This window comes from Malus domestica, chromosome 10 (assembly GCF_042453785.1).
Source record: "Malus domestica chromosome 10, GDT2T_hap1".
NCBI lineage: Eukaryota > Viridiplantae > Streptophyta > Magnoliopsida > Rosales > Rosaceae > Malus > Malus domestica.
Window position 1 is genome coordinate 13,945,144 of NC_091670.1, and position 72,089 is coordinate 14,017,232.

Sequence of the window (72,089 nt, forward strand, 5' to 3'; positions counted from 1 at the left end):
ATGTGATCTTGCAGAAATTTTTTTTATTGTGGCCAAAACATAAGTAGTACCATGTGTATTTTTATAAGTGGTGTGAAATTTATTTTTTAAGTTATTAATTTTTTGAAACATATCCCTCATTTGTATAGTGACACGTTGTGTATCACTTTGTGTTTCGATTACATAGAAAACTTCTTGTGGTTGTGGGGTTTTTTATTAAAAAATAATAATCAGCACGAAAGCTGCCAAAAACAAACAAATATGAAGTCGCACTGCCAATGCCAACGAAATCTAAGAGAATCTCTCAAAACGTGAGATTTTTATCAACCATTTTCAAAACGTAAAACTTGAGATTTTCATTTACTCTATGTCGCCTTATATTTTTAACATAATTTTTATACCAACATCATATAATATTATGTCAAAAACATAAAGTGGCTAAGAATTCATAAAAAACGTCACTTTAAAAGAGTCTCCTTAACGTTTTTTACGTCTGTCTATGCCTTGTCTTATGTGGTCTTGACCTTGATCAGTAAAAATAAATAATCGATCGGGGAGCGTAAGTTATATAATAATCTTTGTACTTTGACTCTTGATCATTAAAAATAAATAATCAAACTTATATAATAATCTTTGTGTTTTGACTCACTTATTTTTCAAATGTTACAAGTTATTTTTCAAGAAGGAAAAAAATTACTAAATAGATCAAAATTTTAAATACAAATAATATAATTGTTGATGTTTGGATGATTACTTCAATGTTGATTAACATGTTTATTTTTTATTGGTGACACATTATTTGGTTTAAAATTTTGTTTTGCCTAACATTACTCAAAATAAGAAAAGGAAGACCTTTCTAGTCAAATTCCGATTGAGGTGTAAACCCAAGGGGCCCTAAACAAATGGAAGACCCACTCACAAGGCTAAGGTGGGTTGTAGCCCAAGGAGGTTTTTTGTAAAGGTGGTGTTATCCATCCACTCATTTTTACTTCTTACACATTCCTCTCAATTTTCGGTTGTCGGATCAAATGAATTGAAGATAAACAATAGAAAAAAATAATAATAAGGGTGTGTTGAAGGTAAAAATGAGTGTGTGAATATGTTTGGACCCGATTTTACAATATCAGCGCGAGCAATCAAGGCCGTTGAATGAGCGGGTTCAAGATTGCTGGATTTCATATTTTGCTAGATATTACTATTGGATTTTTGTAGTAATTATCGTATGAAAGCTAGCAGGTTAATTTGTTTGAAAGCTAGCAGGTTAAGAGACTATTTTCTATGCGTTTCATGCATAAGATAATTAGCAATTGGAAATGGAGATAAAGATGTTGGTGGGTAAGGGCCGACTTTGCTCGGAACCGAACCATGCATGCAGGTTATTTCGGTAATGGTGGTATATGATGATCACCAAAAGATAATGGAGTGGCAGATTCAAAATTGGGATAATTATTAGCACAGAAATATATGCTAATAATTAGCATATTCTTCAGGGACAAGCACGGCATGGCTTAAAGTGTTTTAGCTTTGGCAGTGCATGTACTTGGACTTGAAGAAGGATGTAAACATTGCATGGTTGTTTCAAGATGCTACAGGAAAAGTTTCAGTAGCGCAGTGGCGGAGGCAGGATTTGAACTCACTGGGGTCATAATAAAGAAGTAAATGTGGTAACATTTTGTTATTTAGATATATAATTCATGACTGATTCTTATATTTTGAACTTGTCGTTGTACTATATCATTATCAATAATGACAATATTTATTTTGATGTATACAACCAAGTTATAACCATGTAGTGATCTTAATTGTGTAATATTAGATTTTTCCACTTAAGCAACCACAACCTTTAATTTGACTGCCATAAGCAAATACACCAACTTTTGTGCAAGATTATTGATCAATCTTTTCAATTCATTGAACTCACAATGAAATACTGTTGATTAAAATAATGTTTTAATAAATAATGAAAATCAAAGCAAGCATACATACACCTCTATTAATTAATGAAACCCTATTTGTCAACCAAAGGAGGGTGAAAAGACTACTTAGTCTACTATCACACAAAAAAAAAATGATGGGCAATAATATAATTTCACAGGTCTAAATTTTATTATTTTTTATTGAAGCCTCACCTACAGATGATGTTAAAATACCTCCAATATTTTGTTGGAAATGTGCCCTAAAACTAATCATATGATGATACTTTGTGGACATTTCACATGTTAAACTAATATAGTTTAATTTAAAGGGCAAGGATTATTGTTTGAAGCCATCTCATATAAATGTTATACGCTTCAACGATAAGTCCAAGGAATATGTAATTGGGAGAATGCGATCTAAAGAAGTTAGATTCATGAGACCATTCTCTTCCGTATACATATCCTAAACGTTCCTGATCATAAGATTGCCAATTGGGTATTGATAGTCCGTTAAGATCAGTACTTGTTATGTCTTCTCTTAGGGAGAGTGACTGGTCTCGAGTCATTGGTGTGACTGACACCAAGACAAGCATGTAGGTGCTCAATAGAGAATGAGTCCACTCAACGTGATCAACAAGGAGTTCTCATACTCATGTCACATAAGAACTCATGGTTGGGATAATGCAAAGTAGTCCTTTGACCTGAGGCATCATAGTTGTCTTGTGGTTAGGTCCTTGATCTTTAACTATGTCAAAGTCACTCCGTCAGAGGGTGTCCACGGCATAGTTGGGGTTAAGCCACTTAGCCATAGAGGCAAGTGAATGCGCAACAAGGGATCTTTAACCTTCAAACTATTTAAGGGAGAATACTCTATGATATGATTAAGAATCTCTGGCTAGAGTATGAATAAGATTTAGGAAGTCGTTCCAAATCACATTCAAGGTAATCATATAAGTAAGAGAATCACATTGGATAGTAGACATGAATAAACTATCAAACCAAACAATGTGGTCAAGAGTATTTTATTAGAGAAAGACTGTATTGTATTGTAATCCTAAACTGAATAGGTTCTCCACCTCTTCTGATTAGCTTGGGTAACCATGACATACTGCTAGGTGTCACTCATGGTTTGTGGAGCCCTAAACGTGTATAATCACTAAAGGTAGAATTGAAAGTAAGTTTCAATTCACAATCGATTTGAAAGAGTTTTAATCGCCCACTACCTCACTAAAAGGAACCTAATGGATCGTACACCGTGTAAGGTAGAGATTGAAGAAACAACGGAGATGAGTAAGGAAAATTAAATGGTTTAATTGTTTATGGCAAGAATTAATTAATATGTTAATTAATCAAACGAATAAGTTCGTTTTAAATCTTGAGTTAGTTTTGGGCCTTAAAGCCCAAATTGGGCTTCGAATCGTCAAGCCCATTAGCTTAAGTTGTATGACAACTTAACAAACAAAATTCAAGATGCCCAAAACAGCCCAAAGGCTTGGGAAAACCGGCCATATAGAGAGGGGTAGTGAACTTGGCTTAATTGCAAGTTTGCCACTCCAATGAAGGTAGGTATAAAGGCAACTTTATAGCCATTTCATCCTTAAGGTTTCTTTTAGAGAAAAGATGAGAACACAAGCTCCATTTTTCTCTCTAAGAGGCCGGCCACCCTAGAGGATTTTAGCTAGCAATCTTACTTCCTCTAGGTCACTCATCTCTTCTTCAAGTCCTACCTTGGTGTGGAGACTTAGAGGTTCTGAACTTTGGGAACTTGGAGAATCCTTTCAACCATCCTCATCCAAGAAATCCATGGAGCTAAGAAGCAAGAATGAAGGTCCTCTCCTTGGGTGATTAGCTTTTGCTTATGCAAAGAGAAATCAACAAAGGTATAAAGTTTCTCAACTCACTTTGTTTTGAGTTGAGTCTTGGTTCACCCTTCTACTAGGCTTTGAATTTCATGGGTAATGTTTTGTTTTTGAGTGCATACAAGTATGATTCCGCCTTTAATTGTTAATTGCATGCCATAGATGTTGCTCAAATGAACATGTTTTTCACAAAATTTCCTTCAAGTGGTATCAAGAGCCTAGGTCTAGTAGTTGGTGAATCCTTTTGGGTTTTGTATTTTCATAGTTTATGATTTGAATGTTGTAATTGTTACAAGCTTTATTCTTGCTTCGTTGAATGTAAATTTTGTTCGAAAATTTGCCATCTCAAATGTTGTAGATGTAGTTCATATGAGCATGAATGTTGGAGCTAAAATTTGGTGCCATGTTTTCTGGGAAATTCGGCCAAATCCAAAGGGTGGATTTTTGGGTTCATATTTGTCTTGTTAAAAGTGTTTTAAAGTGACATTAGGAACCCCTAAGTACCCTAGTATGGTAATATGTTTTTTTCCCTTAAGTTTGAGAGTTTTTGGGGTGTCTTTGGGTGAAAAATGTTCATGGAGCTCTTATGGGTTTTCATAGATGTTCTTCATTGTTCTTGTTATGTTCTAACCAAGAACAAAAAGGTTTGGCGTTTTGATTCAAAGTGTTTGATGTTTTTCATAAAGTTTTGTTTATGGTGGTTAGTGTGACTTTATTGTAATAAATGGTATGACATGATTTGTCCTTTGTCAATCAACAACATACCAATCACTTACACATTTTCCTTGTTTCAAGGAACCATGTTTTATGGAAATCACTTTTTCAAACCTACCCATTACCTTTCACTTTTGTTGAAAAATTCAAAAGTTTTATGACACCATCTCTCAGCCAAAATAGGCCACCCTATTAAATAGGGTACTTTTGGGGCTTTTATGCAATTACATAAAGTTTTGATACTTTTGTGTGTTTGTACTTTAACCCGAAAGGCCCAAAATCACTAAAGGACAAATTGTTTTGCTCCTTTAATGAAGTTTTTGTATTTGATGAAATTTTTGGGTTCTAGTTGTAATTACATGAAGTAGTGGACTTTTGTGTTCTTACAAAGTGACCTCAAAAGTTTGTGTTTTGCAAAATAGCCCAATGGTTGAGGTTATTGCTTTTCGGTCCAAATTAGTTGAGAACAAAATAGTTTTGTATCTTTAAATGAGAATTGGATTTTCATTTCATTTAGCTCCATTTAAATCAATTGTATGGAAACAAAAACCAAATGAAAATGTTGCATTCAAGTTTAATTAGTTAAAGCGTTAATTAATTAAAGAAAGGGTGATTATGAACCTAAGCCTACGATAATTGAGCTATGTGAAAGGCCCGTCTCAAATTTGTTTGAACCATGGGAATGTGTAGCTTAGATTTTGGTTGTAATTTGATATGATCAAATGTTGTAAAAGAGCATAAGCTCTTCTTTACTTTAAAGTAATTTGTTTTGATCAAATGTTGTAAAAGAGCATAAGCTCTTCTTTACTTTGAAGTACACCTTTCTTGTTTTATTTGATATGCATGAAATTGGAGTAGTTGTGTCCAACGCCCAATAGGAAAAACACGCCTTAATGTGATTAAACGCGTAACTAAAATCAATCACGATCCCTAGACCGAGATTCAACACTAGGCCCGTGTTGGATCGAATCAAAGGTTCATAGTCATCCTAAGGCCCTAAGGAAACTATATAGTCCATCAATGAATGCAAACCTTATGTTAGTAGTACCATATACTCTTGCTTTAAAAACCGTTTTACAAGCATAGTGAGAGTATCATGTACAACTAAATCAATCACATGGACCAATAGTTGTGATAGGACCAAATTGTTTTAATAAGATTAAAATGCATGCTTATATGTGATGAGACCTAAAACCCTAAACCAAACCATTATTAGGTTGATAAGCGTGAGAGTGCTTTGAACACTCTTTCGTGGCCTTCCACCGTGGTAGGCTCCGATCGTTTGTGACTCGTACACCGATTTCACCCTATCATGGGGGAGTACAAAGTGCGTGCTTACACTCAGAAGGAGTTCTATATGCATACATGATGTTGTGAAGGTAGGCAATGAGAATGATCGACATCATATCATTGTGAAGTTGTTCTTGAACCCCTACTCGAACTTGCATGGTAGGAATGACTTAACTAAGTGCAATGGAGCGAACATCATATCATTGTGAGGGTTCATTCTCTAGAGGCCAAATAAGATGGGTACTTGCAAGAGATGCAAATGAGTAAGCGTACTCTTTCATTATTATTGATGCTAGCCAACATCATATCATTGTGAGGTGGGCTTGGTAATGATGAGTCTCCCATACCCTACTAAGAGTTTCCTCCAAAACTCTCGAATTCCGATGAGGGATATGGAATTTACCAAAAATAGTGGGTGGTGCTATTTGATTTAAAGACCCGGATCAAATGGCTTAAAATCAATCAATTTATATTCGTTATGTATTTATTTACCAATATATTTGCAAACGCTATCCAAAACTTGACAAAGAAAAAGCCGAAAGCTTTAGTTTCCGGACTTGGTACCACAATCCCATAGATTGTCTTAAATGGATTGTATATGTACCTAAGTAGTCTCATCCTCACAATATTCCTATTGATAATGTATCATTGGAAGAACATGTTAGATAAGTCTATCATAAAGAGGACAACACTTTTAATGTCATAATTCTTCAATTACAAATTGTTGTATGAAGAAGTAAGAGTTGCTTTGAACAACTCTTAGTTAACGCAAACATTAGTGCTTGTTTCTTTGTTACATGAATAAGGAACTTGAGAAGTAAGCACAAGGGCATGTACACTTTATGTGCCATGATTCTTCACTTACAAATTGTTGTATGAAGAAATGAGAGTTGCCTTGAACAACTCTTGAAAGTTTGTAATTATGTTTAGAACATAATGGTTGGTTGACAAAAATAGTCCATCAACATGGACTTATGATGATTTTGAATCATTGAGTGTTGAAGTGTTAAAACCACTTCACGAGACAAAAACTAGGCAAGGACTTCACTTTTTGTGTCCCTATCCAAATGGTTCACTAAGTTTATTGTAAACTATACAGTGAACAATAATCACACGCTCTCCAAATTGTTTGATGTGTATAACACAATTGAAATAAGTTTCAAGAGAGATAGTGGGAGTTTAGGGACCATGACTATTGTAGTCAAAGGAGAAGTCAAATGAAGAAGGCGAAATAACTCCAAGGGAACAAACTTTCTTTATGAAATGATGGACATTGGAAGGGGTATTTGCAAGAAATGTCTTGTAAGTGTCAAGAATACACCTTTCGAAGGTGTTGTAAATTGTTCTTGAATAGTTCAAAACAATTGGTTCTTCTACTTGAATGCTTGATTCCGTATTAGTAACTATGTTTTACAATCGTTGTAAAAGTGTGGCTAATAAGAAGTAGAAGATTAATGAGAGAAGAGAAAGTACTTCACATTCGGAACATGAATCAAATGTAGATCTCTGCGAAAGCAGGTAGTACTTGCTTCCTCATATGAACTACCAAAGAAAATGAAAAACAAAGATTGTCTTTACATTCCAATTTGAATAAAGGAACTTAATTCCGTATGAGAAATGGATGAATGTTTTGTTTGACAAAACATTGTTCTTTATTAATGAATGATTAGATTATTGTAATCTAATTGATTATCTTTATAATAGAGATCATATGGTAGTGTTAACTGTTTAGAATATAACGATGCTTAAAACCCAAAAGGTTGCAAGGTAGTGACTAATCCCAAGTGAGTTGTGATACCTCTAAAACATAAATTACGAGCTGGTCATAGATGGATGCTTTGGATCGTTAGATCCGGATCCAATGCCTTCTTGTTAAAATTGTTTAGAGGCAAAATGTTTGAATCTTTATTCTTTTGGAAAGGAAGAAAGAATCACAAAGTTGTTGAGGTTAATTCACTTAGATGTTAGTGGCACTTGTCCACAACATAATACTACTCATGTTGTATGACATTCACCGAAGATCGCTCTCGATTGGACTATCATTTATTTTGAATAAACACAAGTCCGAATACTTTGCAAAAGGTTTCAAAGAATTCAAGAATGTAAGTTGATGAGTAAGACGTCTAAAGTATTTACCTCCTTAGATTTGATCCAAGGAAAGGTAACACTTTGGAACAGTTTCCTTGAAAGATATCAAGGAAAGAAGCATCATAAGATAATGGATTTCTCCATTAGGAGAAGAACGAAGTTGAATAAGATTTAGTTTGTTGGATGTTATCAATTACCCATATATAGGATATATACTTCTAAGACAATATGATTGTCAATTAGAAGATCTTCCAAAATTTTCATGACTCCATAGGATGTAGTTGGAAAGAAAGATAAGTCTTAATCGTGTTAAGATTTGGGGTTGTGTGCTAATTGCTATATTTGTTTGAGAATTATCTTGTGGATATCCTTAAATTAACCTTTGGATATCACTTATATAAACCAACTAACAAATGTTGTTTTGTTGGGTAGTTCATTGTAATCCTACAATATGATTTGCCTAAGCGCAAATGAACGAGAGATAGAACTCAAAGAATGGGTTCTTTGAGAGACAAGATGATAATCAACAAATATAACAACCTAGTTCCTACACCACAAGCTCCAAGTTAGTCGAGAAGGATTTATAAACTGTCTCAGTTGAATGGTTTGAACTTTATGATTATGTCATAGAGTTACACCTCTTAATTCGAAAGAAATAAGAATGAAAATCCTTATGACTACATTGAGTGTATATACGACATATACTCAAGGAAATGGTAAAGTACCATTTGACCCGAAATAATGAAACCTTTATAGCTAAATGGTAGCTTAAGGTGACTACAACCAAAGAGATTGGTTGACTTTGAAGAAACCATCTTTGACGTAGTCTTGGTTTCAATTAATTCGAAGATTGCTAGCTACAACTAAATGGTGATTCAATGTTTGGACATAATATGGGTTTCCGAAACCATTATTAAGATAGTCTTGATAATATATGTCTAAAACTATGAATCACAAGACATGTAAGTTGTAGAGATCCATCCACCATGAATCTTAGCAAGCTAGTGGGAGCTATAAGCATCTTATGAGAGAAAGATCAAATCGTTTGATTTCTCATAAAGATGTAAATGAATCTTTTGTTTACTAGGTTTACAAAAGATTAGTGGGAATTAATCATGTTCCTAAATTTGAATATATATATATAGACACATATATGATATATTAATTTTGGAAATGAAAAGAATACTTCTTCGTTAAAGTTATGACTTTAAACATTCTATAACGATAGAATGTATATGGGAGACATAGTCTATAAACATGGGATGGAAATCTATAATGATAGATTTTAGGATATAATTGGATTATATCAAGCCCTAATGATAGACAAAAGATGCGAGGAAGTTTCTCATATGACGATAAACTTCAATCAGAAGAACAAATCTAGTAAGACTAGGAGGTAGCTCTTCTCAAAGGGAACGTACCCTTTTGACTCTTAAAGAAACATAATGCATAAATAGAATCCTTTATGCATACGCAGAAAGGTGATTTACGTATTTCATATTGTATGAAAAACATTGATATGAGTTGTACCAAGATCGGTACAAGACGATATCAATGCAAGCCCAGGATCAAAATCATGGCAACTGTCAAGTGAGTCCTTAAGTATTTAAGAAATACTAAAGGATATATTCCTCAAAGAATGAGGAAGAATTAGAGTAACGTAATGGAAGGGTAAATGTATTAGATTATGAATCTAATCCATCATTGGACGTTTCTTCATTATGAATGAAGAGATAATCAAATATCCTTTTATTATGACTAAAGAGATATTTGGATGGAAACATTAAAAGTAATGACTTTAGTGTGTTCCATTGTGAATGCAAAATATATTGCCATATAGAAGCTCACAACAATGTTGTTTGGATGGGAAAGTTCATTTATGAACTCTCTATTCGGTTCCAACCAGAAAGTGTCTCCAGTATACCGACACTATGACACTAATGGGGCGATAGCTTAAGCCAGGGAATCAAGGTCTCATCAAGATCCGAACTCAAATGAGAGACTAAACCGCATGATTAAGAATCATGTATAATGGTGACGTCGTTATTCTCAACGTTGCTTCTATGGATAACATATAGATATCCATTGTCTAGGCCTACTACTCAGCCATTTTTGAAATGACTACAGAAGAGATTTCATCATTGATGACCAAGCTGATTGGCTCTAGTGCAAGTGGGAGATTGTTGGAAATGTGCCCTAAAACCAATCATATGATGATACTTTACGGACATTTCACATGTTAAACTAATATAGTTTAATTTAAAGGACAAAGATTATTGTTTGAAGCCATCTTATATAAATGTTATATGCTTAAACGATAAGTCCAAGGAATATGTAATTGGGAGAATGCGATCTAAAGAAGTTAGATTCATGAGACCATTCTATTCCGTATACTTATCCTAAACGTTCCTGATCATAGGATTGCCAATTGGGCATTGACAGTCCGTTAAGATCAATACATGTTATGTCTTTTCATAGGGAGAGTGACTGGTCTCGAGTCATTGGTGTGACTAACACCAAGACAAGCATGTAGGTGCTCAATAGAGAATGAGTCCACTGAACGCGATCAACAAAGAGTTCTCATACTCATGTCACATGAGAACTCATGGTTGGGATAATGCAAAGTAGTCCTTTGACCTGAGGCATCATAGTTGTCTTGTGGTTAGGTCCTTGATCTTTGACTATGTCAAAGTCACTCCGTCAGAGAGTGTCCACAACATAGTTGGGGTTAAGCCACTTAGCCATTGAGGCAAGTGAATGCGCAACAAGGGATCTCTAACCTTCAAACTATTTGAGGGAGAATACTCTATGATATGATTAAGAATCTCTGGCCAGAGTATGAATAAGATTTAGGAAGTCATTCCAAATCACATTCAAGGTAATCATATAAGTAAGAGAATCACATTGGATAGTAGACATGAATAAACTATCAAACCAAACAATGTGGTCAAGAGTATCGTATTAGAGAAAGACCGTATTGCATTGTAATCCTAAATTGAATAGGTTATCCACCTCTTCTGATTAGCTTGGGTAACCATGACATAATGCTAGGTGTCACTCATGGTTTGTGGAGCCCTAAACGTGTATAATCACTAAATGGAGAATTGAAAGTAAGTTTCAATTCACAATCAATTTGAAAGAGTTCTAATCGCCCACTGCCTCGCTAAAAGGAACCTAATGGATCGTACACCGTGTAAGGTAGAGATTGAAGAAATAATGGAGATGAGTAAGGACAATTAAATGGTTTAATTTTTTATGGCAAAAATTAATTAATATGTTAATTAATCAAACGAATAAGTTCGTTTTAAACCTTGAGTTAGTTTTGGGCCTTAAAGCCCAAATTGGGCTTCGAATCGTCAAGCCCATTAGCTTAAGTTGTATGACAACTTAACAAACAAAATTCAAGAAGCCCAAAACAGCCCAAAGGCTTGGGAAAATCGGCCATATAGAGAGGGGTAGTGAACTTGGCTGAATTGCAAGTTTGCCACTCCATTGTGAGGTGGTATAAAGGCAACTTTATAGCCATTTCATCCTTAGGGTTTCTTTTAGAGAAAAGATGAGAACACAAGCTCCATTTTTCTCTCTAAGAGGTCGGCCACCCTAGAGGATTTTAGCTAGCAATCTTACTTCCTCTAGGTCACTCGTCTCTTCTTCAAGTCCTACTTTGGTGTGGTGACTTAGAGGTTCTCAACTTTGGGAACTTGGAGAATCCTTTCAACCAGCCCTCTCCTTGGGTGATTAACCTTTGCTTATGCAAAGAGGAATCAACAAAGGTATAAAGTTTCTCAACTCACTTTGTTTTGAGTTGAGTCTTGGTTCACCCTTCTACTAGGCTTTGAATTTCATGGGTTATGTTTTGTTTTTGAGTGCATACAAGCATGATTCTGCCTTTAATTGTTAATTGCATGCCATAGATGTTGCTCAAATGAACATGTTTTTCCAAAAATTTCCTTCATATTTAAAAACAAAAAAAAAAAAAACAAAAAAACAAAAAAACAAAAACCTCCCACTCCCCGTTCTCTCTCTCTCCCTCTCTCCTTATTTTCTAAAAAAAATGTGTTCATACACACAAAGTGTGTAGGCAAATGCTAGTAAACTTAAACTGAACTTAATTATTGCAAGTTCTTATTAGGGTATTGGGATCAATAGTAAAAATAGTGTGGAGTAATATAGAGTTGTAGGGTCCATGTGAACCCATTAACCCCTATTTCCCTCCATTACTGCAGTAGCGTACAAATTGATCTGATACATGGCTATCATGAATGGGAAACAAGGATAAGGATTAGCATCAAATCTAGTGGGCAATTTAAGGATGATTATCATGAATTTTCGAATGAGGTGATTATCTCCAAGAGAATTCAATTGTGGTCAGCAAAGAATACTTCATGGAAAGAACATGCATATCCAGTCCTATAAATACAAGATGATATACAACGAGAAGGGCCCCTCCAATTCAACACACAAACTGCTCTACGCAAACTCTCGCTCTACGAGAAACCTCTTAACAACCTTGAGATTTTTATTTTCTTTTCCTCGCCAACACATCTTCAGTTTGGATAAATAGCATTGTGAAGGCAACTGGCTTCATCTTCAGTTTGAATAAACAACACTGGAGCAATAGAATCAACGAGACCGACTGGTTATTTATCCAAGTCTCGGTCGACAAGGATTTTCCAGTCCTTGTTGGTAGAGGTCATCTCATCATCCTTCTCGGTGAGGTAAAGTGTTACAGGTTACTACGTTTGGCGCATTGAAAGATGAATTTGATATTAAACTTCGCAGAACTAGCAGCCTTGTCTTCAGGCTCTAGAACCCGAATGCCAAGATGTGTTCCTTCCTCGGCCGCAGTCGCAAGAATAAGAAGTCAACAGCTCGCTCAACGCCACATCAACATATTTTACTCCCTTGCCAAGCTCGATCGACGAGTTAGGTGCACGCCCTACACACAACCGAATGACGTAGTTATCTTATTAATTACTCGGCGTGCGTCCACCGTAGGCTTGGTAGTTTTTAGGGTCAACATTTTGGCATGCCCAGTAGGACCCAGTGCTAAAACTACGAAGTTCACATGATATATCAAGATCACAATCAGGATGAGTTTTGGCACCTATACAAGGAAAGTGTCGAGAGGCATGAAAAACTCCTTGACCAGATCATTGAAGCATATGAAGAAAGGCAAAATCTTTCTTTCAAATGATAAAGGTCAAGGTTCATCACAGCTTACAAGATCAATGGTTGGACGAAGATAGAGCTCGATTTTATGAGTGGCTCGATAAGAAAACGCCTTTTTGTCCTAAGTTCAAATCAATTCCATTTGAAGAATGGTTGGATCAAAAGACCGGGGGGCAATTTTTTACTCCGGCCACAATCAAAATTCAGCCTCAGGAAATTGCCAAGACAGTTGAAGAAATACCTAAGCCACATGTTGTCTCGGTTGAAACTGAAAGTGTGGTACGCCTAGAAGAAAGAGTCCAAGTTTTTGAGCCAAAAATCAACTCAAAAAATGATTCGTCAGATGAGTACTCTAATGACGAACATGGCCAAAATATGGTCTTGGACGCCGAAACCATGACAGTCGATATGGTTATTGGCGATAAAGCCATTTTGGAGCAATCCCATTCGGCAAAGCTGAAATTAACGAAGTAATTATGCCTGGGGGGGCATAATAATTGTTCAACGCATTCGGCGACCGATAATGAAAAATATTTCGCCAAGTTGAAAATATTTGGAGATCATTTCTTATTCGACTCAATGCAAAATATGATTGGCTATATGATATACAAAGAACTTTGCTCGGAATAAAGCATCGTTGGCCTCCTCCTCATCATGGATTGGCCACTTTTATTTTCATTTGCTAAAAGAATATATATATATATATATATATATATATATATATATATATATATATATATATAAAATAAATAAATTATTTTCTTAACCATTCGTCCTTGTAGGCCGTTGCATAAGAAAATAAGGGGGGCAATATTGTGTCGTGCTGATTTGCGTTTAGTTGGGTTTTGTCACGACTGAATACATCAGGATGCTTTTCGTCGAATAAATATTTGTGTTTGGCAGTGAGGTTTGTTGGTTGGTATTCGGTTGTAGTGATCTTGTCATTCTCGTCTTCAAAATTACATTTAGCCGAGTCCTATACATTTGGAGACATGATTAGTGGGTCTTTGCGTATGGCTGCACTTATTAAGAGGTTGATATTCTGCATGCATGGTGCCACAGTGGGCTCTCACCAGCATTGGAAAAATATATATTGGTTGCTTTGAATTTTGTCCTAGACTCCAGTTCACGTACAGAGAACATGCAGCGCCGAACTGAGAGGACAACAGAAAGCTAGTCCCTACCGATTCTTATGACGCCCAACATTTTTTTGGCTCGATGCATCAATTTATTTCTGAGCATCAATTTGTTTCTGGGCATGGTTTGGTGGTATCGACATGTTCGGCAGTATTAATGTCGATCTTAGCAACTCACCGTGGAGCTTTGTGGATAAATCATTTTCTTAACCATTTGGCTTTATGGGCCAATACTTAAGAAAATAAGGGTTGAACATATGATAACTTTCTACTGAGTGAATTTTTATTCGACGGTGGATGCTCATTTTTCCTTGACCATATATATCTCGGTATCACTCGGAAGTACTTATTGAAAGGTGGGTATTCCATATGTAGCATCAGTCACCCCATATCGTCTAATAAAAATCAAGAGTGGATATCTGGAGCTGTTGGTTAGGTTGATGATTAGAGTGTAGTTGTCTCCTTACTTCTAGTTACATCTTGTATCTTCTTTCCCATACTTCTAGGGTTGTTATAAGCTTTTTGCCTTACCTTCTTTCTGCTCCCTGTTTTATGGAGCTTCCGTGTAAGAGTGATTCAAGGGTGATCAATGTGTTGATCACACCTTACCTTATATATCTTGTATTCTTATGTTGTTGTTTCTCTACGAAAGATATATACAAACAAACACTTAAAACTCAACATGGTATCAGAGCAGGAATAACCTGTCTCTGTGATACTCGTTGCTTTATTCTTCAAACTTTCTTTCATGGCTGACGAAAACCCCATCCTTAAGTCCGATGCTGATAGCTCACTTGGAGCCAACCATCAAAATCAACCGGAGATTGATGTAAGTCCAAATCAAAGGTTGAGTTCTATGCTTCTAAATGAGTTCAACTACTTACCATGGTCAAGGGCAGTTTCACTTGCCCTAGGAAGAATATCAAAGCTAGGGTTCATAAATGGAAGTATTGAAGCCTCTGATGCTTCCTCTACCACTTATGAATCTTGGCTTAGCAAGGATCAGTTGGTCATATCTTGGCTCCTTAATTCCATGGAGAGAAAGATAGTTGAGATATTCAGCTACTTTGAGTCATCCTTTCAGCTATGAAAGTCCATGCAAGAGATGTATGGAAATCAGAATAATGTTGCCCGTGTGTTTCAGCTTAAAAGAGATATCGCGAGCATTCAACAAGATGGCAAACCTTTTGTTCAGCTTCTTGGAGGTCTAAAAGGTATGTGGAATGAGTTAGAGGTATACCGTCCACATATAACATATTCAAATCTGCTTCTTAAAAGGGCTAAAGGAGACAAAATCTTCCAGCTTCTCTCTAGTTTAAGGTCGCAATATGAAGATCTGCGTAGCCATATTCTCATGAATCCAGAGCTCCCCACCTTTGCAAATGTTTATGCAATAATTCAAAGGGAAGAAGTGAGAAAAAAGGTTATGAACACTGGTACCTCAACAACTGCCTCGAAAGCTAGGGCTTACTTTTCCAGTGAAAAGAAACATTTTTCCAGTGATAAGAAGTACAAAGGAAGAAATCATCATCTCAAATGAAAACATTGTGGCGCCACCAAACACGTGAGGGACAATTGTTGGATTCTCCACCCTGAGCTGAAACCAGACTTCATGAAGAAAGAAAGGTTTATTCAGAAGAAGCCTCAGTTTCCCAGTTACAAAGCTAATCATACCTCATCCATATCAAATAGAGGCTCAGAGGATCTTCTGAATTCTACCTCCAATCCCACCACACTTATAAATGAGTTCGCTACGTACCTTCAACTGAAGAATGAAGTCTCTAGGAGTGATAAAGATGGTACCTTTGGTAATGGCAACTCAACTGCAATGCTGGGAAAGTTTGCAGGTTTTCTGGTTGACTCGAAAAAACTCACTCAAGACAACATGCAAGGTATACTGACAGCTTTCAAAACTGCTCTAAATGTAAATCAATTGCATGATTTATGGGTCATAGATTCCAGTGCCACAGATCACATGACAAACCAAGTTTACAAGCTCCGTGATTTTAAAAAACTTCCTACACCTTCACATGTTTTAGTTGCTAATGGGGAGGGAGCTAAAGTGTTAGGAATGGGAAAAATACATCTAGTGTCTGACAATATAGAGTCTAATGCCTTGTACATTCCTTCATTTCCTTTCCAACTTCTCTCAGTTGGAAAAATCACACATGCATTAAACTGTTCATTTACTTTCTCCCTTTATACTGTCATTTTTCAGGACTGTATCACCAAGAAGAAGATTGGTGAAGGTTTTTTCTTAGATGGTCTCTATTACATATCCAAGGAGACATCATTTCTCAATGGATTTCAAGTCAAGTCTAACCTCAGTCAAGACCAAACCTTGTGGCATCAAAGATTAGCTAATCCTTCCGAGCTTATTTTGTCAAGATTGTTTCCAAATCTGTGTAAAGAAGTGATCCAGTGTGATACATGTCATTTTTGTAAAGCCACTAGGCTACCTTTTGGTTTATCCTCAACTAGGACTAAACAAGTTTTTGAACTTGTACATTCAGATGTATAGGGGCCATTTTTTGAATCTTTTGATGGGTATAAGTACTTTGTAACTTTCATAGATGATTTCTCAAGAGTTACTTGTTATACCTTTTGAAATCTAAGAGTGAAGTTGTTGAAGCATTCATAGACCTTCATAATCTTGTCAAAAATCATTTCAATTCCCAAATCCAAACTTTGAGATCTGATAATGATTTGGAATATATGTCACACATCATGAAACAATATTTAAGCAGTAATGGAATTTTGCATCAAACCAGTTGTGTTGGTACTCCACAACAAAACGGTCTAGCTGAGAGAAAGAATCGTGATCTACTTAAAAAAAATAAGAGCTCTAATGTTGCACATGAATGTACCAAAAAGATTTTGGTCCCAATGGGTCATGACAGCTGCATATATCATAAATAGATTACCAAGTCGAGTCTTGGAGTTCAAATCTCCAATAGAAGTGTTAAAAGGAAGGGATGTTAGTATGTCACATCTTAAAGTCTTTGGATGCACATGCTATGTTCATATTCAACCACAACATAGGATAAACTGGACACTAGGGCTAACAAATGCATGTTTCTTGGTTACTCATCTACTTAAAAAAGTTACAAGTGTTATAGTCCCGAGTTAAAGAGAGTTGTAGTTTCAAGGGATGTACGATTTGATGAAACTAACCCTTTTTCTAACAAGTTGTCTGAAGATCAGTCACAAGGGGAGTCATGTTTTGAGTTTTTTCCCTTACCAAGGGCTAAGGAACTATCTTTCGAGATATAACCTCTTAATTATCCTACTGCAACTAATGAAACTCAAGATAGTAATCACAATCCTGACCAACAGATGCATAATGAAGAATCTCCTCATGAAGAGTAAAAAAACTCAACAGAAGAAACACAACAGTTTCAAGGCAAAAGAAATCCAATACATGCTAGGCAACCTCCTACAAGACTTCAAGATTATGTGACTTATTCAGCAAGGCATCCAATTAGTGGTTTCATGTCCTACCAAAAAGTTTCAAAAACTTATGCTGCCTATTTGAACACCATCATCAGTCACTGCGAGCCTCAAACATTTCAAGAAGCAAACTGTCAAGAAGTGTGGAGAAATGCCATGGAGGAAGAGCTTCGTGCTCTCACTCATCACAACACCTGGAGTGTAGTTAGACTTCCACCAAGAAAAAGAGCAGTTGGTAGTAAGTGGATCTAAAAGATCAAATTCCACTCAGATAGATCGATTGATAGGCACAAAGCTAGGATGGTGGCTAGAGGATTCACTCAAACATATGTTATGGACTACAAGGAAACATTCACTCCAGTTGCCAAGATGAACACTGTGAAGGTGTTATTGTCTATTGCTGTGAATAAAGGATGGCCTTTATACCAAATGGATGTGAAGAATACATTCTTACATGGTGACCTTGAAGAGAAGGTTTACATGAAGCTTCCACCGGGACATCCTCAATACAATGAGCCTGGCATGGTGTGTAAGTTGTACAAATCCATTTATGGATTAAAATAATCCCCAAGAGCCTGGTATGCCAAGCTCAGCTCAGTTCTTGAAGAAGTTGGTTTTTAAAGAAGTCATGTAGACTCATCCATGTTTGTTCGAACATGAGAGGTTGGCAAACTTGTTGTGTTGATCTATGTTGATGACTTAATAATCACTGGGGACAATGCTGATGAAATCACAAACCTCAAGGTCTCTCTTCAATAGAAGTTCTCCATCAAAGATCTTGGAAGGTTAAATATTTTCTGGGGATAGAAATGGCCTCATCAAGTAAAGGGTTATTTCTTAACCAAAGGAAATATATCCTCGATCTTCTCACAGAATCAAACATGAAAGATGCCAAGCCAATTCAAACCCTTCTTGACAGCAAGCTCAAGCTCAGCTTGGAAGGCAAACCTCTACCTAATATCGATTACTATCAACGAGTTGTTGGTAAGTTAATATATTTAACTATCACAAGACTAGATATTACATTTGCAGTGAGCTTAGCTAGTCAATAAACGCATGCACCTACAATATAACACTTCAACCTCGTTAAGAGAGTACTTCGATATCTCAAAGGATCGATTGGAAGAGGAATTCTCATGAAAAGGAATGATAACACTTAAGTTATTGGTTACTGTGATGCTGATTGGGTAGGAAACCAAATAGATCGAAAGTCTACCTTAGGTTATTACACGCTTGTGGGAGGAAATTTGGTAACATGGAAGAGTAAGAAGCAAATTTTCATTGCAAGATCGAGTGCAAAAGCTGAGTATAGATCGATGGCATCCACAACATGTGAATTAATATGGCTTAAGGGTCTGTTAAGTGATTTGGGGTTTCAAACAAAGCAACCTATGTCAATGTACTGTGATAATCAAGTTGCAATGCACATAGTTTCCAATCCAGTATTCCACGAATGAACAAAACATATTGAGGTTGATTGCCACTATGTCCGTGCTCAAGTGCAAACTAAAGTGATTCAAACTTTCTACACAAAAATGTGCTAATCAATTAGCTGACATTTTCACCAAACCATTACCTCCAAATCAATTTAAGCGTCTCATATCCAAGCTCGGTTCCATCAACATTCTAGACCTAGCTTGAGGGGGAGTATTGAAAGGTGGGTATTCCATATGCAGCATCAGTCACCCCATATCGTCTAATAAAAGTCAAGAGTGGGTATCCAAAGTTGTTGGTTAGGTTGATGATTAGGGTGTAGTTGTCACCTTACTTCTAGTTAGATCTTGTATCTTTTTCCCATACTTCTAGGGTGGTTAGAAGCTTTTTGCCTTACCTTCTTTCTACTCCCTGTTTTATGAACTACTGTGCAGGAGTGATTCAAGGGTAATCAGTGTGTTGATTACACATGGCCCTATATATCTTGTATTCTTGTGTTGTTGTTTCTCTATGAAAGATATATACAAGCAAACACTTAAAACTCAACACTATTCAACGGTCAGGGAACGTACTATTATTGGGAGATTAATTTAGCTTTCTCGAACCGATGGCTGTTGAGTGCACCAGAGATATTGTCCTCTGTTCACCGAATCACTTCATTTTTGCTGCATTTTGGTCAATAAATGTCCTCATAGACTCTGTAGTTCAGGCGTAATTTCTTTTTCGGATTCAGTAAGTGAATTTGGCAGGGTTAATTCGTTGCCGAATTTGACCACATAGTAAGCCGAGAAGTGATTATCACATTCATGATTTATGGGCAAGCCGAGTTGCCAAGAATGGTTTTTCTCGACCCAATGTTTCTCAACCTCGGTGGTGTTGTTAACTCGGTGGAGTTATGCTAGCCTGCCATGCCTTTCTCACTGTAAGCGGAGACGTTTTCCTTTAGTTTGGGGAAGAAATCCACCGAGTCAAATTGAATATACTTGCTTTGCATTGGAGCTCTGATTGTTATCACCCATTGGTTTTGGTTAGAAAGGAAAAGAATGAACTAGTAGGCCATCATGTGCCTAACCTTGGCAATTGGTGAGACTGTTGTTTAGTGGTCTCTTAGTTTTTCCCTTGGCCATATATTTCTCTTGGTCACTCAGGTGTTCAGCTGTTCGGTTATTACTGGGTGATTAATTGTCTTCGTTCACTCCCACCACCTATGTTCACTAGCATGCATATATATTGCTAGTGGGTTATCTACTATTCAGAGCACATATATGTATAGGGCTTTGGTATTGGACATAAAGCATGCAAATAAAGAGAACAAGATGTGTAATGTTGAGCTAATGAGTTAATTTGGTAGAAGGAAAATAGTTTGTACTCACTAATTTGGTGATGTAAAACATTGGACCATGTCTCTTCGACCATGGGTTGTTCTTTGGTCAAAAAGAGCTATGACCGTGTTCCCCCGACAAGTTACTAAGAATCAAGGGCATAATGGTAGGTTCATATCGGCCCAATAAGTAGATGGTCGAAGCACTTATAAGGTTTCTGGCAGAGAAGTCTCTATTGAGCCTTGTGTAGAGATAATGGTAGCCGAATGTCGGGAAGAAAGTATGGGGGTTTGGAAGTGCCTTTTCACTATAGTCACAAAGCTAATGATGTCCCAAGTTGGCCGAGAGAAGAGTTGTGAGTTCGGCATCAATTCGATGACCGAGGGTTGGTTGGCGAGATTAATGACATATTTCTTGGTCGAGAAAAAGTAGGTCATGGGAGTAGTTTGAAAATTATTCGGCCCAAGTGAAAAGTTAAGTAGGAGTTGCTTGGGGGTATTTAGTGAGGATGCTTTGGTAGTGATTCAAATTCAATATATGTTTTTGGTGCCGATGTACTCCTGATCGGCTGGATCCTTAACCATTCGGCTTACGAGATGAAGTTCAAGGAAACTGGGGGGCAATGTTTGGACCCAATTTTACAATATCAGCCCGAGCAATCGAGGCCATTGAATGAGCGGGTTCAAGACTGCTGGATTTCATATTTTTCTAAATATTACTATTGGATTTTCATAGTAATTATCTTATGAAATATATTTTTGGAAACAAAGGAGATTAATTCCAATTTGAATTGCTACACTTATACGATAATTGGTTTGAAAGCTAACGTGGCGGGTTAAGAGACTATTTTCTATGTGTTTCATGAATAAGATAATTAGCAATTGGAAATGGAGATAAAGATGTCAAAGGTGGGTAAGGGCCGGCTTTGCTTGAAACCGAACCATGCATGTAGGTTATTTCGGTAATGGTGGTATATGATGATCACCAAAAGATAATTGAGTGGCATATTCAAAATTGGGATAATTATTAGGACAGAAATATATACTAATCATTAGCATATTCTTCAGGGACAAGCACGGCATGGCTTAAAGTGTTTTAGCTTTGACAGTGCATGTACTTGGACGTGAAGAAGGGTGTAAACATTGCATGGTTGTTTCAGGATGCTACGGGAAGAGTTTCAGTAGTGTACAAATTGATCTGACACATGGCTATCATGAGTGGCAGACAAGGATTAGAATTAGCATCAAATCCAGTGGGCAATTTAAGGATGATTATCACGAATTTTCGAATGAGGTGATTATCTCCAAGAGAATTCAATTGTGGTCACTAAAGAATACTTCACGGAAAGCAAATGCATATCCAGTCCTATAAATACAAGACGATATACAACGAGAATGGCCCCTCTAATTCAACACACAAACTGCCCTGCGCAAACTCTCGCTCTACGCGAAACCTCTCAACAACCTTGAGATTTTTATTTTCTTTTCCTCACCAACACATCTTTAGTTTGGATAAACAGCACTATGAAGGCAACTGGCAACATCTTCAGTTTGGATAAACAGCACTGGAGCCGTAGAATCAGCCGACTGAAGAGCACCTTCAGTTTGGATAAACAGCACTGTTTCGAGACCGACTGGTTATTTATCCAAGTCTCAGTCGACAAGGATTTTCGAGTCCTTATTGGTAGAGGTCATCTCATCAGCCTTATTGATGAAGTGAGGTGTTACAGGTTACTACGTTCGGTGCATTGAAAGCGGAATTTGATAGTGAACTTCGCAGAACTAGCAGCCTTGTCTTCAGGCTCTAGAACCTAAAGGTCGAGACGTGTTCCTTCCTCAGCCACAATCACAAGATTAAGAAGTCAACAGCGTGCTCAACGCCACATCAACATATTTTACTCCCTAGCCGAGCTCGGCCAACGAGTTTGGTGCACGCCCCGCACACAACCGAATGACGTAGTTAGCTTATTAATTACTTGACCTGCACGCCACGTAGGCTTGGTAGTTTTTAGGATCAACAGAATAACACCATTCTTTTGTGTGAATAGCATTATTCAATACAAGTCATTATTTAATGTATATATAGCAGAGGATACATATACACCTCTCCCAGACCCTACGTAAAGCGGGAGCCTTGTGCACTGGGTACAACCTTTATATAGCAGAGGATAGATAATAAATAATACATTTTATACTAAAAATTATAAATTAGTTCTATCTCTCGTCCCCTTTATCTTATTCGTTAAAGAAAAATATCATTTATCGTATGTGATTTAGCCTTTATGCTTCTTACTCAAGAAAAGAAAAGTAAATTTTTTTTTTAAATTCACAATTAAATCCCTATCTCCACATTTCCTTACTTTTCTTTACGATTTTCTAATGAATGTCACCTTTGGTATGCTTTTAATCTCTATATTTACATAGTCTTGATTTAATTAGTAGGTTAACTATTTATATGGTCCTTGAATTTATCGGTTAGGGTTATGATTTTGAGAATAATTTATATTTTGTGTTGTTCTTTTATGGTAGTAATTTCAGCTAGCCCATCCAAAAAAAAAAAGGGGTGTGATATCTGATTCCACACACCCCTTTTTCCTTCTCCCACACCTTTTTAGTTTTTGGATGTCTGATAAGATGAATTGAAGAAGATCAACGGACATAAATTAACAAGAGGTGTGTGAAAAGTAAAAACAGGTGTGTGGATAGCACAACCCCAAAAAAAAATAAAAAAATTCTTGGCTCCGCCCTTGCCCTAAACATCAGACAAGACACAGGATGCCTTTGTTGAATCTCAACCTTTTTAATCTGACTTGCAAATGTAAGTCAAGCAGTTAGCCAGAACAATGTGTCTGTCAATGAGTTCAAAATAGTAACATTATTCTCTCTCTCTCTCTCTATACCTGCATCCACATAATTTTATTCATTCGTTTTACGAATCGTCTCTATCCGTTGTTCGTAGTGACTTATGTATTGATTGTGTGATATCTCCTATGGCAGGTGAACTGTAATGATCTTTGGGTAGCGTCGTCGGATGAGCTGAGAATGAAAGAAATTATGGCTGGGAGGCTACAGGAGGACATCGATCTGCTCATAATCGCGACGCTTGTTGCCTTAAGGATGGATCCATGCAAACGACAACCTGTGACATTTTTTCGTCGCAAGGAAAAACATACGGCATTTTGGGGCAAGTTGATTTGTCACAGTACAACATTGAGAGTTAGAGAAGTAAAAGATAGGACAGATGAATTACCTTCCCTACGCTTTTACCGGAATGGAGATACTCCACAGCATCTGCAGCCTGACGGACACCCAAAAACTGTTTCGGGTCTAAAGAAACCTATAAAATTGAAGGCATACGATCAGGAGTACCAAAGGACTCCCTAACTTACATGCATATATGAACATATGTAGTTACATTTACCTTCAGCTTTCCCTTGGAGAATAGATGAACTAGTTTATCCAGATGTTCTTGCCAAAGGTGACTAATGCATTAAGAAGAAACCAGCCTGAAAATATGAGCATTGTTAAATAAACATTTGCTATCTATTGATGAATTCACCGAAAAAAAATATTTGAATGCAGCGTCAATTCTCAAGCAACAGATCCCACGAATGGATCAACTAATGACCCGATTATAGTATCCCAGTAACAAAAACAGTTAAAACTTAAGGGGCGCAGTTTCGTATCCAGCAGCTACATACCACAGTTTGGCATTTCGCTAAAATCTTTTTGCAAATTCCGGGATAGTTTGACGGCTTCCACCCATGCTCTCCTTGATACTGAGACCATAATGAATCATGTCAAAGGAATCCTAAATCCACCAACATCAAACACAATAAAATTCCTGAGCAGACAAGAAAATCCAATTATAATTGATCTTAAACAAAATCCAAATCTTGAACAAACAAGTATAAACCGAACAAGGAGAATATGTTTCTATAGATGAGCCTGTACATCCCAGAAATCTTTTACCAGCTCGACAAATTGTTTAAGACTGCTAATTGGAGCTTACACTGATTTTTACCTTTAATGGCGGTAGACAGGATGTGTGTTGGATTGCATATATCTATAGGTGGGGATATCCACACACCGCTTTTTCCTTCCACACATGCCTTTCAATTTTCTGCTGTCAGATCAAATGAATTGAAGAGGACCAAGGGATATAAATTAACCAGGGGTGTGTGGAAGGTAAAAAAGAGGTTTGTGGATAGCACCACCCTATTGATATACAATTTAGATAATCAATCCTACCAAAGTTTCTATTGTTGTCCGTACTATTACAACATATTTGCACATAACCCAAAAAGAAAATCGAAACAAACGTTTTGGTCTATTCAGTTTTTTATTCAAAGTCCGCATATCAAATGCCACGAAAGACAATATACTCGGATCATAACGTTTATGCTTGCATGAATAAAGAACCTGAGAAATCATTCCGATCACAACGAGTCGTCCGTAGACCACCAGAGCATTCAAGCATAAATCAAACATGTCACCACCAACAGACTCATAGATAATATCAACACCTTTCGGAAACTCAACCTGCAAAATTTTGAAAGTTATCAAGGATTGCATTGCTCCTTTAACTACATCAGATTCAAAAGCATTTAGTCATTCATGGTGGTTGTTCCTTTATCGTGTGTGGATCCATGTGATAAAGTGACATTCCATTTAGTTCAATTTAAACCTAAGTGGGGATGACAAAAATGTGTTTTGACATAAGTGAGTGTTCCGACTGCATTACCAAACCATCTTCAGCAACACATGTAAATTGGAGATGGAAAACCTGATAAAACTGTAGAACCATACAAGCTTATCACTTACGAGTCAAGGTTACATCAACAAAATGGAAGAAATATATTGGCGATTACCCAGTGCCAGATAATAATTGACTGAGTAATTCTATAATCTAATGCCAACTTTAACAAGCCTCCTAACTTTGTGAAACTTGGATGCTTGAGTCAGTAAATTCAAAATTGTACTAATCTTAAGAACATCGCATTTGATCACATGCTTAAAGTAAATATTGATCTGAGGAGTCTTTGAAAATAAAAATCACTAAGAAATCGGGTAAGATACAGTCGATATTATTAGCTGGACCTGGAATCTGGATTAATTCCATATTGCATCACATCAAAGAAGTCATGAGTCCCTTTTCAGCATACAGTTTTGATATCTTCAGCTTTATAGTCAATGACTCGATCAACCCCCAATTCTTTCAAATGCTTTGCCTTTTCTGCACCTCCACAAGTTGCAACCACAGTGTTTCCAGCAAGCTATGCATATAAAAGAATACTAAGAGTAGTGTTTGAGCGAAGAAAGACAAGGTTGGCATCAAACAATGTCAGAATTAAATGGCACGAAAAAACATTTCGGTCAACGTTCACCAAATTTGGTGGGTATTCAAGAGATAGAGGATGAGGCTTTTTGCCCCAGAATTTCGTCCCCTATTGATGTCAACGAGTTTGACATGCTAAAACATTAGCTATGCATCAGCAAAATTTAGACAGTGCATACACTGATCTCACAAATAGCCATACACCCTGTGGAATCAAACAAAAAGCATGCATATAACAGAGAGCTATTTCCACATTTGAAAGAAAACCTGGGCTGCAAATTGCCCAGTCCCTCCAGCGGCAACAGTGACAAGAACTATTTTCCCAGATTTCATTTGTCCCGCCTAGAGGTGCAAATAAAAGAAAGTGTCAGACAAGTAGAAATGTGGCGTCTCATTGAATAATTTAAACTATTAAAAACAATGAAGGCTACCAAGAATATAACACATAATTACTAGAAAAGTATTAGAACTCCATTGGACGTTATCATCGAATAATCACCAAGGATTCGGCCAAAAAAAACTATACAATTCTGATACAAAAACACGTACATGTGCACTAACATTTTTTAACCACACATTGTTCTGTGACCACACGCCTTTTCTAGAGCGATTGATGCAGTCAGTCCTGAAGTAAGCATAGCGACAACTTCTGGATCTGGTCTTTCCACAGGAAGGATGTGTTTTGAAGGTACCTAACCATGTTGAAAGCTCATCATCAATTAACCTAGTTATTGATATAATAAAGAAAGACATGAACAAAAATATAATAGAATCATTTGGTGTCATGAATTAGTGGAAACTTGGAAACATGTCTGACATTTAAAAATGAAAGCACTCCTCAGTTAACATAGAAAAGCATGTTCTCCAGATAGTGTACCATCGCAAATTCGGCATAACTACCAAAACTCATGACTGCAGCAGGAGTTCCGACTTGCAAGTTAGTAACAGATTCCCCTGCTGCTGCATTTATCTCCACAGCCTGCAACAGTGAAACAGATTTATCAACTAGACGTGACAAATAGCAATGACCTTAAAAATTTATAAACCATCATTGCACAAGTGATTGTTATGTCAAAAACTATGTATCTTTGGGCACCTCAAAACCGCAATCAAATGGAAGACGGGCCTCAATATCTTTGGTTTTGCCACTGAAATAACATCATGAGCTGTAGTTTACCTATGAATAATAAGTCCTTGTTAGAGCATATGTTTATTTTCTTTACAAAAGGAGACAGGTTCTTCAACATCATTATACTTGGTAATAATTATAACATAATTAAAAATTCAAGATCAGAAGTATTTAGACTCCTCCTTAGATCATTCCCTAGCCCCATCCCATCTAATTATACTAGAGCATCCCTTCTCTGTATAATTAGCACTTTTTCTCATCAAAGAAGGTGATACACCCCACACCGCAGCCTGTTCAGTCTATTTGTGTAGACTGTAATCCAGTCTTGGGACCATGCCAAAGCAAGTCCAATAGAGCCTGGCCAAGTAATCATATGCCTTAACTTTTACTCACTAGAATACCTGAGGGCCACTTCCCCTAGTAACTCGTCATCCAGTATATGACTAAGTTCAGTCCAATTTTAATCATGTCATCAAAAGAAAATGTGCATGCATCATAAATAAAGAAGAACAGATATGGCCAATACAACGTTTGATAATACAACAGAAACTATGAAAATGAAAACTTAGAATCAATAATTCAAGGGAATTCCGATACTTACATCACTAGCATTGACACCAGCATATATTATTTTCACAAGAACGTTGTGTGGTTCAATGGGTAGTCTCAATGGTGCGCGCACTATGGAGGTAGCTTTACGAAAATTGTGACTCAAGGTGTGAACAACTCTGAAGAAAAAGAATTGTGATTAGCTACCAAAAACTAATAACAGATCACTCACATTCTTTCAAGAGTTAATTTATGCTTGCTTCTGCAACCTAATGCTAATCAAAACATGAGAAAGATTTGAGCAGATGACAGTTGAATCATGATGGGAAAATTCTTGAGACGACAATACCAAAGATACGGTTTATAGCGAGCATTTTACAAACAAGCATGGCGAAGCTTTTAGAAAGTTGCTCTTTCACAGTTCGCAATCAATTGAAATCGGTAAGTCAAGTGCAGAAAACGGATACAATGACCAGAATTATGCAAAGGCTGATGAATGCAAAGCTTCATTTTCTGCCTATACCAATAAAAGTATTTATTTGACAGATTGTTAGTAGGAAATACTGTACCATCTTTACCGAATATCATAATTTTGTTCTAGCCAAATTCAACTTACAGATTTACAATAAGATATGTTTGTACCATACTTGACCAACCCCGAAACTACTGAGCACCGGTCAACGTTATACCGTCAAGGACCCAGAAGAGTTTCCCTCCAACCAAGAGGCCAATCACAGCGCGACACGTGTCGACATCAAAAGCCAATCATAGCGCGACACATGTCAACATCAGAAGCCAATCAAAACACGACATGTGTCAATGTCAGAATGAAACTAGAAACTCTCTTCTATAAATAGAGATCATTCTCTCACAATATTTCCTAATGTCATTTGTACTAAATCATTCACTAGTACTCACTAAAGGAGAGCTTGAACCTATGTACTTGTGTAAACCCTTCACAATTAATGAGAACTCCTCTACTCGGTGGACGTAGCCAATCTGGGTGAACCACATACATATTGTGTTTGCTTCCCTATCCCTATCCATTTACATATTTATCCACACTAATGACCGGAGCAATCTAGCGAAGGTCACAAACTTAACACTTTTTGTTGTACCAAAATCCTCACTGATTTTGTGCATCAACAAGATATATCCAACCATACATTATAGTATGGTAAAGAATCACCTAAGAACTGATATCATTCTCATAAAGAAAGGAGGGAAAATAATGTTTGATGCATTACTACTCACAATTCTCAAAACTTTGTGGAAGTTGAAAACTGAAAGGAGCCTTCACCGCAACTCTTTTCCTCAAACTTGAATGGCGAACCAAGTATTTTTCTTCTTCTGCGGGAGTTGGCCAATATTCCATGCCTCTTCGATTTGTAATCCATAGGCACGAGCCAGCTTTACTCTCATCAGTAATAAGCTCAAAAGCACCTAGAAATACAATGCAACAGCTTGGAACTTGAGAGCTTATATGACAATTATAAAATATGATTGACCTATCAGAGATTGCATGATTTGAGATGAAACCTTTATTTATGTAATAATCATGGAATTTTCTGAAACCCGGAATTTTAACATTGTGGGCCAAACAATGTCCAAGAACCATGTCAGTCAGATGGTACACAGCTACATTTGCTAAAAGCTAGAAAACCTATCCAATTGCCTTGCTGAAGGTTTTGACCATTTGACTTCATAGAGTTGAGTGGCAAAGGATTGACTTCACCAAGTACAGGCAACAAAACAATTCTGAAAACACCCCTCCCGAACTATGAGGCTAAACACCATTCAAAAACTAAAAAATTGAAAAGAAAAAATAACAAAACAAAATAAAAGCCATAATTTGAACCAAGCAAAGTATCCCTAACTTGAAAAATGCATCGGTTATCTACATGGAATCATTTAAACAACCTAATGTAAAGTGAGACATAAAAAGCATCATTGCGGCTAGACAACTGTTTCTGCAGATCAGCAGAAGATTTCTTGATGTCCTTTTTGATATATTAGGGTATTTTACAAGAGGAGTAAATCCATGAATATGAGGTCCAACAATCCAAACTTATCATTAAAATTCACATCCGCAGATGATTGCTAGAATCACAAACTTTGTCAAAGAAAAGAATTCAGTAAAGCAATACCTTTTACCACCGTTTCCATGGAAACATAGCCGTCCATTAGACTAATGAATTTAGAACCTACCTTTGAACCGATCTTAGTTTCAACAAACTGCATCAAAAACGTAGGCAATAGTGTTTTACTAAAATATTCCTATGCATTTGCAGTCTTATATAAGTTACTATCTTACTTCAGGACAAAGCACATTGATGCAAATCCCTCGACGTTTGTATGGAACAAGAGATCTGGTAAACAGAACAACCCCACGTGCACAAGCATAGTTTTATGATGAATAATGCATGAATGAAAATATTACTGACAAAATATATGCATGCTAGGTGTACTTTAGTTAATCGGTATCCGTTGATACTCAAAGAAAAGGAATAAAGTGACCAAAAGAAGAGTTTTAGAGAACAAATCCGGACAAAGCTGGTACAAAGAACAAACCTTTGGAGCCAGAGTAGATTGGATCAGTATATAATGGGTAAAGAGCCGCGGAAGACACCATATTGATAATTACACCAGGCATTTTCAAAGCTTCCATAGTTTTAATCTGTTTGGAACATAGTTGATTCATTAAGATACGCTAATGTAGTCAACAGAGGAAAAATACCGTATGGATCTTAATTTTCTTTCAAGAGATCAATAATGAAGAAATAAGATAAAGAACAGTTTATCATCACTTCAATAAGCCTAAGTTGAAAGTCTTTTAAGCAAAAGTCAGAGGGAACAACCAGATATTTAACTACTGGGAAGAAAATAGGAACCACAGCAAAGGGGGCACAAACTTAGAAGAAAATATAGAAACGTGCAAAACTAAAGATGATTCAAAAGGTGTCTCTATCAGTAAAAAAAAACGCAAAATCTACCATAGTCTTCTTAGACTGATGAAACAGCTTATCCATCCTTTCACAAAATCACTTTCCAGTCTAACAAGTGGAGTTTTTTTTCAAAAAGTAAATAAATAAATTATAATAATACATACCACCAGTGGTATGATGGACAACTGAAATTGTATAACATAGCAGTAGGACCTTCATGAATTAACAAAAGGTATTCCTATGTTACGAAGATAGGAATGACAATATATCCCCTCAACATTATCAATTAAAATTTGTTTGGAAATAATTGCTGATAAGAGTTTTTGGTTTTCGGGGACATTACAAATTACAAGTATGTCAGGAAAAAATAGTCAAAGTTCAAAGCATACCGCAAGGCGAGTGCAATCAATAACCGCCATCAGATTCACATTAATTGTTTTTCTCCAGGTATGAGTACCATTGGTTTGATCCTTATTAAACGGTATGGAAGTAACAATGCCTGCACTGTTTATACAGATATCCAATCCTCCAAATGTCGCTAAATGCTTCTCAAACGCAGCAGTTATATCTCCTGTCCATGATATAAAAAATAAGTTAACTATCTGAAAGGTACCATCTAAATCCAAATTGATATAAAAGCCATAAAGGATGAATGAGAAGAGAACCACTTAAAGTTATAAGTTCGAGAGTGTGAAATGCAGATACATGCGCAGATTGGCAATCACGGAAACATGATTAAAAACAAAATGGGTTTTCTTTAATCATTTTTTTATATCAAAATTCTTTAATCATGGCTCAATAGACTCTCATGAAATGTGTTTGATATTTTTTGGCCTTGCTGCTAATGTTTGTGTCGTGTTACAGAGTAAGCATGCTAAAACTTATAAATAAACACAGTTCAGGGCAGAAAGACGACATCACAAGTCTAAGTTCACAAATCTTTATCATACAATATAAACCTTCAGCAACAATAGAAAAAACAGTTATTCCATTCATTCACAGGATGGTTGTACAAACTGTTCACTAACCAGTGTTTGAAACGTCGCATTTTACAAACACAGCAGACGGGAAACCAAAATTGGAATGGAACTTGGCATTCACCTTCTGAACAAGGGAGGCAACTTCCTTTCCCTTTTCTTCAGAGAAATCAATGAAGGATTTATTTTGAAAAACATGTTCATTTGAATAACATCTATAGCATGCAATTAACAATTAAAGGCGGAATCATGCTTGCATGCACTCAAAAACAAAACATTACCATGAAATTCAAAGCCTAGTAGATTGGTGAACCAATAATCAACTCAAAACAAAGTGAGTTGAAATTAATACCTTTGTAGATTCCTCTTTGCATAAGCAAAGGCTAATCACCCAAAGAGATAGGGGCCTTCATTCCTTGCTTCTTAGATCCATGGATTTGGATGGAAGAATAGGTTTCTCCAAGTTCCCAAAATAGGGAACCTCTAAGTCTCTTCACCAAGGTTTGATTGTAGAAGAAATAAGTGACCTTGGAGTAGTAGGATTGCTAGATGTACCCTCCAAGGTGTTAGCTTCTTTAGAGAGAAAATGGAGAGACAATTCTCACCCATTTTCACCCAAAATAAACCCTTAATCACATTAATGAATATTTGGCTATAAAGTCATTTATATAGTCACTTCTTTAAGTGACCTAAACAACCAAAACCCTAATTCATACACATATGGCCGGCCATTTAGGGATTTATGGGCTTTTGGGCTTTAATGAATCTTTATTCATTAAATTGTCATACAACTTAAGTTAATGGGCTTGACGTTCGAAGCCCATTGGGCCTTAAGGTCCAAAACTATCCCGAAGTCTTTAACGAACTAATTCGTTTGATTAATTAACATATTAATTAATCCTTGCCATAAATAAATGATTAAACCATTTAATCATTCTTACTCATTTCCGTTTAATCTTCAATCTCTACCTTTTATGGTGTGCGATCCATTAGGTTCCTTTTAGCGAGGCAGTGGGCGATTAAAACAATTTTACATCGATTGTGAATTGAAACAATTTTCAATTCTCCCTTTAGTGGTTATACACGTATAGGGCTTCCACAAACCATGGTTGACGCCTAGCAGCATGTCATGGTTACCCAAGCTAATCAGAAGAGGTTAGAGAACCTATTCAGTTCGGGATTACAAATGCAATACGGTCCTTCTCTAATCTAATACTCTTGACCACATTGTTTGGTATGATAGTTTATTTACTCATGTCTACTATCCAATGTGAATCGTTTGCTTATATGATTTCCTTGAATGTGATTTGGAATGCATTCATACTCTGGCCAGAGATTCCAAATCATATCATAGAGTATTCTCCCTCAACTGTTTGAAGGTTAGAGATCCCTTGTTGCGCATTTACTTGTCTCCATAGCTAAGTGGCTTAACCCCAACGATGTCGTGACACCCCTAGGGGGTGAATTAGACATAATCAAAGATTAAGGACTTAACCACAAGACAACTGTGATGCCTCAGGTCAAAGGACTACTTTGCATTATCCCAACCATGAGTTCTCATGTGACATGGAATATAAGAACTCTTCGTTGATCACGTTCAGTGAACTCATTCTCTTATTGAGCACCTACGTACTTGTCTTGATGTCACACACACCAATGACTCGAGACTAGTCACTCTCCCTGAGAGAAGACACAGTACGTACTGATCTTAACGGACTGTCAATGCCCAATTGGTAATCCTATGATCAGGAACATTTAGGATGTGTCTACGAAAGAATGGTCTCATTAATCTAACTTCATTAGATTGCATTCTCCCAATCACATATTCCTTGGACTTTATCGTTTAAGCATATAACATTTATATGAGACGACTCAAACAATAATCTTTGCCCTTTATATGTTAAACTAGATTAGTTTAACATTTGAAATGTCCGTAAAGTATCATCATATGATTGGTTTTAGGGCACATTTCCAACAATCTCCCACTTGCACTAGAGCCAATCAGCATTGGTCATCAGTGATGATACCTCTTCTGTAGTCATTTCATAAATGGCTGAGTAGTAGGCCTAGTCAATGGATATCTATATGTGTTATCCACAGAAGCAACCTTGAGAATAACGACGTCACCATTATACATGATTCTCAATCATGTGGTTCAGTCTCTCATTTGTGTTCGGATCTTGATGAGACCTTGATTCCCAGGCTTGAGCTATCGCCCCATTAGTGTCATACACTTTCTGGTTGGAATCGAATAGAGAGTTCATAAATGAACTTTCCCATCCAAACAACATTGTTGTAAACTTCTATATGGCAATATATCTTGCATTCATAATGGAACACACTAAAGTCATTACTTTAATGTTTCCATCCAAATATCTCTTTAGTCATAATAAAGAGATATTTGTTTATCTCTTCATTCATAATGAAGAAACATCCAATGATGGATTAGATTCATAATCTAATACATTTACGCTTCCATTACGTTACTCTAATTCTTCCTCGATCTTTGAGGAATTTATCCTTTAGTATTTCTTAAATACTTAAGGACTCACTTGACAGTTGCCATGGTTCTGATCCTGGGCTTGTATTGATATCGTCTTGTACCGTTCTAGGTACAACTCATATCAATGTTTTTCATACAATATGAAATACATAAATCACCTTTCTGCTTATGCATAAAGGATTCAATTTACGCATTATTTCTATGGGAGTCAAAGGGTACGTTCCCTTTGAGAAGGGCAACTTGCTAGTCTCACTAGAATCGTCCTTCTTATTGAAGTTTATCATCATATGAGAAACTTCCTAGCATCCATTGTCTATTATTAGGGATTGATATAATCCAATTATATCATGAAATATATCATTATAGATTTCCATCCCATGTATATAGACTATATCTCCCATATACATTCTATCGTCATATAATGTATTAAAGTCATAACTTTGACGAAGAAGTATTCTTTTCATTTCCAAAATTAATATATCATATATACTTAAATTTTAGGAACATGATTAACTCCCACTAATCTTTTGAAAAACTCGTAAACAAAAGATTCATTTACATCTTGATGAGAAATCAAACGATTTGATCCTTTTTTCCTCATAAAATGCAAATAGCTCCCACTAACTTGCTAAGATCCATGATGGATGGATCTCTACAACTTACATGTCTTGTGATTTATAGTTTTGGACATATATTATCAAGACTATCTTAATAATGGTTTCGGAAACCCATATTATGTCAAAACATTGAATCACCATTTTAGTTGTAGCTAGCAATCTTCGAATTAATTGAAACCAAGCCTATCTCAAAGATGGTTTCTTCAAAGTCAACCATTCTCTTTGATTGTAGTTACCTTAAGCTACCAATTAGCTATCAAGGTTTCATTATTTCGAGTCAAATGGTACTTTACCATTTCCTTGAGTATATATCGTATATGCACTCAATGTAGTCATAAGGATTTTCATTCTTATCGACTACCTTGGAGCTTGTGGTATAGGAACTAGGTTGTTATATTTGTTGATTACTATCTTGTCTCTCAAAGAACCCATTCTTTGAGTTTTATCTCTCGTTCATTTGCTTTTAGGCAAATCACATTGTAGAATTACAATGAACTACCCAACAAAACAACATTTGTTAGTTGGTTTATAGAAGCGATATCCAAAAGTTATTTTAAGGATATCCTACAAGATTGTTATCAAACAAATATTGCTTATTAGCACACAACCCCAAATCTTTAACATGCTTAAGATTTGTCTTTCTTTTCCAACTACATCTTATGGAGTCATGAAAATATTGGAAGATCTTCTAATTGACAATCATATTGTTTTAGAAGTATATATCCTATATATGGGTAATAGATAACATTTAACGAACTAAATCTTATTCAAGTTCGTTCTTCTCCTAATGGAGAAATACATTATCTTATGATGCTATTTTCCTTGATATCTTTCAAGGAAACTTTTCTAAAGTGTTACCTTTCCTTGGATCAAATCTAAGGAGGTAAATACTTTAGATGTCTTACTCATCAACTTACATTACTTGAATTCTTTGAAACATTTTACAAAGTATTCGGACTTGTGTTTATTCAAAATAAACTATAGTCCAACCGAGAGTGATCTTCGGTGAATGTTATTCAACATGAGTAATATTATGTTTGTGGACAAGTGCCACTAACATTTAAGTGAATTAACCTCAACAACTTTGTGATTCTTTCTTCTTTCCAAAAGAATAAAGATTCGAACATTTCGCCTCTATACAATTTTAACAAGAAGGTATTGGATCCGGATCTAACGATCCAAAGCATCCTTGTTTCACCAACTCGTAACTTATGTTTTAGAGGTATCACAATTTAGTTGGGATTAGTCACTACCTTGCAACCTTTTGGGTTTTAAGCATCATTATATTCTAAACAGTTAACACTACCATATCATCTCTACTATAGAGACAATCAATTAGATTACTATAATCCAATTTCTTTGGTAGTTCATATGAGGAAGTAAGTACTATCTGCTTTCGCAGAGATCTATATCTTATTCACGTTCCGTATGTGAAGCACCTTTTCTTCTCTCATATATCTTCTACTTCTTATCAGTCACACTTTTACAACGATTTGTAAAACATAGTTACTAATACGGAATCATACATTCAAGTAGAAGAACCAACTGTTTTGAACTATTCAAGAACAATTTACAACACCTTCGAAAGGTGTGTTCTTGACACTTGCAAGACATTTCTTGCAAATACCCCTTCCAATGTCCATCCTTTCATAAAGAAAGTTTGTTCCCTTGGAGTTATTTATCTTCTTTATTTGACTTTCACCTTTGACTACATTAGTCATGGTCCCTAAACTCCCACTATCTCTCTTGAAACCTTTTTCAATTGTGTTATACACATCAAACAATTTGGAGAGTATGTGGTTATTGTTCACTACATAGTTTACCATAAACTTAGTGAACCATTAGGATAGGGAAACAAAGGTAAAGTCCTTGCCTAGTTTCCGTCTCGTTAAGTGGTTTAACACTTCAACACTCAATGATTCAAAATCATCATAAGTCCATGTTAATGGACTATTTTTGTCAACCAACCATTATGTTCTAAACATAATTACAAACTTTCAAGAGTTGTACAAGGCAACTCTCATTTCTTCATACAACATTTGGAAGTGAAGAATCATGGCACATTAAGTGTCCAAGCCTTTGTGCTTTCTTCTCAAGTTCCTTGTTCATGTAACAAAGAAACAAGCACTAAGTGTTTGCATTGATTAAGGGTTGTTCAAAGCAACTCTTATTTCTTCATACAACAATTTGTAATTGAAGAATTATGACATTAAAAGTGTTGTCCTCTTTATGATAGACCTTTTTCTAACATATTCTTCTAATGATACATTATCAATAGGAAGATTGTGAGGATGAGACTACTTAGGTACATTTACAAGCCATTAAAGACAATCTATGGTTTTGTAGTACCAAGTCCGTAAACTAAACGTTCGGCTTTTATTTGTCAAGTGTTGGATAGCGTTTGCAAATATATTGGTAAACAAATACATAACGAATATAAATTGATTGAATTTAAGCCATTTGATTCGGGTCTTTAAATCAAAATAGCACCACCCACTATTTTTGGCAAATTCCATATCCCTCATTGGAATTCGAGAGTTTTGGATGAAACTCTTAGTAGGTTATGGGAAGCTCACTATTACCAAGCCCACCTCAGAAGAACTCCATATTGGCTAGCAACAATAATAATGAGAGAGTACGCTTACTCATTTGCAACTAATGCAAGTACCCATCTCGTTTGGCCTCTAGAGAATGATGCCTCAGAAGAACTCCATATTGGCACCATTGCACTTAGTTAAGTCGTTCCCACCATGCTAGTTCAAGTAGGGGTTCAAGAATGGCCTCAGAAGAACTCCATATTGGCCACACTCGTTGCCTACCTTTCACTTCATCATATGTTTATAGGCTTCTCCTGAATGTAAGCACATACTTTGCAACCCCAGAACTGGACGAATACATTTGTACGAGTCACAAACGATTGAAGCCCACCACGGTGGAAGGCCACGAAAGAGTGTTCTAAGCACTCTCACGCTTATCAACTTAATAATGGTTTGGTTGAGGGTTTTAGGTCTCATCTCATATAAACATACATTTTAATCTCTATTAAAACTATTTTGGTCCTATTACAACTATTGGTCCATATGATTGTTTTAGTTGTACATAATACTCCCACTATGCTTTTAAAACGGTTTTTAAAGCAAGAGCATATGTTACTACTAACATAAGGTTTGCATTCATTTGATGGACTATATAGTTGCCTTAGGGCCTTAGGATGACTATGAACCTTTGTTTAGATTCAACACGAGCCTTGTGTTGAATCTCGGTCTAGGGATGGAGATTGATTTTAGTTACGCGTTTAATCACATTAAGGCGTGTTGTCTTAGGGGCGTTGGACCCAATTACTTCATTTTCATGCATATCAAATAAAGCAAGAAAGAAATACTTCAAAGTAAAGGATGAGCTTATGCTCATTACAACATTTGCATAAAACAAATTACCTTAAAGTAAAGAAGGACTTATGCCCTTTTACAACATTTGATCAAATCAAATTACAACCAAAATCTAATCTACACATTCCCATGGTTCAAACAAATTTGAAACGCCTTTCACATAGCTCAATTATATTAGGCTTAGGTTCATAATCATCCTTTAATTAATTAACGTTTTAACTAATTAATTGAATGCAACATTTTCATTTGGTTTTTGTATCCATAAAATTGATTTAAGTGGAGCTAAACAAAATGAAAATCCAATTCTCATTTAAAGAGACAAAACAATTTTGTTCTCATCCTATTTGGGCCATCATGCAATAACCACAACTTTTTGGGCCATATTGCGAAATCATAAACTTTTGGGGTCACTTTGTAAAAACACAAAAGTCACTACTTCATGTAAATACAACTAGAACCCAAAATTTAAATAAATTCAAAAACTTCATTAAAGGAGCAAAACAATTTGTCCTTTAGCGTTTTTAGGCCTTAACGTCAAAACGTAAACTTTCGGGTCAAAGTACAAATACACAAAAGTATCAAAACTTTATGTAATTGCATAAAAGCCCCAAAAATACCCTATTTTATTAGGGTGGCCGGTTTTTAGGGATAAAAATGAGTGGTGGGTGTTTTGATTTATTAGTTTTGTCAAAAACAATCAAGTAGTGCTTTCACCTTTCATAAAATTAATATATGTTTTGATGATTGATGTTTCCATCATCATTTATACAAATATTTAACACTTTAAATACTTTCATAAAATTAATATATGTTTTGATGATTGATGTTTCCATCATCATTTATTCAAATATTTAACACTTTAAATACTTTCATAAAATTAATATATGTTTTGATGATTGATGTTTCCATCATCATTTATTCAAATATTTAACACTTTAAATACATGATAAATCATTTGAAAAACATATAACATAAACTTTATGAAATATTCAAAACTTTGAATCAAAACACAAAACCTTTTTGTTCTTGGCAAGAACATCAAGAACAATGAAGAACATCCATGAAAACCCATAAGAGCTCCATGAATGTTTTCAAGCCATAAAACTCAAATTTTCATCATTCAAAATGAGGCTAACATCCTAGGGTACTTAGGGGTTCCAAAAGTCACCTTAAAACCATTTTAACAAGACAAACATGAACCCAAAAAATCACCCTTTGGATTTGGCCGAAAATTCCCAAAATCATGGCACCAAATTTTAGCTCCAATATTCATCCTCATATGAACTACATCTACAACATTTGAGATGGCAAATTTTCAAACAAAATTTACATTCAAAGAAGCAAGAATAAAGCTTGTAACAATTACAACTTTTAAATCATAAACTTATGAACTACAAAACCCAAAAGGATTCACCAACTACTAGACCTAGGCTCTGATACCACTTGAAGGATTTATTTTGAAAAACATGTTCATTTGAATAACATCTATAGCATGCAATTAACAATTAAAGGCGGAATCATGCTTGCATGCACTCAAAAACAAAACATTACCATGAAATTCAAAGCCTAGTAGATTGGTGAACCAATAATCAACTCAAAACAAAGTGAGTTGAAATTAATACCTTTGTAGATTCCTCTTTGCATAAGCAAAGGCTAATCACCCAAAGAGATAGGGGCCTTCATTCCTTGCTTCTTAGATCCATGGATTTGGATGGAAGAATAGGTTTCTCCAAGTTCCCAAAATAGGGAACCTCTAAGTCTCTTCACCAAGGTTTGATTGTAGAAGAAATAAGTGACCTTGGAGTAGTAGGATTGCTAGATGTACCCTCCAAGGTGTTAGCTTCTTTAGAGAGAAAATGGAGAGACAATTCTCACCCATTTTCACCCAAAATAAACCCTTAATCACATTAATGAATATTTGGCTATAAAGTCATTTATATAGTCACTTCTTTAAGTGACCTAAACAACCAAAACCCTAATTCATACACATATGGCAGGCCATTTAGGGATTTATGGGCTTTTGGGCTTTAATGAATCTTTATTCATTAAATTGTCATACAACTTAAGTTAATGGGCTTGACGTTCGAAGCCCATTGGGCCTTAAGGTCCAAAACTATCCCGAAGTCTTTAACGAACTAATTCGTTTGATTAATTAACATATTAATTAATCCTTGCCATAAATAAATGATTAAACCATTTAATCATTCTTACTCATTTCCGTTTAATCTTCAATCTCTACCTTTTATGGTGTGCGATCCATTAGGTTCCTTTTAGCGAGGCAGTGGGCGATTAAAACAATTTTACATCGATTGTGAATTGAAACAATTTTCAATTCTCCCTTTAGTGGTTATACACGTATAGGGCTTCCACAAACCATGGTTGACGCCTAGCAGCATGTCATGGTTACCCAAGCTAATCAGAAGAGGTTAGAGAACCTATTCAGTTCGGGATTACAAATGCAATACGGTCCTTCTCTAATCTAATACTCTTGACCACATTGTTTGGTATGATAGTTTATTTACTCATGTCTACTATCCAATGTGAATCGTTTGCTTATATGATTTCCTTGAATGTGATTTGGAACGCATTCATACTCTGGCCAGAGATTCCAAATCATATCATAGAGTATTCTCCCTCAACTGTTTGAAGGTTAGAGATCCCTTGTTGCGCATTTACTTGTCTCCATAGCTAAGTGGCTTAACCCCAACGATGCCGTGACACCCCTAGGGGGTGAATTAGACATAATCAAAGATTAAGGACTTAACCACAAGACAACTGTGATGCCTCAGGTCAAAGGACTACTTTGCATTATCCCAACCATGAGTTCTCATGTGACATGGAATATAAGAACTCTTCGTTGATCACGTTCAGTGAACTCATTCTCTTATTGAGCACCTACGTACTTGTCTTGATGTCACACACACCAATGACTCGAGACTAGTCACTCTCCCTGAGAGAAGACACAGTACGTACTGATCTTAACGGACTGTCAATGCCCAATTGGTAATCCTATGATCAGGAACATTTAGGATGTGTCTACGAAAGAATGGTCTCATTAATCTAACTTCATTAGATTGCATTCTCCCAATCACATATTCCTTGGACTTTATCGTTTAAGCATATAACATTTATATGAGACGGCTCAAACAATAATCTTTGCCCTTTATATGTTAAACTAGATTAGTTTAACATTTGAAATGTCCGTAAAGTATCATCATATGATTGGTTTTAGGGCACATTTCCAACAATCAACAACTGTCACAAATATTGCCTTCGTTGCCAGAGCTAAGCTAAGAGCTTTTCCTACACAGAAAGAGCCCACAAAATCACTAATAAAAACAGCTAGCAGCACGGCACCAAACATATTGCTAAAGAAACTGCAAGTCTACAATGAAAGTCAATTGTGTATGCACTTGGTAAGCGGTTGCGTTAAGAATTCGACTGGAATTGAAGGCCTCATTTGGTGTTTAAGATCGGATTGGAATCGATAACCCTCTAAATTCAAGGTAAGCCAGAACTCAGAAGGAAGAAATGAAAAAACTATGTCCAACTTGAAGGTAGGAGTTGGATTACTCGTCAAGAAAACTTACCCACACCAAAATGGGAGGTATGGAAAACATAACTTCCCTTCACGTCAAATCCCCTCAAAGTGAAAAGTCATTCAACTCTACCTTCACTATAACTTGAATACAACAGATTATCCCTACCATCCTGGACACCAAACGAGGCCGAAATGTCCAATTCCATAGCAACTTAGAAAGTGTTTGACCAAAGAGTTATGGATTTGGAGATTTCAAAATCAAATCTCTACAACCAAACACAACCTTTATAGAGAATTTCAATCTTTGTTCTTGCAAATTTTGACAGTTCCATGCGCGCGCGCGCGCGCACACACACACACATATACACACACGTATATATGAATGAAAAAATGAGATGGTTTTACCGATTCCAGAGGCTCCACCAGTGACGAGAGCTGATAGGCCTGGTTTCAGCTCCATTTCTCTGTTGGAACTGACTTTTGAATTTGATCTGTGGGTTAGTGGTTCAGAGATGGAAGAAGAGGATGCAGACTATGTACGGAGAAATGAGCAAAATATTTCGAGTTCGGTGCTTCCTTTTTACTTCCGTTTCATTGCTTTAGTCGTCTTTTCGTAGTGGCGCGACTTGTTCGGTGACACGGACAAAAGCGAAGGAAGGGAATGCCGGCCTCAGAGGAGAGAAAGAGAATGTCTATTTTTTCATGGTTTTTTTTTTTATTTTTTATTTTTTATTTTTTTTTATTATGTAGATTAAAATGGTCGAGATTTGGCTAGACTTTACAATGAGTTAGTAATAATGTAATTTAAATTCATCTTTTGTGAGAATTGAGAATCTAAGTGAAGATGAATACTACCAGAACGTAGTCTAAGTGGCCATTTGTTCAGTTTTAGTTTAGGGGGTAATACTAGAGTCATCTTCTACCGGAATCAAATTTTACGGACCATCTAATGTATTCGGTTGATGGTTAGAATTTTTTTAATTACTAAATAAGAAATTCAATTATCAAATTTAAAAAAATCCAATGATAATTTTATATTTTGATTGTTAATGACACACCCCGATCCTAGAATCAAGGCGTGATGGCCGTCACGTGGGCGAGAAGTAACCAAAAGTGCGATGCGGAAGCAAAAGATAAAAGAAATACAAAGGAATAAAAACCAACTACTAGCAATAATATCCAACTAACATGCTAGATTGAGTTTAAGTGTGAAACACACATATTCAGAGCATAAGTACTAAGTACAGTCAAGTAGGACCATAACTAAATTACAACACCCGAAGGTGAGTCCTACATTTAAGTAGTCTGTCAGAATGCCGTGGAAATCCTCGTGAGCCTCCAACACTACTAACTAGAACCTGAACGGGTGCAAAACAAGATTGAGCGGGTCAGTAAAACAAAGCTTTTCGAACATATTTCATTTAACAACATTCTAACCCCTTACTGTAAAACCTATATACTTTCCCAGAAAATAGTATATATATATATATAACCATATAACAGCAATTAACTCAAATCACAAGTCTTTAATACTTTTCAAGAAATATGCCATGCTATGCTTCAAACATGATAAGGATGCATCAATATAACAGGTGAAATGAGGAATCAACCGGAGACCCTGCAGCTGTCATGTACGGTTAATTCTATAGCTCAATATCCAACCTAACCGGAGTCACCACTGTGACTTGTACAACACTACTCTGCACATAAATCGGGACTACCTGAAGTAGTCTGTACGATAAGAATGGTGTAAGAATACGCTCTAGTGCTTCTCTCATCAACAGCTGTATAATAATCGAAAGTCACCTACAAGTCGGAACCACCTCTAATGGTCTGTACGACATGTCGGAACCACCTCTAATGGTCTGTTCGACATGCACCTACTTGGATCCAAGGTGAGCGTGTGGTGCGGGGTGAATAATATAAGCACTAACACCAGGGGTGTAGGTTATGAGCTCTCAACACAATTCACATCATCAATAAACCATATGAACAATATAATACTCACCTGATACTCACCTGTGCGTCCACAACACTATTTCACATATATGCATCAAATACTAATTCATATATTTCATATAATATGCATGCACGGCATTTTAAAACATACTTTCATTTATATTCAATTTCTGGAAAAAATCAGTGGTATATAGGTATAAACAGAAAATAACTGCCCACTCACTGGTATGTCGAAGGGTCGTAACCCCCGTGACGCCCTTGAACGCGCTCGTCCTCGGGATAGGTTTCACCTATATGTGAAACAACTATAAAAACGTTATTTAAAGCACATAACCAACAATACGTAATAACTTCTCATACGATGCTCAAATTGGGTATATGAATATACCATAGTGACTTACTCGACGTCACGGACGTCGGGGTATTTTTAGAAAACAAATTCAATGCCGCACGCGCCCCCACGCGCGTCACCCCCTACCTCCAGTCGCCGGACTGGTTTCGCCGACGACGGAAAAGTCGCCGGTTTCTGGGTTATTTTCAAACTCCTTATTCTTCGTTAATTCTTGATCAGATCATATTTATATATATTTTTACTTCGATTTCACTCGTCTTTTCTTAGTTAGTTCCTTATATTTTTGAGCTATTTACGTTATTTTTGTGTTTATAAGATTTGATATGTTTTGTAGAAAGAATAAAGAAAAGAAAAGGAAAAAAATAAAAAAATAAAAGAAAGAAGAAAAGAAATGAAAAAAAAATAAAGAAGGATAATGAGGGGGGATCCAAGAGAGACAGGTGGGCTGTCTGTGACGAAAAAGAAATAGTTGCGTGGGCAGCTGTGTGATGACAGTCAAAAGCTAGGGTGAAAGCTGCTTTGCAGCTGGTCAAAGGGAATAAAAATAAGCTGGAAAAGTGGAGGGCAGCCTGGCTGCCAAAGTGAAAGACATGCGCATAATAAAAGAAGGAAAGCACTGCATAGTGGGGGTCTGGGAGCGGGAGAAAGGGGCTGCCCTTTGGGCAGCTCGCAGAGACGCAGGAAGGAGAGAAGGTCAGCAGGAACGCAAGGCAGTGTGACAAGGGGGGAAGCTGCCATTTGGCAGCGTGAACTGAAGAGAGGGACTGACAGAGCACGTACTGACGACGCAGTGAAGCTGCACAGCAACAGATCACCTTCTTTCGGTTTAATCTTTCCAAACTTCTATTTTATTTCTGTTTTAATAATGTGTAATTAAATTTATGTTGGCTAGAGGTTAATTCAAAGCCATGATTTATATTTATAATATGAATTGATTACCTTCGGTTGTGATTTCATAAGTTGTGAATTCAATTTACTTATCCGTTCGTATAAAAACTGATTTGTGTATGTTGGTTGAGAGTGCACGCTTAATTTACATGCATGAATTTGATGCTAGAATATAAGTGAATTTCACCTAATCGTTATGAACTTATATTCACAAGTAGTGAAGGTTGCTAGTCACAATCACGTTAAGTAAATTCTTGGCATAAGTTTCATGCAAATCATAGTAACGAGTGCCTCGTCAATGCTTATGTTTTTCATAGAACTTAATGATTCTTGCTTGTATCTCTATTATGCAATTCATGTAGGGAACTTGTAGGGAATGTTTTGGATTGTCGTATGCAATCATCCAACCCAATAACTTGTGGAAAAACTGAGGGTTAATTAGTGCTGTTCACGGTTAATCTGGAGTATTGAAATTCACAATTTATTAAAAGAACAACTGAAAATCAATTTAGGTTGCTTATGTGTCATGTGTGGAGAAGAACCCTCTAGCTAGTCCGTCATTTATCATTTTACCTTAATTTTATGTTTTTGTCAATTCTGTAATTTAATTAAGTTTAATTTACTTTTCATCAAAACCAAACACCCATCCATTATTAAATTATATTATTTAGTTAGTTTTCTTTATTGTTAGTCTTTTAATTTAATTTCCGTCCATTTCAGTTCCTAGTGTTTAATTTAATTGTTTTCATTATTTTGAGTCATTTTAAGTGTGTTTCGAGTTATTAGAGTTTTTAGCCTAGTTTTGTGTCCTTGAGTCTTATTTAATATTTTTAAATTAATTTAATAGATTAGCAATCCCTCCTAATCCCCGGCCTAGAACGATACCCTACTTACATCTATACTACAATTGTCAAAAAGAGGGTTTAATTTGTGTGTCAAGTAATTCTCGCATCAATTCTCAACCATTTTTTACGAAATTTACACTAAAATGAAGCCCTAAGCATGTAGAATCCAAGAAAACCGGCCAACTTCGAACACCTTGCGATCCCGACATCCAAAACCTTCAAACTAAGTACTCCGAGCTTCCTTGGGACCTCACTAAGCTCCCTGTAGGCTTAGAATTCCCTGAAAACCAACATTTCACGTGTGCATGAACAGTGATTTCAAATTGGGGTACAGTTTCAACGTGATTTCGAGGGTTTCCAGTTCTAAAAATAGTACCATTCGATTCAAGAGGTTGCAAGGATGAAGGAACTCACCTTTTTGACGTCGATCTATGAAGTTTTAAGGGTTTTGGTTCTTGTCCGTACAAGTTCGAAAGGAAGGGAGAAAGAGTGAACTGAGAGGGAGGAGAGAGAGCACGGGGTGAGATTATGTGTCCCGTGTATGTGTGGTCCACCCAAAACAAACCACAATCTAATTTTTTTTAAGTCCCTAACCACACAAAAATGTATACAAGTTTAATCCACTTCCTTTAATTTCCAAGAACTTAGGAGAGTATGAAATATTCAAATAAACATGTCACACATACCATAGCAACCTTTAAGGGCAATTCCGTCATTTCACATCCATGATAAATGAAATTTCGGGACGGGCTATGACAATCTACCTTCCTTATAGAATTTCATCCTCAAAATTCATACAACACTCACTCCACTAATACTCATAAAACAACCTTGGATACATCTCTCTCATTCGATCTTCTGTCTCCCAAGTAGCTTCTTCTAGTAAGTGGTTCCTCCAAAATACTTTTACCAAGCTCACTGTCTTATTCCTTAGAACTTTGTTTTTCCAATCCAAGATAGTTACTGGTTCCTCATCATACGTCAAATCCGGATTAATCTCCAAAGGTTGAGGAGGAATCACATGTGAATGATCTGAAACATAATGTCGAAGCATCGAGACATGAAACACATTATGTACCTTAGATAACTCCGGAGGCAACTCCAATATGTAAGCAACTTCACCAATCATTTCAGTGATTTCATAAGGTCCTATGTACCTAGGACTTAGCTTGCCTTTCTTTCCAAACCGCACTACACCTCTCCAAGGTGACAATTTCAAGAATACCAAATTACCCACATTATAAACTCGATCAGTAACATGTCTATCTGCTAAACTCTTTTGTCGATCCTGGGCTTCTTTCAGGTTAGACTTAATCACCTGAACATTTTGAGTAGTCTCATCCATAATTTCTGGGCCCTCTAGCACTCTTTCGCCCACCTCTGACCAACACAATGGTGTACGACAAGCTCTACCATAAAGTGCCTCAAATGGTGACATACCAATGCTGGATTGAAAACTATTATTGTAGGCAAATTCCATCAAGTCTAGGCGATCATGCCAAGAATCACCAAACTGTAACACTGAAGATCTTAGCATATCCTCTAACGTCTGAAGAGTCCTCTCTGATTGTCCATCGGTTTGAGGATGATAAGCAGTGCTGTAAAGCAATTTCGTACCAAGAGCTTCCTGAAAAGCTATCTAAAACTTAGAAGTAAATCTTAGATCTCGATCAGAAATAATATTCACTGGAACTCCATGATACTTCACAATCTTCATGATGAACAACTTAGCCAATTTATTCAGGGGATACTTTTCTCTCACTGGAATGAAGTGTGCTGACTTGGTAAACCGATCTACAACCACCCAAACGCCATCAAATCCATTCTGTGTACATGGAATCTTATACACAAAATTCATAGTATATTTTCCCATTTCCACTGAGGACCGGGAAGTGGTTGCATCCGTCCAAAAGGCTTCTTTCTTTCTGCTTTGACTTGCTGGCAAACAATACACCTACTTACATATTCTGCAATTTCCCTTTTCATACTCGGCTAATAATAAAATGATCGAATGGTATGGTACATCTTAGTTCCTCCTGGATGCATTGCGCATAGCATAAGCCGAACAATGTGCTTCATCCAAAATTTCCTTCTTTAATTCCTCATTATTCGGCACATACATTCTGTTCTCTTGAATAAGCATGTCATCCGATTCTCGAATCCTGAGATCTTTCTTTTTCCCTTCATTTCTCAATCGAATCATTTCTTGGATCTCTTCATCAATCATCTGAGCTTCAAGTACACGATCGACCAAAACTGGCCTGACTTGGAAACTAGCAAGAAAAACTTCTCTTCGTTCTTCTAACTCCAACTTTACTCCATTAGCTCTCAAGTCTGCAAGAAGAGGAATACGGCAAGCATACAAAGCATTAAGTCGACCTTAAGGTTTCCTACTCAGTTCATCAGCTACCATATTTGCACGACCCGGATGATACTCAATAGTGCAGTCATAATCACTTAGTAACTCCATCCACCTTCGCTGACGAAGATTAAGATCATGCTGAGTAAAAAGATACTGAAGACTCTTATGATCTGTGAAGATCTTACATTTCTCACCATAGAGATAATGCCTCCAAATCTTCAAAGCAAAGACAATGGCTACCAACTCAAGATCGTGAGTAGGATAATTCTTTTCATGAATCTTCAACTGTCGAGAAGCATAGGCGATCACTCTATTATGTTACATCAAGACACATCCCAAACCATTCAAGGAAGCATCACTGTAAATCTCAAAGTTACCGCTATCGTCAGGAAGTACCAATACCGGAGCATGAGTGAGGCAATATTTTAGCTGCTGGAAACTTTGCTCACAATTCTCATCCCACTCGAACTTAACATCCTTCCTGGTTAACTTCGTTAGTGGTAAAGCAATCATAGAAAAATCTTGAACAAACCGTCGATAATAACCTGTTAGACCAAGAAAACTCCGTACTTCTGTGACGGTTCGTGGTTGTTCCCAATTCTCCACTGCTGATATCTTTTAAGAATCTACTTGAATTCCTTGAGCCGATACTACATGTCCCAAAAATGCCACTTGATTCAACCAAAACTGGCATTTGCTAAACTTGGCATACAACCGATGTTCCCTCAATTTCTTTAATACCAAATTAAGATGTCGGATATGATCTGTTTTCGACTTAGAGTATACCAAAATATCATCAATAAAACAATGACAAACCTATCAAGATATTGCTAGAATACTTCATTCATTAGCCTCATGAAAGCTGCAGGTGCATTAGTCAATCCAAATGGCATCACCAAAAACTCATAATGTCCATAACGGGTCCTGAAAGCTGTTTTAGGTACATCTTCATCTTTAATCTTCAACTGATAATAGCCAGATCTCAAATCAATCTTAGAGAATACACATGCACTTTTAAACTGATCAAACAAATCATAGATATGAGGCAATGGATAACGGTTTTTAATCGTTACCCGATTCAATTGCCTGTAATCAATACATAATCTCAAAGTTCCATCTTTCTTTCTTACAAACAACACCGGAGCTCCCCAAGGTGAAGTACTAGGTTGAATGAAACCTTTATCAGTTAATTCCTCTAACTGAATTTTCAATTCTCTTAATTCAGCTGGAGCCATTCTATATGGAGTCAAAGATATAGGATCCGTACCTAGAAGCAAATCAATAGAAAATTCCACATCTCTGTCTGGCAGCAATCTAGGCAAATCAGCTGGGAATACATCAGGATAGTGCCTGACTACTCCAACTTCCTCCACACTACTAGGAACAACATCATTTAACACCACATGTGCTAAGTATCCTTGACAACCTTTCGATAACAACTTCTTTGCTCTCATGGTAGAAATAACACCATGTCTCACACCACTTCTTTCACCCACAAAAGTAACTTCTGGTAGTCCAGAACGATGAAAGGTAACTGATTTCCCGTAACAATCTATATGGGCATGATTATAATGCAACCAATCTGCCCCTAAAATCACATCAAAATCCACAATATCTAACGGGATAAGATTAGCTGGCATAACTACACCATCTACCATCACTGGACACCCTGGATAAACACTATCAACATAACATTTGTCCCCTCTAGGCATAGCAAACTCTAAATCAAATCCTAAAGGTGTAGGGTGAGGTTGTGTCATTTGAGCAAATGCATGAGAAATCACAGAATGTGTAGCACCACAATCAATCAAAACTCTAGCAAAGTGACCAAGAATATTTAACGTACCCATAATCAAGTCTGGATGATTTTGAGTATCTTGCAGTGAGATGTGATTAACACGTCCATGAGCTTGTTGTCGTCCTCCATGACCTCTATTACCTTGATTACCTCACCCCCCTGAGAAGTACGTTCTTGTCCTGTTTGGCTAGACTGCCTAAACGGTCCTGCACTGCTAGCAGCAACCTTTCCCTGTCGGGGTTGACCTCTCTGATACCACTGAGATCCATTAGCTGGCATGGAGGGATATGAAGTATAACCTCCAAGATCTTGGGAATACCTAGTCTGAAAATAAGGATCCTGGGAATACTGATTCTGTCCAAAAGCATAGGGAGCAGCATCACCCTGATAGTGGTAAGCACCACCATGACTTGTCTGACCATAACTGCCTGATCCAAAGTTCTGCTGAATCGGCGCTGAAGGTGGCATAGCAGACTGCTGAGGCCTATGCTGACTCTGGGGACACTAAGCAGCTCTATGTCCTGTCTGCCCACAAGTGTAGCAACCACCGCCACTTCTCCTACATTCTCCATGATGTCTGAAATTACAACGGCGGCACAACGGAGGACCTGAACCACCAGCACCACCAAAGTCTCTCTGTCTCTGAAACCTGGGTCCACCAGTAAATCTTCCACCTCTCCTCGGGCCTGTGACACTAAATCTTCCGCTGGAAGAACTCAAGCTCGCTCCACTTCTCTTGAAATTCTGTGTCTTACGGGGTCCCTGAGTGGAGATACTTTTACCCCTGTCATCTTTCCTCTAATTATCATTCTTATCTTCATCTTCCTCATTATCACTATGAAGATTTTCGGAATCCTCCATCCGAACCAAAATCTCAAAAAACTCATGGTAAGTGGTGCAAGGAATTGCACTAGCAAACGTCCGCCATTTCCTTTTAGTTCCCTGCTTAAAACGGCGAAGTGTCTCTACCTGATTACCAGCTGTATCAGGATCATAGCGGGATAAATCTGGAAATTTCCTATAATACTCATGCGCCGACATATTCTTTTGCTTCAATTGAGTGAACTCATGCTTCTTACGATCAATGTACTTCGGGGGAACAAATCTTTTCTTAAAATTCTCTTTGAATACTTCCCAATCAGTTGTTGCTTCAGGTGACATAAACTGAGTTTGATTTACCCACCAAGCTGCTGGCTCTCATCCTAAAAACCAAGTAGTGGTCTCAACCCATCTACTATCAGGAAGATTTCCTTGACTCTGCATCACCTGAAAGGTCTTCTCAATATGGTCTAATCACTTTTCTGCCCCTTCATGACCCTCATTACCCATGAAGCGATCTAATTTCAGATTGTACATAGTCTCCAGGGGTGTTCTCTGAGGAGGAAGAGGACGGATTGCATTCTGAAAGGCATGGGCCATCGCTTCCCCTAATTGAGTTATGTCAGGGAAATTAGGCTCAGAAGCATGACGTGATTCTCTACGAGGTGGCATAGTTCTGACAGAAGACACCAAAAGATCATTAGAGCATTAACAATTAATATAGGACTGCAAACCTACGCTCTGATACAAAACTGACACACCCCGATCCTAGAATCAAGGCATGCTGGATGTCACGTGGGCGTGACATAACCAAAAGTGCGATGTTGAGTGGGTCAGTAAAACAAACCTTTTCGACAATATTTCATTTAACAACACTTCTAACCCCTCACTGTAAAACCTGTATACTTTCCTAGAAAATAGTATACATATATAACCATATAACAGCAATTAACTCAAATCACAAGTCTTTAATACTTTTCAAGAAATATGCCATGCTATGCTTCAAACGTTATAAGGATGATTCAATATAACAGGTGAAATGAGGAATCAACCAGAGACCCTACAACAGTCCTGTACTATTAATTCTATAGCTCAATATCCAACCTAACAGGAGTCACCACTATGACCTGTACAGCACTACTCTGCACATAAATCGAAACTACCTGAAGTAGTCTGTACTATAAGAATGGTGTAAGAATACGCTCTAGTGCTTCTCTCATCAACAGCTGTATAATAATCGAAAGTCACCTACAAGTCGGAACCACCTCTAATGGTCTATACGACATGTCGGAACCACCTTTAATGGGATGTTCGACATGCACCTACTTGGATCCAAGGTGAGCGTGTGGTGCGGGGTGAATAATATAAGCACTAACACCAGGGGTGCAGGTTATGAGCTCTCAACACAATTCACATCATCAATAAACCATATGAACAATATAATACTCACCTGATACTCACCTGTGCGTCCACAGCACTATTTCACTTATATGCATCAAATACTAATTCATATAAATCATATAATATGCATGCACGACATTTTAAAACATACTTTCATTTATATTCAATTTTTGGAAAACAACATCAGTAGTATATAGGTATAAACAGAAAATAACTGCCCACTCACTGGTATGTCGAAGGGTCATAACCCCCGTGACGCCCTTGAACGCGCTCGTCCTCGGGATAGGTCTCACCTATATGCGAAACAACTATAAAAACGTTATTTAAAGCACATAACCAACAATACGTAATAACTTCTCATACGATGCTTAAATTGGGTATATGAATATACCACAGTGACCTACTCGACGTCACAGACGTCGAGGTATTTTTAGAAAAAAATTTCAATGCCGCACGTGCCCCCACGTGCCGAGATAGGCACGGTGCTACGCGCCCCCATGTGCGTTACCCCTTACCTCCAGTCGCCGGACTGGTTTAGCCGATTACGGAAAAGTTGCTAGTTTCTAGGTTATTTTCAAACTCCTTATTCTCCGTCAATTTTCAACCATTTTTTACGAAATTTACACCAAAATGAAGCCTTAAGCATGTAGAATCACGATGAACTAATTTAACGCTAAAAAACACACGAAATCTCACCGGAGAAAATCCAAGAAAACCGGCCAACTTCGAACCCGACGTCCAAAACCTTCAAACTAAGTACTCCGAGCTTCCTTGGGACCTCACTAAGCTCCCTGTAGGCTAAGAATTCCCTGAAAACCAACATTTCACGTGTGCATGAACAGTGATTTCAAACTGGGTTACAGTTTCAACGTGATTTCGAGGGTTTCCAGTTCTAAAAATAGTACCATTCGATTCAGGAGGTTGCAAGGATGAAGGAACTCACCTTTTTTATGTCGATCTGTGAAGTTTTGAGGGTTTTGGTTCTTGTCCGTACAAGTTCGAAATGAGGGAGAGAGAGTGAACTGAGAGGGAGGAGAGAGAGCACGGGGTGAGGGTATGTGTCCCGTGTGTGTGTGGTCCACCCAAAACAAACCACAATCTAATTTTCTTTAAGTCCCTAACCACACAAAAATGTATACAAGTTTAATCCACTTACTTTAATTTCCAAGAACTTAGGAGAGTATGAAATATTCAAATAAACATGTCACACATACTATAGCAACCTTTAAGGGCAATTCCGTCATTTCACATCCACGATAAATGAAATTTCGGGACGGGTTGTGATAGTTAAGCTTTGTCATGTTGTGTAAATTATCTATACTAGCCTTCATGCATGCGCTCATGTGATTGCAAAATGTATTTTTTGAATCACAGCGTGTTACGTGCGACTTACATGTTTTAAATGTATATGCGTTAATTGACAAAAGAAAAGTCAAATATTTGAAGTAAATGAATAATCTTAGATCATGCTAGAAAAAACCCATCACAAACTAATCAAAGCAACTGAATTCATATAATACAATCGTTCTTTCAATTTTCATCTACATTCTATTGAATTTACATTAAGAATGGAAAAAATAATATTTAATAAACAACTAATTGAATCACATTATTGCTAGCCCACTGTGAGGTTAAGCTCACCTCCTCCCCTTAGTGTAGATAATATCGTTTGTTACAAAAAAAAAAACAATAATTTGACAACTAATTTAATCACATTATTATGCGTGTGCAAAATACTTTTTTTATAACCAGCATTACATGCTTCTTTAGATGTTTGGAATGTATTTAAAAATAGAGAAAATAATATTTAATGAACAACTGATTGAATTACATTTGCTAACCTATTGTGAGGTACTAATTAAAAAAACTGTACAAAAAGAATTAATTATTAAAAAACACTATTAAAATGACGAAATACCCTTGCATTATTTGTTGCATTAATTTGAACTGCTTTTGAAATTTTTTGTTTTGGGGGCATTTTTGTCCAAAACTTTTTGATGAAACTTGTGACCACAAAAGAAGTTATATATATAAAGATAAGTTTATGTTCGAAGTTTCACTAATCTATTTCTTAATATTTTGTTTGCAATTACTTTCTCATCTATTACATGTACATTTACTCTAATAAACAAATATACTTGTTTTTGGCAGGCAGACTTTGGTCCTCCATCGTAAATTCTAAGTAGCACATCATCAACTCAGATATGTAAGTCAATCCAGTGAACGAAGCATTTTTTTTTTTTTTTTTATGCGAATGCTTCACATTTTATTTACTCATTATGCTAGCTATATCTCCATTTTTTCATTCACCCTAACTTCTTACGCTTGCACGTTTCTAATCAACAACTTACTGATTAGACAAGTACAACATGAACACATAAAAGTAGAATGTAAATAATAATGTTGAGCACAACACAAATTTAACTTTAATAATTCATCTTTAGCAGTAAATACTTATAGACTAACCCAATCAAAATGTGGATCATGTAGACTAACCCTTTCACAATGGATTCAAAGGAATAATTGTAGACTAACCCAATCAAAATGTGGATCATGTAAATACTTATACTATTGTCTTTAGTCAACACATTTTTAATGTTTAGCGACTAACTTGAGTTGAAATAAATTTTAAAATTAAAAAAAAATAAACATGTACAGGGCCAATGTGAAAAAATCCAAAAACTTTTGAGGGCAAATAAAATATAAGCCAAAAAAAAGATAGACAATATTGGTATAAAAAATTAGGAAAACTAATGAAAAGGGTTTGAAAATTTTGAGTTTTAACGAAAAAGACAAAATAAAAGATAAAGTAAATAGTACCAAGATTGACTTTTTAGTGTAAAAATGTGTTTTTTTTTTCGTTAGAGTGAACAGTATCGGAAACTTTTCGTTAAAGTTTCCAAAAAAATTTGGTTTTTAGAGAGATGATTGTAACAGGTTGATTGACATGTTATCACAATTTGGTTTTTAATATTTTTATTTGGCTGCAATCAATCACATATACTTTCTCGAAAACAAATTTTAATATCTTAGAAACTCTTGAGGAACTGTTTAGTATTTTAATGATCAATCACTTGCTTAATTGCATGATTAAATCAGAGCTCTCCAAAAATAACACAAGGGTTAGTTGCGTGATTCAATGTAGTATGCATCATCAAAACTCCATCTTATCCTTAAACACTATTTCCAATCCAAGAAGCAAAAGGGGTAGTTTGGAATTCAAATCAAAGGCAAATCTGCGTATGGTGAAAAGTAGACCCGGCAGTTTCTTATATGATACGAAAATAACAGTTTCGGGTCAACACAATAACTAATCGGGTCATTATCGGATGACCCGTTAAGAACCCGTTAATAACGGGTATACACGCGGGTAACACGTGGGTAATCCGTTTCGACCCATTAAGAAAAATAAATTATAATTTTAAAGTTTAATTACTAAAAAATTTATTATAAAATACAATAGCCGTATTGTATATATTGGTATATTCTATATTAAATGTTTATTTTTGTATTATTATTCTATATAAGTTAAAAAAAATTAAGTTTTATTCATTTATTTATTTTTATTATGAGAGTTTCTTATTATCATTAATAGGATAAATTTTACTTAACATGTTGTTGTCCAAAATTAAAATCAACTAGTATAGTATTAGTATAGGCAATAAGACATCCCTACAAGTATGAAAAATATGAAAGAATATATAAACACACGTGATTCATCATTCATCCACGAGTAAATTATGACACACCCCGTCCCAAATGAGGGCATGCTGGCCGTCACGTGAGAGTGACGTAACCATTTACACAGTTCAGAAGCTTTAAAAAAATACAATTACTAAGATGAAACACCCGAGGGTGAGTCCTACTTTTGTGAATTCTGTCAGAACACCGTTGGATTCCTCGTGGCCACTAAAGCTCTGCTATCTAGAACCTGGAGGGGCGCAAAACAAAATTGAGTGGGTCAGTAAAACAAAGATTTTCGAAAACATTTCATTTAAAACATTTCTAACCCCTCGCTGTAAAACCTGTATACTTTCCCAGAAAATAACATAATAGCATATACCTTCAAATATCTCAAATCATCAATCTTTATCAAAACTAGAAAGTATGCCATGTCATAATGTCAAAAACAGAATATGGATGCATCAATATAACAGGTGAAATAAGGAATCAACCGGAGACCCTGCAGTTGGTCCTGTACGGTTAATTCTATGGCTCAATATCCAATCCAACCGGAGTCACCACGGTGACCTGTACGGTGCTACTTTGCACATATGTTGGAACTACCTGAAGTAGTTTGTACGACAAGAATGGTGTAATAATACGCTCTAGTGCTTCTCTCATCAATCATCTGTGCACATAATCTAAGGTCACCTACCAGTCGGAACCACCTCTAGTGGTCTGTACGACTAGCATGTCGGAACCCTCTCATGGTCTGTAAGACATGCACCTACTTGGATCCAAGGTGAGCGTGCGGTGCGGTGAATAATATAAGCACTAACACCAGGGGTGCAGGTTATGAGCTCTCAACACAATTCACATCATCAATGATTCACATGAATAACATAAAACTCACATGTGCGTCCAGAGCACCAATTCACATATATATATATATGCATCAATTATCAATTCATATATCTCATAATATGCATGCATGGCATTTTAAAACGTACTTTCATTTAAACTCAATTTCTGGGAAAAATATCAATAATATATAGGTATAAACAGAAATACTGCCCACTCACCTGGAGTTCGCCCAACAACTCCCTAGCACAACACATCAAGGCGTCATGACGATCGGCGCCTAGAACAATAATCAAATCCAACCTCAGAAATCATATCGATAGAATATATAACTTATACAAAACACGTCACTACGTAGTTCGATCCGGAAGATCTGCAACTCAGTGATCGGATCATATTTATATATATTTTTACTTCGAATTCACTCGTCTTTCTTAGTTAGTTCCTTATATTTTTGAGCTATTTACGTTATTTTTGTGTTTATAGGATTTGTTATGCAAAGAAAATAAAAATAGCACAAAAGAATCTTGCTGCCAAAAATACTTTCCAGCTTATACCTTGAAAAGAGCACTAAAGCCACACACATGATCACCGCATGTGTGTAGTCATTCCATTACTGCAGAATCTCATCAGTCATCAAGTGCACATGCTCAGTGAAGATTACTGTTCCTTTACTGTATTATTCTGTTTGTGGCCTACCGCCTACTTTATATTCTTTTGACCTTATTCCGTTGTTGATGTAGTTGTCATGTTGTAATATATATGATTATGCTAACTTCGCCCAACATGCTTAACAGGGTCTCATTGATACTACTGATCGTGAAATTTGTGAGTGTTTGACAGGTTGCTATGTCGAGAACTTGAGAAAGGAAAAAGGGCTGATGGCATTCTTCTGTTATGATGGAGAGAGGCGCACAAAAGAAAGAATAATAAATAAAAGAAACAAAGGGGGCAGCTAATAAAAAAAGGGGAGAAGAACAGCTGCCTTTGGCAGCTCAGAAGAAAATAAATAAAATAATATAATTTTAAAGTGGCAAGGAGGAGCTGCCTTGAAAGGCAGCGCCAGCGAGAGAAGCAAAGAGGAGGGCCTTGCAACGAGGAGAAGAAGAGCTGCCTTGCGCAGCGTGAAGTCGGCACAGAGAAAAACAAAAGGCACCAAGCTGCCTTAGGCAGCGAGAAAGAAAGGAGAGGAATTCAAAAGCTGCCTTGCAGCGTGTATCCAATCAGATGAGGCGTGAGCCTCAGGGGAGATTAGCAGTGCGCACAGAAAACAGAGGGTGCTGGGCAGACAGAGCACTGAAGCACTCTTCTCTTTCGGTTAAATCTTTCCAAACTTATATTTTATTTCTGTTTTAAAAATGTGTAACTAAATTTATTTTGGCTAGAGGTTAATTCAAAGCCATGAATATATTTGTAATATGAATGGATTACCTTCAGTTGTGATTTCTGAGTTGTGATTTAATTTGCTTAACTGCTTGATTGATAACTTATTTTTGTATGTCGATTAAGAATGCATACTTAATTTACATGCATGAATTTGATGCTAGAATATAAGTGAATTTCACCTAATCGTTATGAACTTATGAGTAGTGAAGGTTGTTATCCACAATCGTGTTAAGTGAATTCTTGGCAAGAGTATCATGCTTTTCATAGTTACGAATGCCTCGTCAATGCTTATAGTTTTCACAAAGTTTAATGATCTTTGATTGTATCTCTATTGTGCTTTTCACGTAGGGGACTTTTGAAGAATGTTTTGAATTGTTGTATGCGTTTTTCCGTCCAATTCAATAACTTAAGGAAAACTTGAAGATTAAAAAAGTGCTGTTCACAGTTAATCTGAAGTATTGAGATTTACAATTTATTGAAAGAACAACTGAAAATCAATTTAGGTTGCATATGTGTCATGTGTGGAGAAGAACCCTCTAGCTAGTCCATCACCTATCCTTTCACCTTAATTTCATGCTTTTGTCAATTCTGTAATTTATTTAAATTTAATTTACTTCTCGTCAAAACCAAACCCCCCCATTATTAAATTATATTATTTAGTTAGTTTTCATTGTTGTTAGTCTTTTAATTCAATTTCCGTCCATTTCAGTTCCTAGTGTCTAATTTGATTGTTTTCATTATTTTGAGTCATTCTAAGTGTGTTTCGAGTTATTAGAGTTTTTAGCCTAGTTTTGTGTCCTTGAGTCTTGTTTAATATTTTTAAATTAATTTAGAATAGATTAGCAATCCCTCCTAATCCCCGGCCTAGAACGATACCCTACTTACATCTATACTACAATTGTCAAAAAGAGGGTTAAATTTGTTTATGTTTATATTGGTGTTTGTGTATTTTACTTTTGATATTTGATTTATTTTTCTTTCTTTGATTTTAGGTACAAATGGAGCAAGACATGGCACTTGCGACCTTTCAAGCTCAATTGGCACAGCTCACTGCTCAATTGACTCATAATGCCGAACGGACCACAATGCCAAGTGTCCCTACACTTGATGTGCCCTATGGGCAAGGATATCAAAGTCCTCAATTTTCTGCAAATGAAGATGTTTGGGGATATCAAGGCCATAACCAATCAAGGGGCAACATGTTTTCCAAAGCTTGCAATTCAGATTGGAGAGATAATTCAGATTATATGTGGGATGAACCTCAACAATTTCAACAAGGTGGATATTGGCAGCAAGACGAGTTCTATTCAAGACCTATGTAGCCACCACAACATCCCCCACAACAATTCCAATCAAATCAAAGTATGCCCGTGAATTATAATGAAATTCTTGAAGGACTAATTTCTTTGACGCAAGGTTCACAAAAAGAAGAACAATTGCCGCCATCGGAAGAGTTCTATCAGTGACCATATGAACCGTCACAGCCACCACAACAATCAACCCAATTCAATTCAGGTACGTCCTTGGATAATGATACACTTAATAAGTTACTCACCTCTTTGAATCAGAGAGTAGAAAATCAAAACCAGGAGATGCAAGACCGAGTCAAAAGAGTGGACGAATTGGATATGCAATTTGGGCAGATTGTGGAATTCTTGGCACAGATTCAAGATCAAAGTGAACTTTCTAACTCAAACATTGCAAATTCAAAAACAGAAGTTGAAATCGATGAAGCCATCACTTTGGAAGGTGACATGAAGGATGAAGCTGTCCCAGAACCATCCAAACACAGCCTGAACATGGATGAATTGCTGCTGCAAGCAGAAGAGGAGGAGGACGACCTGGGCAGTTTAGAAGAATTCTTGCTGCAAGCTTCTCAAATCCCTGTGTCATCCAACTCAGGTGAGGAAGTTCTAAATTCACTTCATTCTAACATTATTCCACCAAATGTCCTTTTTCCTTGCAGGTTTTTGATTCCAAATATCAAAGAGAGTGAAAAAGACATTGTGGAAGCTCTTCCAAAGGTGCAAAGTGATATCCCAATTCTTGGTGCACCAAAACAAGTTCCCGATGGTATTGAAACGTTCAAAGAACCTTGCACACCAATAAAAGGGATTCAAGAAAATGAAGTGGTTGAAACATATCAAGAATACATCCAAGAGGTTGTGCATGAGACAATCAAGCCCAAAGCAGTTGAGTTTGATAACACGGGACAAGCCACAACCATCATAGTAAACCTGGCCAAGTTCAAAGTCCCGGAAATGTTCAAAGATGTGGTGTTTGTCATTGAGTTTGTGTCGGAAAAAGAAAGTAAGCCATCTTCTCCAATTTTAATTTTAATTTATACTAACATGTTTCTGATTTTGATGATTCAGGCACCCACTCTTGAATTTAAACCATTGCCGAATCATTTCAAGTATCACCTCCCATTAAAAGATAAATTCCATGCTTTGGAGCCGAGGGGAGTTTAAAGGAAAGATTCGTCCGACTGCGGACGTTAAAGCAAGCGCTTCTTGGGAGGCAACCCAAGCATTCAACTTACACCCTTATCTTTACTGCTTTCATTTTGTTTTGTTTAGTTAGTTGTGTTATTTGGTTGATTTCTGTGAGTTTGTGTTATTTAGCTTAAGTGTGGAGGAAGGTTAAACAAAGTCTTTTTACATTAATTTACATATAAAAAAAAAAAAAAAAAAAAAACATAAAAGTAAAAATATTTTACAATGATGTGTAAACTAATAGCATTCATTGGTCAGGTGGTGCTTCAGTAGTCGGCGGAGCTTCATCAGTCGGCGGGCCCACAGAAGGAGGAGGCAACAGAGGTTGATTCTTTGGAGCTTCAGCAGTCGGCGCAGCCCCATAAGACGAAGGCAGATGCTGTTGGAACAAACCCACAAACCTCCGATGATCAAGTAAAATCTGACCATCAGTTTCCTGCATCTGGTCAATTTTCCTCTTCATGTTGGTGGCATAGCTGTGTGCGAGCTTGTGCAACTCTTTATTCTCATGCTTGAGCCCTCTAATCTCTTGCTTGAGACTCATCACTTCAGCCGCCAACGATTCAACTTGACGGGTTCGGGCAAATAGGCATTGGGCCATGTTGGACACGGAACCTGCACACTGCACACTGAGAGCCAGAGACTCCTTGACAGCCAATTCATCAGACCGTTTTAAAAGCAGTCTGTTATCTTTAGGAGTGACAAGGTTCCGGGCCACCACCGCAGCTGTCATATCATTCTTCATCACCGAAGCCCCAACGGTAAGGGGACTAGTAGGGGATATGAAAGATGGGCGCCATATGTTGTCTGGTGAAGGCGGAGCTGCCTCTTCACCAATGTTCAAGTCAAAACGACGATCGGAAGGGCCAGACATTTTTCAGAATGGTAAAGAAAGAAGAGATCGGACAGATTAAAATTTTGGAAGTGCAAGAAGGGAGTGTTTAGAGGAGGGAGCTTAAGTGTGTTGTGGAACAAAATTAACGCCTCTATAAAAAGAAGAAATCAAAGAGGCGCTCCTCAGAAATCGAAGAGGCGTCCTCTTGCAAATCGAAGAGTCGGGGCTCCTTTCTCAAAAGTCGGATTCTTTTCTCAAAAGAGGCGTTTCATTTCTTAAAAGTTGGGCTTTACAATTTATTGAAAGAACAACTGAAAATCAATTTAGGTTGCATATGTGTCATGTGTGGAGAAGAACCCTCTAGCTAGTCCATCACCTATCCTTTCACCTTAATTTCATGCTTTTGTCAATTCTGTAATTTATTTAAATTTAATTTACTTCTCGTCAAAACCAAACCCCCCCCCCCCATTATTAAATTATATTATTTAGTTAGTTTTCATTGTTGTTAGTCTTTTAATTCAATTTCCGTCCATTTCAGTTCCTAGTGTCTAATTTGATTGTTTTCATTATTTTGAGTCATTCTAAGTGTGTTTCGAGTTATTAGAGTTTTTAGCCTAGTTTTGTGTCCTTGAGTCTTGTTTAATATTTTTAAATTAATTTAGAATAGATTAGCAATCCCTCATAATCCCCGGCCTAGAACGATACCCTACTTACATCTATACTACAATTGTCAAAAAGAGGGTTAAATTTGTGTGCTTATATATTTGACATCACTCAGATTTCAAATCCATAACTTCTAGAGGTCCATAATATGCCTCTAGGACAACATCCTAAAATTTCATTACCATCCAACGGTCGGATCTCCGTCAATTTCCAGAACCAAGTGACGATTAACATTTTATTTTATGAACTTACAACTCCAATTCCGAAAGATCCGTAAAACGGATTCCCGATCCGTAAGTTCCTATAATCCTCAAATATTACGTATTACAACGTATCAATGTTTGGTGACGATCCGACGGTTGGATCGTCGATTCACCTTTTGGCCTAACCACGTATCGTAACGAACTTAGGTTCAATTACTCAATTTACGTCCATTAATTATCAAAACTGAACCTAGAACCTCAAAAACATGCTAAGAATGACATTGTCGGGCCATTGGCCACCCGCCGCCGCATAGGCTGCCGCGGGTGGCAGTCGGCCGCCCCGGCTCGCCGGAAAAATCCAACTATTTCCAAAAATTCTCACAAAATACGGAATTGAAGATCTCAATGAATAGAGTAAACTTTATACTTGAGGCCAAGGCCAGTTGGGCCTGGAAACACTTCAATTTCACCAAAATCCGTGCGGAACCTTAGAATTAGGTGAGTTCCAATTCGTCTTCAAATCAACTCCGTCGTCCCAACCAATGCTTGGGCTTTGTTCTAGGTCCTAAAGGAATGCTAAAGGTGTTAGTAATTGAAAGAAAACATTTCAAGATTTGAAGAATTTGAACAAGAAAGTCGCGGCACCCACGGGTGCGTTCTTCACCAATTCACCATCAAATATCATGATTTTTGGGGTGAAACATGAAGAGGGAAGGCCTAGGTGTTGATTGGAAGTGGTACCTTGATCCAATTTGTGAGAATTTCGGTGAAAATCGTCGGAATTTGGGTGTAGGTGTCGCGGGTCGAAACGGGTTGCGGGTGAAGACCCATTTTTCTTCCTTCTCTCCTCCGCTTCTCGCCCTCTCTCCTTTCCTCCTTTCTCTGTTCCGATTGGCCGGCCTCCTCTCTCTCTTCTCCCCATTTGCCAGCATTCTCTCCTTTCTCTCCCGGAGCTCTTGCCTCTGGTTGGGCAGTTTTGCCTAATCTCTTCTTCTTCTTTTTCTTCTTACGCGCACACACACACAAACCTTCTTTCTTCTCATCCCAGCCATCCATTTATTTCTTCATTAAATCTGGGCCGTCCACTTTCATAAAAGAAATTCCAGATTTTACTAAATTATAATTCCTAAAATGCCCAAATTTCAAACGTTAATAAATTCTTCGATATAACTCCAAATCACGCACCGTCAACGCCCATGCGTCCGTAGCGACGAGTACTACGAGGATATATCAAGAAAACAAATCTTAGATGGCATGACATAATGATTAACCTCGAATAATGCGCATGCCTCAAAGGGCATTTTTTGTAAAATCCTTTATTAAAACTTTAAAACTCTTAAAATCAGGGATGGGCTATTACAATCTACCCACCTTAAAAAATTTCGTCCTCGAAATTACACAATCTTTACAATCCATCGATATCCATAAAATAACCTGGAACACATCCCTCTCATTCGATCTTTTGTCTCCCAAGTAGTTTCTTCTGCTGAATGATTCCCATAAAACTTTTACCAAGTACACTGTTTTATTTCTCAGGACTTCCTCTTTCTATTCCAAAATAATCATGGGTTCCTCATTATAAGTCAAATCCGGATTAATCTCTAAGGGCTGAACCGGAATCATACACGATGAATTTGCTACTTTGTAACGGAGCATCAAAACATGAACTACACTATACACCTTATCCAATCCCGAAGGTACTCAAACTTGAAAGTATTTCACCGATTCCTTCAATAGTCAAAGACGGCCTGATGTACTTAGGATTTAACTTGTCTTCCATTTCGACCCGAACCGCACCTTTCCAAGGTGATAATTTCAAAAGCATCAAATCTCCGGCATTATACGTCTGGTCAGTGGCATGTTTGTCTGCTAAGCTCTTCAGCCGATCCTGGTTCACTTCTAGGTTAGACTTAATTACTTGAATATTCCGAGTAGTCTCCTCCACTAACTCAGGGCCTTGAATACCATCCGTCCACAATTCTAACAATTTCGAAACACAAGACACAGTTTTCCACGGCCTTATGGCGTTGCTTTAGGGAACAAACTGAAAGGACCAACATACCCAAGAAGTTCAACAGATCCGTAAGCCCAATTCTCTTTTCCATAAGACAGATAAATAACTGTTGCACTTCTGGAAATGTTACTACTCTTTCATTGAAGAATACTGCACTGATTTAGTAAGCCAATCAATTATCACCTCAATTTCATCATAACCATCTCGTGAACGAGGAAACTTGCACACATAATCTATATTAATATTTTCCCATTTCCGCTGTTGAACGGGAAGTAACTACATCAATCCAAAAGACTTCTTTCTTTCCGTTTTAACCTGCTGACAGATGTTACATCTATTTATATATACAAACATTTCTCTTTTCATACCTGACCAATAGTAAAATGATCGAATGGTATAATACATCTTAGTACCTTCAGGATGCATTGTATAGGTTGAACAGTATGCAAATTCCAAAATTGCTTCCTTTAATTCCATAACATTAGGTATAAACACCTTGTTCTCTTGCATAAGCTTGCCATCTGATTCTCTAACTCTGAGGTCTTTCTTTTTCCCGTTATTCCTTGTTTTAAATAAATTCTTGAATTTCTTCGTCAAACGCTTGAGTCTCGAGTACGACCTACCAAATAGGCCTAACTTGAAAATTAACAAGTACGTTTTCTTTTCGATCTTCCATTCCCAACTTTACTCCAGTAGATATCAAATCCACAAGAAGATGAACATGGCAATCGTACCAAGCATTAATTCTCGCTGGGGTCTTCCTACTAAAAGCATTGGCCACAACATTTGCACGATCACCCTGGTCGTGCAATCATAATCACTAAGCAACTCAATCCACCTTCGTTGCCTAAGATTAAGATACCTCTGAATAAACAAATATTTGATACTCTTTTGATTCGTAAAAATCTTGCACTTTTCTTCCCATAAAGACAATGTCTCCAAATCTTCAAAGCAAAGATGATAGTTGCTAATTCTAAATCATGAGTAGGGTAATTCATCTCATGAGGTTTCAATTGTCGTGAAGTGTAGCAATCACTCTAACATGTTGGATCAACACACATCCTAACCCATTCAAGGATGCATCACTGTAGACCTCATAATTACCTTTATCATCTGGGAGTGCTAAAACAGGTTTATGAGTGAGATAATGCTTCAATTGCTGAAACTTTGTTCACAATTTTCATCCACTCAAACCTAACCTCTTTTCTAGTCGATCCTGTCAATGGCAAAGCAATGACTGAAAAATCCTTTACAAACGTCTATAGTAGCCTGCTAGACCAAGAAAACTCAGTACCTCAGTGACGGTTCGAGGTTGTTCCCAATTCTCCCCAATTGTTACTCATTGAGGATCTACTTGAATACCTTGTGTAGATATCACATGTCCCAAAAATGCCACTTGATTCGTCCAAAATTAACATTTGCTAAACTTAGCATACAATCGATATTCCCTCAAACATTTTAACACCAACTCAAAATGACTAGTATGGTTTACTTTCACTTAAGAGTATACCAGACCTCAACTCTTTCCTTGAAAACACATAGGCACCTCTAAGCTGATCAAACAATCATCAATGCGCGGCAATGGATAACAATTCTTACTCGTTACCTGATTCAATTACCTAATATCCATACATATTCTTAAGGTCCCGTCTTTCTTCCTTATAAATAAAGCTGGGGTTTTCCAAAGTAACGTACTAGGTTGACTGAAACCTTTATCAACCAATTCCTGTGACTGAATTTTCAATTCCTTTAACTCTGTAGGAACCAATCTATAGCATAAAGTCTGTACTTGGAGACAATTCAATAGTGAACACCACATCTCTGTCTGGTGGCAATCCATGTAAATCATTCTGGAAACACATTAGGAAAATGTTTACCACTCGTACGTCATCCATAATACTAGGAGTACGATCCTGCAACACCACATGAGCTAGGTATCCTTGGCAACCTTTTGATAACAATCTCTTTGCTCTCATAACAGAAATAACAGCATGCCTTACTCCACTTTGCTCAATCACAAAAGTAACCTCTGATAATCCAAGACAATGGAAAGTAACTGATTTCCCGTAGCAATCCATATTGGCACGATTATAATGTAACCAATATGTGCTTAAAATCACATCGAAATCCACAATGTCTAACGGGATACGATTCGCTGGCATAACTACTTCTTCCACCATCACTGGATACCCTGAATAGTCATAACCGACATAGAATGACCTACCTGTTTACTTGCTTAACGAATCCAACAAATAAGTTATGGGTATTACGGTCTGCAGCCCGTAATAATGATAACTTACTGTCGTCTCGATAAGTAAGCAACAATTCTTAAGGGTGCAATATTATCATTTTACTCCTCACAGGGAAAATACATATATACGCCTCGATCGTGCTCATTCATTACTTCCTTTGGCAACATCGTCAATAATAAGAATTATATCAGCTGGAGTCAGCTAGAATGACCTGTACGGCTGAGTCTACATCTCGACCATCCATGTTAGCACATAAGTCGGAGTCACCTATAGTGACTTGTACGACTTACTCATCAATTTTTCCAAGTAATATGTCAAGGAAGACTGCTGAGTAACAACTGATCCTAGGGACAATTCATACCTCTATGTCTCATCTAACCACATGAACACATTCACAACTTCCCACATTTTCCAAAGTGCCTAATATTGTACCTACGGTACAAAGATACATTTCCTCTACCAGAGTCACCTTGTCTCTGAGATCTGGGATCACTAGTAAATCTATCACTTCGCCTCTGTCCAATGGCACTAAAACCTCAGCTGGGAAAATTAGCTCTAGTTTCACTTCTTTTGAAGCTCTCAATCTTCCGAGGTCTTTGATATGACGGATCTTTAACTTTATTGTCCTTCTTCTGATTCTCATTCTTTTCTTATTCCTCTTTACTCTCGCTGATCATGTTCTTAGAGTCTTCAATGCTCAACAACATCTCGTAAACTCCTGGTAAAAAGTACAATGAGTAGTGGTCGCCAAAGAACGCCACTTCTTCTTATTATCCAGCCAAAAACGACATAACACCTCGACCGGATTAGCAACAACATCCAAATGGAAACAAGGCAAGTCTGTAAACTCTCTATAATAATATGCCGGAGGAATGAATTTTTCCTTAAACAATTCTTTAAACGACTTCCAAACAGCTGTTCTTCCGATAACATCGGATAACATTCCTATCTCCATCAGAATGCAGATTCAACACTCAGAAACTAGGTAGTCATCTCGACCCACCTGTCGGGAGGAAGATTCCCTTGACTTTGCATAATCCGAAACGTCTTTTCCCAAATGATTAAGCCATCGATATGTTCCCTTAGGTTCTTCATTTCCCTAAAGTGATTCAAATTTAACTTATAACCAGTCTCAAAAGGTTCCTTTAGATAATAGACTAAATCACAATAGCAATAGTTTCCCCCCAAACTACTATATCAGGGAAATTAGGCTCATCCGAACTACGTGGCTCGCTACGAGGCGGTATAGTTCTGACAGAAGACACTAGGAAATTCTCAAGATGTCCAGAATTGCAACCTAGGCTCTGATACCAACTGACACACCCCGTCCCGAAAGAGGGCATGTTGGCCGTCACGTGAGAGTGACGTAACCATTTACACAGTTCAGAAGCTTTAAAAAAAATACAATTACTAAGTTGATGTTGGAAATGTGCCCTAAAACCAATCATGTGATGATACTTTACGGACATTTCACATGTTAAACTAATCTAGTTTAATATCAAGGGCAAAGATTATTGTTTTAAGCCGTCTCATATAAATGTTATATGCTTAAACGATAAGTCCAAGGAATATGTAATTAGGAGAATGTAATTTAAACAAGTTAGATTTATGAGACCATTCTCTTTCGTATACATATCCTAAACGTTCCTGATCATAGGTTTGCCAATTAGGCATTGACAATCCGTTAAGATCAATACATGCTATGTCTTCTCTTAGGGAGAGTGACTAGTCTCGAGTCATTGGTGTGATTGACACCAAGACAAGCATGTAGGTGCTCAATAGCGAATGAGTTCACTAAACACGATCAATAAAGAGTTCTCATACTCATGTCACATGAGAACTCATGGTTGGGATAATGCAAAGTAGTCCTTTGACCTGAGGCATCATAGTTGTCTTGTGGTTAGGTCCTTGATCTTTGATTATGTCAAAGTCACTCCATTCGCGGGTGTCCACGGCATAGTTCGGGTTAAGCCACTTAGCCATGGAGGCAAGTGAATGCGCAACAAGGGATCTCTAACCTTCAAACCGTTTGAGGGAGAATACTCTATGATATGATTAAGAATATCTTGCCAGAGTATGAATGAGATTTAGGAAGTCGTTCCAAATCACATTCAAGATAATCATATAAGTAAATGAATCACATTGGATAGTAGACATGAATAAACTATCAAACCAAACAATGTGGTCAAGAGTATTGTATTAGAGAAAGACCGTATTGCATTGTAATCCTAAACTGAATAGGTTCTCCACCTCTTCTGATTAGCTTGGGTAACCATGATATGCTGCTAGGTATCACTCATGGTTTGTGGAAGCCCTAAACGTGTATAAACACTAAAGGGAGAATTGAAAGTAAGTTTCAATTCACAATCAATTTGAAAGAGTTTTAATCACCCACTGCCTCGCTAAAAGGAACCTAATGGATCGTACACCGTGTAAGGTAGAGATTGAAGAAACAACGGAGATGAGTAAGAATAATTAAATGGTTTAATTATTTATGGCAAGGATTAATTAATATGTTAATTAATCAAACGAATAAAGTTCGTTAAAAGACCACGGGTTAGTTTTGGGCCTCAAGGCCCAATGGGCTTCGAACGTCAAGCCCATTGACGTAAGTTGTATGACAACTTAATGAAAAATAATTCACAAAGGCCTTAAAAGCCCAATGAAACCCTATGGCCGGCCATTTTGTTAAAGGAGTGGGTTTTGGACTTAATTACAAGTTTGCCACTCCAATGAATAAAGGTATAAATATGACTTTATAGCCAAAATTCATTTAGGGTTTCTTTTGGAGAAAAGATGAGAACACAAACTCTCTTTTCTCTCTTAAGAGGCCGACCACCCTTGGAGGGATTAACTAGTAATCTTTCTCCTCTAAGGTCACTCATCTCTTCTTCACATCTTACCTTGGTGTGGAGACTTAGAGGTTCTCAATTTTGGGAACTTGGAGAAACCTATTCTTCCATCCAAATCCATGGATCTAAGAAGCAAGGAATGAAGGCCCTATCTCTTGGGTGATTATCCTTTGCTTATGCAAAGAGGAATCAACAAAGGTATAATTTCTCAACTCACTTTGTTTTGAGTTGAGTCTTGGTTCACCTAACTACTAGGCTTTGAATTTAATGGGTAATGTTTTGTTTTGAGTGCATGCAAGCATGATTCCGCCTTTAATTTGTTAATTGCATGCTATAGATGTTGCTCAAATGAACATGTTTTTCACAAAATTTCCTTCAAGTGGTATCAGAGCCTAGGTCTAGTAGTTGGTGAATCCTTTTGGGTTTTGTATTTTCATAGTTTATGATTTGAATGTTGTAATTGTTACAAGCTTTATTCTTGCTTCTTTGAATGTAAATTTTGTTAGAAAATTTGCCATCTCAAATGTTGTAGATGTAGTTCATATGAGCATGAATATTGGAGCTAAAATTTGGTGCCATGTTTTTGGGAAAATTCGGCCAAATCCAAAGGGTGGATTTTTGGGTTCATGTTTGACTTGTTAAAAGTGTTTTCAAGTAACTTTTGGAACCTCCATGTACCCTAGTTTGGTTATATGTTATTTCCCTTAAGTTTGAGTGTTTTTGGGATGTCTTTGGATGAAAAATGTTCATGAAGCTTTTATGGGTTTTTCATGAATGTTCTTCATTGTTCTTGACATTTTAGCCAAGAACAAAAAGTTTGGTGTTTTGATTCAAAGTTTTGATTTATTTCATAAAGTCTTTGGTTTGTGCTTTATCAAATGTTTTAATGTGATTGAAATTTTGAAAGGTGATAGAAATGGTGATGGGTGTGTAAGAAGTACTTCTCTTACACACACACACCACTTGCATGAATTTATGTCACACACACCACTTGCATGGCTTTATGACTTTGTTGAAAAATTTCAAAATTTTGCATTCCTCATTCTCTCTAAAACCGGCCACCCTACAAGTGGGGGGCTTTTGGGGCTTTTATGCAATTACATAAAGTTTTGGTACTTTTGTGTATTTGCAAGTTTGACCCAAAAGTTTACGTTTTTACGTAAAGGCCCAAAAACGCTAAAGGTCAAATTGTTTTGCTCCTTTAATGAAGTTTTTGTATTTGATGAAATTTTTGGGTTCTAGTTGTAATTACATGAAGTAGTGGACTTTTGTGTTTTTACAAAGTGACCTCAAAAGTTTAAGTTTTGCAACATAGCCCAAAAGTTGAGGTTATTGCATTATGGCCCAAATTAAGTTGAGAACAAAATGGTTTTGTCTCTTTAAATGAGAATTTGATTTTCATTTCATCTAGCTCCATTTAAATCAATTTTATGGATACAAAAAACCAAATGACAATGTTGCATTCAAGTTTAATTAGTTAAAGCGTTAATTAATTAAAGGGTGATTATGAACCTAAGCCTAAGATGATTGAGTTATGTGAAAGGCCGTTTCAAATTTGTTTGAACCATGGGAATGTGTAGATTAGATTTTGGTTGTAATTTGATTTGATCAAATGTTGTAAAAGAGCATAAGCTCTTCTTTACTTTAAAGTAATTTGTATTATTCAAATGTTGTAAAAGAGCATAAGCTCTTCTTTACTTTGAAGTACTCATTTTCTTGTTTTATTTGATATGCATGAAAATGAAGTAGCGGGTCCAACGCCCAATAAGACAAGACGCCTTAATGTGATTAAACGCGTAACTAAAATCAATCACCATCCCTAGACCGAGATTCAACACTAGGCGCGTGTTGGATCTTATCAAAGGTTCATAATCATCCTAAGGCCCTAAGGCAACTATATAGTCCATCAATGAATGCAAACCTTATGTTAGTAGTACCATATACTCTTGCTTTAAAAACCGTTTTACAAGCTTAGTGGGAGTATTATATACTACTAAATCAATCACATGGACCAATAGTTGTAATAGGACCAAATGGTTTTAATAAGATTAAAATGAATGTTTATATATGATGAGACCTAAAACCCTCAACCAAACTATTATTAAGTTGATAAGCGTGAGAGTGCTTGAACACTCTTTCGTGGCCTTCCACCATGGTGGGCTTCAATCGTTTGTGACTCATACACCGTATTCGTCCAATTCTGGGGTATGCAAAGTATGTGCTTACATTCAGGAGAATCCTATAAACATATGATGAAGTGAAGGTAGGCAACGAGTACGGTCAATATGATATTCTTCTGAGGCCATTCTTGAACCCTCTACTTGAACTAGCATGGTGGGAATGACTTAACTAAGTGCAATGGTGCCAATATGATATTCTTCTGAGACATCATTCTCTAGAGGCCAAACTAGATGGGTAATTATAAAAGTTGTAAATGGCTAAAGCGTTATCCTCTCATCATTATTGTTGCTAGCCAATATGATATTCTTCTGAGGTGGGCTTGGTAATGGTGAGCCTCCCATACTCCGCTAAGAGTTCAACATAACTCTCGAATTCCATTGAGGGATATGGAATTTGCCAAAAATAGTGGGTGGTGCTATTTGATTTAAAGACCCGAATCAAATGGCTTAAAATCAATCAATTTATATTCGTTATGTATTTGTTTACCAATATATTTGCAAACGCTATCCAAAACTTGACTAAGAAAAGCCGAATGCTTTAGTTTCCGGACTTGGTACAACAATCCCAAAGATTGTCTTAAATGGATTGTATATGTACCTAAGTAGTTTAATCCTCACAATCTTCCTATTGATAATGTATCATTGGAAGAACATGTTAGATAAGTCTATCATAAAGAGGACAACACTTTTAATGTCATAGTTCTTCACTTACAAATCGTTGTATGAAGAAATAAGAGTTGCTTTGAACAACCCTTAGCTAATGCAAACACTAGTGCTTGTTTCTTTGTTAAATGAACAAAGAACTTGAAAAGAAAGCACAAGGGCATGGACACTTTATGTGCCATGATTCTTCACTTACAAATTGTTGTATGAAGAAATGAGAGTTGCCTTGAACAACTCTTGAAAGTTTGTAA

General features: G+C 36.8%; 2 protein-coding genes across 7 annotated transcripts; both read right to left on the minus strand.

The window, feature by feature from the left end:
• Window positions 1–23,083: 23,083 nt before the first annotated feature.
• Window positions 23,084–41,996, minus strand: LOC103430056 (uncharacterized). Of its 6 annotated transcripts, XM_070807087.1 has the most exons (17): window positions 41,753–41,996; window positions 41,053–41,109; window positions 31,349–31,465; window positions 30,710–30,891; window positions 29,947–30,052; window positions 28,630–28,818; window positions 27,428–27,554; window positions 26,794–26,874; window positions 26,575–26,676; window positions 26,294–26,389; window positions 25,965–26,039; window positions 25,460–25,635; window positions 24,782–24,901; window positions 24,061–24,138; window positions 23,781–23,865; window positions 23,610–23,696; window positions 23,084–23,498 (listed from the first exon to the last, which is right to left on the minus strand). In XM_070807087.1, coding segments are annotated over exons 1-7 (708 nt in total). In that variant the 5' UTR covers window positions 41,808–41,996; the 3' UTR covers window positions 23,084–23,498; window positions 23,610–23,696; window positions 23,781–23,865; window positions 24,061–24,138; window positions 24,782–24,901; window positions 25,460–25,635; window positions 25,965–26,039; window positions 26,294–26,389; window positions 26,575–26,676; window positions 26,794–26,874; window positions 27,428–27,552. The 6 variants fall into 6 exon arrangements, with proteins under 6 accessions (XP_070663188.1, XP_070663187.1, XP_070663192.1 ...); XM_070807086.1 differs by having other exon boundaries at window positions 25,460–26,039; XM_070807091.1 differs by lacking the exons at window positions 23,084–23,498; window positions 23,610–23,696; window positions 23,781–23,865; ... (6 more) ...; window positions 26,794–26,874; window positions 27,428–27,554 and adding an exon at window positions 29,523–29,610 and having other exon boundaries at window positions 28,688–28,818.
• LOC139187665 (uncharacterized) lies at window positions 23,842–27,438 on the minus strand. Its single transcript, XM_070806171.1, has 11 exons — window positions 27,428–27,438; window positions 27,228–27,269; window positions 26,794–26,845; window positions 26,575–26,676; window positions 26,294–26,389; window positions 25,965–26,039; window positions 25,525–25,635; window positions 25,104–25,154; window positions 24,782–24,901; window positions 24,061–24,138; window positions 23,842–23,865 (listed from the first exon to the last, which is right to left on the minus strand). The coding sequence occupies exons 1-11, from the start codon at window positions 27,436–27,438 to the stop codon at window positions 23,842–23,844; spliced, it is 762 nt and encodes a 253-aa protein (XP_070662272.1).
• Window positions 41,997–72,089: the final 30,093 nt, after the last annotated feature.

Bases quoted from the DNA above. Each gene is read 5' to 3' on its own strand.
- LOC103430056 (XM_070807087.1), bottom strand. From the start codon at position 41,807: ATGGAGCTGAAACCAGGCCTATCAGCTCTCGTCACTGGTGGAGCCTCT. The intron at 41,110-41,752 runs GTAAAACCATCT...CTTTCTGTGTAG, and splicing joins TGGTGGAGCCTCTGGAATCG to GAAAAGCTCTTAGCTTAGCT. The intron at 30,053-30,709 runs GTATGCTTTGAA...TGTTCCAAACAG, and splicing joins TTGATTGCACTCGCCTTGCG to ATTAAAACTATGGAAGCTTT.
- LOC139187665 (XM_070806171.1), bottom strand. The intron at 26,390-26,574 runs GTACACTATCTG...CAACATGGTTAG, and splicing joins GTTATGCCGAATTTGCGATG to GTACCTTCAAAACACATCCT. The intron at 25,155-25,524 runs GTATGCTGAAAA...ATGGTTCTACAG, and splicing joins AAGCTGAAGATATCAAAACT to TTTTATCAGGTTTTCCATCT.